Source organism: Pagrus major, chromosome 10 (genome assembly GCF_040436345.1).
Source record: "Pagrus major chromosome 10, Pma_NU_1.0".
Lineage (NCBI taxonomy): Eukaryota > Metazoa > Chordata > Actinopteri > Spariformes > Sparidae > Pagrus > Pagrus major.
In genome coordinates, this window is record NC_133224.1 from 9,540,198 (window position 1) to 9,612,286 (window position 72,089).

The following is a 72,089-nucleotide window of genomic DNA, read 5'->3' on the forward strand; positions in this document are numbered from 1 at the left end:
GGCGATGGCTGACATTATACCTGCTCCTGCTGCGCTAGCTGAAGGGGAATCCCCAGTGGCGCCTTGTCGAGCAGCCGTGTCAATTGTTTGTTTGCATACTGAATAGCTCCGGGCGCAATGTTTTTCTAGCTGGGAGAATAAGCGGCTGATCACTACCTGTGGACTGTCAGGAAATCTGTATGCCAACCGAGTACGACTCACCAGGATCAGCAATCATGTAACTGTCATTAGAGGTAAAGGAATGCATCTGCTGGAAATTAGGTGGCAGAGAAAGACTGAAATCCACTGGTGGATGCAAGGGAGGCTATTGCCCGATCAGTGGTCAAAGTGTGGTAAATTTGCCCTTTAGGGTGCCCTTCCAGTGTAGAAAACCTGATAAATGATCCTTTAAATGTGACCTTCCAGTGAAGACACCATGATAAAAATGCCCAGAGGGTGATCTTCCAGTGGAGAAAATGTGATGAAGTGCCCTCTAGGGTGCCCTTCCAGTGGAGAAAACATGATAAATACCCCTCTAGGGTGCCCTTCCAGTGGAGAAAACATGATAAATTCCCCTCTGGGGTGCTCTTCCAGTGGAGAAAACATGATAAATTCCCCTCTAGGGTGCTCTTCCAGTGGAGAAAATATGATAAATTCCCCTCTAGGGTGCTCTTCCAGTGGAGAAAATATGATAAATTCCCCTCTAGGGTGCTCTTCCAGTGGAGAAAATATGATAAATTCCCCTCTAGGGTGCTCTTCCAGTGGAGAAAATATGATAAATTGCCCTCTAGGGTGCCCTTCCAGTAGAGAAAACATGATAAATTCCCCTCTAGGGTGCTCTTCCAGTGGAGAAAACATGATAAATTGCCCCCCAGGGTGCCCTTCCAGTGGAGAAAATGTGATAAATTCCCCTCTAGGATGCCCTTCCAGTGGAGAAAACATGGTCTTCACTCTCAAAACGTCACGACTTTCTGCACGCAGGTGCCCTTTTCATTTTTTTCCCCCCTGCCCCTCAATCATCCTGCGTCCGCCACTGCTGTAATCAAAGGGGATTGAAACATTTGGAGGTGAATTAGAGTACAGAATGGACACATCATCTCACAAAGAGTTTTTTTTTGTAAGCTCTTGTTCCACAATCCACTGGAGAAAAGTTGTTGCCTCGCTTACTTTGCAATATCACCGTCCTTGATCTCGACTGAAAAAGGTGGTTTGGAAGATGAAAAGGGACTCGTCATAGAGCTTTTACTTTATTGTTGCCACAGATAAGGTCAAAGATTGTGAAACCTCAACATGAAAGAAATTCCTGTCCTTTAATATGATAATAAACTATTTTCAATTAGTGTTTACCCTCAAGCTCAAAAGCTCAAATTTTATAAAAAAAAAAGTGTGTGTGTGTGTGTGTGTGTGTGTGTGTGTGGGGGGGGGGGGGGTGTGAGTTGCAAAGTGGATATTAGCTTGGAAAGTTAGCGGCGAGGACTAGGTGGTAAATACGAGTCACCAAAATCAATCGCGCTTTTCTCTTTCTGGTTGGAAATGAAAGGGCTTTTGAAAATCAGAGATAGCAGCGGACAAACGCAATAACACACTTTTCCGCTTTAGCCTCTTCTTGTGCTTTAGAGGAGTCTGAATTGAGCTCTTTGTGAATTTAATCAAAACTTTGATATGACCCTTTTCTATTTCATGCAGAGCCAAGGAAGAAAGATATTAATATCTGTCCAGCTGCTTCACATTGATGTTGTTCTGTCTTCTCGGTTCATACCACGCAATAAAACACATAGTAACGGTGCCTCTAACACTGCCTCCATTTTCTTCGGGTTACAAATAGTGATCCCTATTTTCCTATTTGCATTTGAAGTAAATTGAATCTCATGGGTTTGCCTGACTGCATCTAGGCCACTCGTAGTGACTTTGAGGAACAGCAGAGTGCATTTGATTGATTCCCTCATGACAAGAAATATTATTCTGCCATGACATTGGTTGCAAAACTAGGCCTCAGCATGTTAACTAAATATACTTACAAATAAACAAGCTGTATACCGGCGCTTTTTGAGTATCTCATAAAATTCTGTTGCATTAAAGTGCATGCTAAGACCCAGATAAAAATATAAGCTGCCATAAATTGTGCCACGTGTGTATGATACATGACAACCTGTCTTTCCCTTTGTAGCAGCATATTGTAAATATACCCCGTGCATGCTGTAAGTAGTAAACCAATTTGCATCTCTTGCACAGCTCTTGCATTTTTTTCGCACTGCTCCAGGGAGAGCGGTGTATGTTGGTCCACTGGGCTGCCAGCTACCTTTTCCCTCGGGATAAATCCAAGTGCATCTCGTCTCAAAACGCTACTTAGATAGGCCCTGTGGGACGTGAGCCTCCGAGGGGCCCTGTCTACAGGAGGAAACACCCGCTTCTCTTTGTGCTTGGCTGCATTTGAGTCAAAAAAGAAAAATGACAACCTGGATCCAGTGTTGTTCATACTGGATATCTTTTTTATAAACAAATTCAAAACATTTTCAAGTATAATGTGAGTTAACCAGTGTTTGGCACACAAGCACACAACCCTTAACATCAATATTTTCTTTTTTCTGATGGTGTAAAGTTTTTTGTGAAAGCAGCTTCCAGGGAGTGCAGATTTTGGCCAATTTTATAATGTTTGAGTAAGTGTTAAAAGTAAATGCTTCCCTACTTTTGCCAAGAGTAAGGGAACAGGACTGATACCATCATGTTTGTATGTTCAGGTGTTAGCATGTTTGCTTAGATTGTAAACAGGAAAAAAGCTAAATCTGCCTGCTAGCACCCTTAAAGCTCACTAATTAACACGGCATATGTCTATAATATGTTTTTGTTTGTTTATAGAAACTGTTCAAATGGCTATTTGCCATTTTACGAGGTAAGGGTTAGCCACCTTAACTATAACCCCCATTTGAAAGTGTGTAATTGGCCACACTATGTGTTGCATCTTGCCAGACTTCAAGCTGTGGGCTTTTGGCTGAACCAGTCAGCATCCTATAAGGAACTACTGGAAGCTACGGGGCGTGGTTTAAGTGTGACGACCAACGAGAGAACTGGTTGTTTGAAAACAACAATGGTGGATCCTCAAAAGTTTAGCATAGCTGCTTTAGCATCACTCATACCAGAACTGGAGAGTTTAAAGAGAGCAAAGAACGACACCGAAGACTTTTCCCAATGGAAAACATGTTTTGCTCTTCGCTCGACCGGTATGAGTTTGGTGGTAGCGCTCTCCTTCTGTTCATCTGATTAGTTGAAGTTAACCCATGATAGACGGTGATAGACAGATGGTCCATCCGAACACTTTCTAGCGGCTCCTTTCAAAACCATCTGGCGTGTCAAGTTACCTTGATTGTCCAATGCGCAATTAACTCTACTTTTAGCTCCGGTTTTGGTCCCCACCAACTGCTAAACTACAAAACCACAATTTCTGTAGCTGCTAAATGCTAGGCCTACATTATGTTAACCAGAGTGGTGGCCAGGGAGCGCACGGTGGGATTTTAGAGTCTGGTCATAATATTACAAGCTGAAAAACTTTTGATAAAAAATACAAAAAGAAGGTAGGATGACACATAAACTACAATAATGAAAGTAAAATGTGGCTTTCAAAGTTGCCCTGCTCCTCTTTTTTCATGTATATTCTCTTTTGAATTCTGACAACGTAGTCGCAATTATTCAAAGCATCAACTTTTTCCCCCTGCCTACTGATGCTCAGCACTCCTCTCTGCAGTTCACTTGCTTGATACCTCCCAAGATAATTTGATGGGAAATGTATTTCATTTACACATCATACCACACTGGCTGTAATTAATTGTTCTGCTGTTTGCCGTACGATAGTTCACTGACTCCTTTGTGTGACTACAGGCTTGTTGCTGTTCCGTGATATGTGGTGCCATGCTGAAACTGGTAACAGATGCTGCTGTCACCTAAAATGTCCACCTACATGACTCCAAAACAAAGACTGCCTGGAATTAATAAACAACAGCTCATATTAACACGTTCCGTTCTGCTTGACAGGAAGCCCTTTAGATGAAATATTTTAGACTCCTCTCATTATATGAGTGCTGTCGATGCATAATAGATATATTTCATGGTCCTAGTGTTCGGCATCTCTTGGGGTATTGGCCTGCATATATCAAGCTATAATGTCGTGAATCTGATCTCAAATGGGCGTATGATTCTTTCTCATCAGTTAAAACCACATTTCTGGGACAAAGTCTGCTGCTACTCTAAGTTTTTTTCTGTTTTGTTTTACAGCATCTTATGAAGGTAATTCTGGGATTATTTATTCATAAATCACACTGAAGTGTTTCACTCTACTGTTTGTTTGTCTTATTGTATTTCAGGTGATTTCTGTGTTGTATTCATTTTTTTCAAAATCCTATTTATATGTATTTATGTCTTTTTATATTGCCTCGTTTTCCCTTTAAATCTTCTCTTAATGCATTTCTGTCTTATGTAAAGCACTTTGAATTGCCTTGTCATTGAAAAGTGCTGTACAAATAATTGCCTTGCCTTAAGATTAATCTCATTCACTAGGAAAACAATAGGGATTACAGCACAGTAGTATAGTCATTTCACAGACTGTAAAGACTAATGTTCGCTAACAAAAAGCACATTCTTTTTTTTTTTCCTCCTCATATTGAGGTTTTAGGTTTAGTTAAGAAGTGTGATGTTTAATACATTTTGTGAAAAGGAAGAAAACTGCATGATTGGACACTGCAAGCATCATGCAGGTCAATTCTGGCGCAGAAGCTGCAGATGTTGCTATGTTCAATGTTGCATATAGGCTATGAAATGGTTCCTCTTTTAACAGGGAAATAGTTGCCACATGTGCATCATTCAATGTGTGATTATTTAAAGATGACATCTTTTGCTCATTTTCAGGTTCATAATTTATTTTGGGTTACTACTAGAATAGGTTTACATGCTTTAATGTTTAAAAAACACAGCAGTTTTCTCACACTGTCCACAACAGCAGCACTCTATCTAAAAACAGTGTTTTAGCTCCCGTCTCTTTAAGCCCCTCCCGTCCTGAATACCTCCTCTGATTGGTCAGCTCACACACGTCTGACCCAGCGCCACTGACAATAACAGAACAGTTACGCTAAATCAATTCTTACGTGCCGAACTAGCTGCTGGGCAGAAATTACACAAATGTGTGACTCTGTGATGTCACTAAGTCACAGAATTAAAGGTGGGACTACTGATGAGGCGTTTCAGGAGCAGTGTTTTCTGTGGGAGAGAGGAGCTTCTCTTGGTGCAAACTTTGACCTTTTTAACTTTTAAGACTTTTTACGTGCACAACCTATATAAAACACTGAAGGAAAGGAAAAAAACGAAAAAGCATAATAGGTCTTTAAAAAAAAGCCAGGCATACCATACCAGAGGAAAACATGCGTATACTGGGGACGTGTATCATGTGATCAGCAGCTTGTGATGCACTGCCATGAGGTTGGTGTACTCATGGTCAAAATGAAAGCATCAGAAGCAGAGATATTCTGACATTTTTATCTCTAGTACAAAACAAGCTCCAAAAATGCTGGCTCCCACATTTCCCACAATGCACCCAGATAGCATTTTTTCAACATTCAGCAGGCTGAGGTTGATTCTTTGTGATGAGTTATCTGAACTTCACGTTGACAGGAGTTATTCTCAGAGTTGGATGTTGTTTACTACGCCAAGACTCGGCAGGGTCTTCACCTTGACTGCAGTGATTAAGAGGTGGTAACACATCACAATTTGCAGCCGTAATGAATCTAATTCCATCGCCCTTCATACTCCACGGCTCCCTTTAGGTGAGTCTCTTCGTTTGAATACTTTGCTAGTTTACAGACTGATGCAGCTTCGCCGGAGAAACACACTTCCTCCTGTGGCAGTTATTCTTCTTCTTTATCGAATCGTCTGAAGGATGCCCAATACAGAGCCCTAAATTTTCCCGTCAGTGTTGTAAAGGTCCTACAGTCAGTGTAAAAATCCATACAATAACACAGTTTCTTAGTAGTATTCTGTAGGAAAAGTAACTGTTTCAATTACTTCCTGTGGTAAATTTGTGTTGCACATTAACTTTTTGTGCTACACTTGAGAGTGCACCCGACTTGTACCTAATGATGTGACAAAACTTTAAGTCGGGACAACACTGGGGGCATAGATTTAAGGCAGTATACCACTGACTGCATTAGGGAGACTCAACATAAGAAAGTAAAGTACTGTAACATCGTGTGGGAGGTCACTACATTTAACCTTTACTAAATTTGGAACAGTAACTCACATGGAACAAAGGGATAAAATTGTTATGATTGTTGGGCAACTGCACCAACACTGCTGAACTGCCTCTCCTGGGTTTCAATTATACACTACACCTCGTTAGGCCTTCTTATAGGTATAGTTCACAATCACGTCCTATAGAGAACGCGGAGCAGGAGGTAATCACAAGCTGTAGAGAAAATGGATATGTTATTTTCAACCCTTCGCTAAACTGCTTCTATTCAAGACAGTGCTGTGCATTTACACCATACTGCTTTGTGCTATATAAGTTGGACAACACATGGCTGCAATGATACTGCATAGACGACAAAAATATGCACCATATGGACAAAGTTATATAAATAAAGAAATAAACAAAGAAACAAAACTGGCAAGATAAGCGCGATGATTCAGAGGTGATGAAAAAGCAAACAAACAGCACAATAAGCCCAACAAACAGCCTTTGAAACAGTCAAAAAGACAGCTGAAGATGGCTCAGTGGGAAGACATGAAAAGATGAAATCATAGTTATTTAGCATCATGTGTTCAGAAGTTTCATCAAAGGAATTCAGTGCGTGAAGGAACGATTAAGCTATGAATAAAAATACACAACTATTACCTTTTAAAAACACTGTTGTTAGTGAGTCAGTCTGTGGAAGAATCACATTTTCTGAGTTGTGCGAATCCTTCCAGGTTAGAAAACTCGATTCCGTCTACTCCCTGCTCTCGCATTGCACTTCATAACTCATCACTGTATTGTGTGGTTTGTCTGAACTTGAGAACAAAAGTTGCGGCGCCCTTGGGCAGACACGTAAAGGGACTCTGTCACTGCCAGCGCTGAGCTGCGGATTCATTGTTCATTGAAGCAAATCTGACAAAAAGGAGCGGAGGTCACGAGAAAGACAAGCTGACATGGGAATGGAGCATTATATAATGTCTGTTAAAAACCTAATATGACTGAAGTGACACAAATTATTAAAAGGGGCATCTCATCTGCGCGTTTCCAACGTAGGCAAAGTTCAAAACAGGCTTTTGGTCCCCTGCCATTAAGGACTGTCATCGGAGCAGGGATGACGAGAAGGGACGTCTCTAATTAGCCCTTGTCAGCCAAATGACATTCTAATCACGTGTTTCTGGTAATTACTTCACTTTTTACAATCTCTCTGCTGGTCTTAGTTTGACACGATAGTGCCTGCCACTAGAATGAGCCTCTTTAAATGTATCCAGAGCTTACTGGCTAAAGTGGGAGAAGGAGGGGATGTAAAGAGAAGCAGCCTCGATCCTCCACTTTCAAGCCCCGAGGCGCCCTAATGTGAAAAAAAATCTTCTCATTTTATCATCTTCGGTGCATAAAATTGAGAGGTGTTTGGTGTATTTACGTGGACTAACAGAGTCTTGACACTGGCAAGTCTGTACTTATCTGTTTGCACACCTTTTAGGTGGCTTTGCTTGATAGCCCTGCCTTCCTGAACTTCTACCAACTGAGCTGGTTATATGTGAAATTAAAAAAGGGAAATTATTAAACAGCCGGCTGAAGCTAAACACGGTTCCTGGACACAGGGCCTGGAGAGTGATTCATTTTCGTCCCCATCTTAGGCTGCGAAATTGATTCAAGCATTTACGTGTGTTCACATTTCAGAGAGAGCACCTATATATTTAGCAGGTAGGGTGAAGAGGAGCGTTTATAGAGAGAAAAAGACTGGAGGCTGGCTGAACAAAGTGTACATGATGAGTGCCTTCCCAAAGTTATTAAAATTTAAAAGGAAATTACTTGTTTTCTCAACTAATTATTCATAACTTTTCCTCATTTATGAGAGAGTTTATGTGGCTGCTCTGGAGGCTACTTTTTGAGAGATGCAACCCAATCACCACTTAAATGTTGGCAATGGAAAGTTTTAATTGTGCGTTTCATGCTGGTACAAGGCTGTGCTTTTGGTCTTGTTAGGCACAAAAAACACTTTGTTAGGCTAAGTGAAAGACAGAATAGAATACAGCACAATAGAAAATACCTTTTTTTGTGAAAAAAGAAAGGTCAAAATTTGACTTTGCTTGCAAGGGACTGAATTGGAAAAAGAAAGATATAAAAGGTCTGAGGTAGCAGGCTCACTTCAAAAGCAGCTGTCCTAGCTGCAGCTTGCACAAAAGATACTTTATGGCAACAGCAACAAAAGATCTTCTACAGACGGTTTATTTAGATCTTAAAGGACATTTTTCTGTCTTAAAATACCTTGTTTTGTTGCCACATGCGGGCTGGAGATGTCCTGACATCTCGTCATAAATATTCTGGTTTTGTTGCCAAAGACGGGGCTGGAAAATGTCCTGGAGTCTGGTCAGAAGTATCTTGTTTTGTTGCCACAAACACAACTTGAAAATGTCCCGACTTCTTGTCAAAAATACCATGTTGTGCTGCCACAAACAAGGCTGGAAAATGCCCTGACATCTAATCAAAAATATCAAGGGATTTTCCCCTTATTTATGTTGAAACGTAGTCTGGAACAGTGGTCATTGGCTTGGCAGCCTTCTCCCCTGGCTGTAACACCTCCACCTCCCACATGAAAGTCAGCTCATATGCAGGTGATTCAGACGTATTGTAGGAATGTCAATATGGTACAAATAACACACAAATTTGAACATATCTGTGCATAGCAGAAACGAAAGCTGGCAACATTTTATTGTGGCGACTGGGCTGAGAGATGACTTGCACTCGAGAACATTCTCTACGCCTGTCTTCATATGAAAAAGCCCTTGAATTTTCAGCCTGGTTCTGTGCAGACATGCTGTGCCCTGTGCCGGAAAACAACTCCCCAACACTTTCTAAAACCTCTCCCTGCGGGGAATCATTAGTTGGGACACATGTGACATCATTTGAATCTGTGACCTTGCAAAGCCTTACGGGACCACTGGATCGGTAGACACATCATTGAATAATACACAGCTCTTTTGCTGTGTGGAGCACAGGGGACGGCGGAGGGTGGGGGGTGTGCAGGAGGGGGGGGCGGCAGAGCATTATGCTAAAATATGTACCGTTTCCACTGTGGTCCGCTGGGCCTCGGCGACTAGTTGTTTGTGGCTGTCTTGGCTTCTTGGCTCGCTCCGTCTCCGACTCGGGCCTCATTATGTGTGACAGCGCTCGGAGAAAGCAGGTAGAGGCTGGAATGAAAGGAAGAGAGGGAGGAGGAGGCTCGCTGTACAGAGATAGGCCTTCTCCTCCTCCTGATATCATGGATGAATCAATGGATGCTGTTTTGTGCACTTTTTCTGCTGACCCAGCTAGACGGGATGGGGGTGGTGGGGAGGTATTCGTCCAGTTGCCTATGGCATGGCAGCTAGAGTTTGAGTTTAGCTCACTCTGTCACTATTATACCCCCCCATCACCATACTTCTTGCTGCTGAAAGCACACTCACACGGGAACATTTGTGCATACACACACACTCGCGTGCACCATCCCCTTCCTGTAAAATGCATTTGTCGCCTGTGGTGTTATGGCATTGGACTGTCTCCTAGATATTAGGGTTGTGGGGCTAAATCTAGATGATGGATGATTTCTGTTGGGCTGTCAAAACCAGCGCTTGATAAAAGAACAACACGGGAAAGACGCACAAGACAAACGGATGGCAGAGGGAAAAGCAAAACTCACATCAATATCTGCCCCTGCCAAACTCATACCACCGGAGCAATTTGAATCGGCGCCTACATCATGAGGCTTCCGCTCATGACACTGTGTCAGATGCTTTAAAACCAGCCGATGCATTAAGCACGCCGCTTGCAGCTGCACTTGCAAGGTAAACATTATTATGGGCCCTCAATCAAATGTTTTTCGCCTGCATGTTGTGTCGACTCACCGGGCGTCTTCAGCTGACTGTGGGCAGAACAAACGCACTGCTGTCTTGTCTGTAAGAGGAATAAATATTGATATGCTCCAGTGGCCTGGTATGTTAATTAAATACATGCTTATTGAAATTCAATGACAGCTGGAATTTCACAGTGAGCAGGGGATCTTGCTTCTCCCCCAAGAGTGTAAAACATAATTGGTTGACAGCAAAAAGTAACACACAATTAGTTAGGGAGGTTTAATTAATATTATTCAGGCGAGGTCCTCAGTTTAGATGCGTCCTACAGCGAGCTGCCTGTCTGTTGTACAGATGCAGCAGATGTGGAGCTGGGAGCTTAAGGCGATGGGTTGACGCGTACAACGGGGGTCCATGGTTGGAGCTGTAACCCTCAGTGGAAACATGGAAAAAAGGAATGAAAAAAAAGTTACCCTATGGCATACTCTAAAATATCCATGCTTAAAAAATGTCATGTAGACATGCATGGTAATGCTGTGCCATGTTCATCACTTTTGTTTAGTGTGTTAGCATGCTAACTAGTGCTGTGCAATTTGGGCAAAAAAAAAAAAATCTCAATCACGATGTATAAACTTAATTGTAACCTTTTTTCTCAAATTTGAAATGTGCTGTAGATTCTAGCTAGACTTGAAATAGCCACTGAATTTCTTCACTGGCACCTTTAAAACACGATATTGCATTAACAATAGTTCTTGCACGATAGTTATGTTGCATTGTTTACAATGTGTCAACCAAGAAAGAGCCCTGTGAGGTCATTTGTCCAATAAGCATGGCCTAGTTGGCTACATCACTCTATTGGTATGTTCATTTGGTGCCGATCTGCTAGTTAATGAGGTTATGTGAAATTTGAAAACGGAAGGGCACATAAATCCGAAATCAGCGGATTGCCAAACACTAATCACACCATTTCCCACTTAGCAGGAAGCACAAAGTACAGCTGAGGCATAGTTTTGGTAGATATGTTGTCATTAACCGAACTATTGGACAAATTACAGTTTTGATTTGGCACTGCAGGAAAAGTCAGGGGATCACCAATGTGATTACGATTTATGCCAAGGGGAACATATTGTAAATGCCTGTACCAAATGTCATGGCAATCTTCACAATGGTCAACCAACAGGCTGTCCAACTGACATTTCCACAAATCCAGCAATGGCTAAAAATCAACGATAAGCTTGGCAAAACCTCTGAGTGAGTAGAGTAACACACACACGTCAATCCTTTATTACCAGCAGTGGACTCCTATACCTACTACCTGTGGGCATCTGTTTCTCGTCATTTTGAAAAAAAGAAAAATACAAAAGTCTCATGATGGTGAGTGTGTAATGTCACCAAGGTCCACTGTAGATATCTGCACAGATTCTTACTGGAGAGCTTTGGCTACACTGATGAGACTGATTCTAATTTGATTCTGAATATCTTTGCACTAGTACACGAACATTTTTTATCAGCGCAACTCCCCCCTCAGCATTTATCCTACAGTCAGCCAACTGAACACGAGGATCCCGAAACCCAAACACTTAATTCATGCTCACCTCCCCCTATCACCACGGCTGTCTTCTCTTTCTCTCCACATTGGCGTTGACACCTGGAGTCCTTTGTGAGTCGTGTATCATACTCACTTAAATGGCCTCGCACAGCTTACGGACAACAATCCGCTTTGTTTTGGGCTATTGTGCGAAACATTAAAAAGCAATTTGCTGGCAGACCTATTGAGCAGACCTGCTATCGGTCCCCCAACATCACTCCCCTGGTGGATTGTTATTGTCATTGAGTGGTTGGGAGGGAGACCTCTGACAGTAGGCGGCTGGGAAATTTCTGACTTTATTGAGCTGGGCTTCACAAAAGGCAAATGAAAGTGAGAATTACTGTGATAATCTAGATGGGAACGCACACAGTGTGTAAACACCACAGAACTGTATTTATTCACATCTACATCCCGTATAAGCACAAAATCAATATCACAGCACACACCAGGAAAGGACTGACACTATTTTATGAACAGTTACATTAAAAATAAGAAGGAGTGAACTTATTAGAAATTAGAGATAACTATAAGTTACGTGGTGATGTTCACATCTCCATGACTGTGGTCACACACCCAACACTTTAAGATTCTGCACCAAACACCATCATATTCTCAGTTGCCAGAAAATGAATCCAAGACCGTAAACAAGCAGAAAAATAAATAAATAAATAAATAAATAAAAATCACACCTGCTGTATAGGGGAATTTACACCTCGTTTTGCTGTTTCAGAACATAGTAATTATCATGTTCATTTTTACAGACTATTTATGCTTCAACACTACAAATTACCTGATAAATAACTTGCTTTGCTGAGCAAGACAGAAACCAATATTCAGGAGTTCCAGACAAAAAACAGAGGACACAAAATATGCCTCAAAATTTTACAGAAATGCAATTTAAAAATCATAAACAATATTTCTTATACAACTATCTGGAAGTCTGTCATCTTGACAATCACACCACAACTAAGACCAGGGATTACCTGTTGTTGCTGTCACCTGATTAGTTTCCGTTTGGCAAACAATCATGCAGTTTATTAAGACTCTGTGCTACCATAGCTGCAAGATAATAATATAAACGGTCAATAAATTCCTCCAGATATCCACTCACTTCACAGTCCTGTTTCCCAAGGACACACTCTAACAGCATCCCAATCCAAAGGGAATTCAGTGCATCCTGTGTGTTGACATGGGATCCCCAATCCAACATCAGCCTCTACTTTTGGCATCCTCAGCCGCTATCAACACACACATCACACTCATCGTTTATTTTCCCCAACAGAGGGGATCAAACAAAACTGACCTCCACGCTGTCATGCCTTCATGTCACAGCTCCCCACATATTAAATCAAACAGTTGCTGGACTGTAAACCACACGTCTACAGCAAGCAGAAGATATCCAAGTTACAATAACAGGTTAGTGGAGTTCTCGATGACTGCTCTGTGTGAAGGCCTATTTGCGTTTGAATGTGTGTAAAGAAGTGCTGAAGAGGGGTTGTTTCGAATCAAGCTCTCTCTTCATTAGTCGGGCCTTGTCTCAGATGAATGTTCACACCAGGCAGGCGCATCATTCTTCCAAAGACGCTGCTCATTCTTCTGTACAGGCACTGATTAACAAGTGTCTCCAACATGGATAAGCTGAAGTGCATGAAACAATAACTGCAAAACTTTTAAGAAAGCACTCGTTACAACATGTTTTGCAGTGGTTAGAATTAAACCGTCCCTGAACAGCAGTTGTCCAATATTGCTTTGCAACTGTAACAGCAAGTGGTTGTCAAGCTTTGATTTCTTCAATTGTTGAAGCTACAGTATCAGGCTGTATAGGAAGGGATGCTCTGTTAATAAAGGGTTCTGACAGTGGTCTTTTTTCTTTGCCTTTGAAAACCAAAAAAAACAAGCAAAAATTGGTAAGGAATGGATTCATGCTAAACTGTGCTTGGATGCCGCAGTGATGAAACGGCCTTACTGATTAAAACAAACATACAAGAAAAGACAGTAACTATCCATATAGACTGCTTTTATAAGAAGTGAATATTTTCGACTGCTGCAGCTTCACATTAAATGCATTTAACTGGCAAAACGCGTTGACTTTTATTATAAAGTAGGCTTGTCAAAGGAAATGCAATGTGTTTAGAGAATCTTGCACTGACCACTATCGCTCATCAGAAATGTGTCTGCAAAACAAGATAACAGACATTTTCAGCATTTGTTGACAGCAGATCAGTTTGAAATATTTCATGAAGTAGTTCTATACATCCTATTGGGAGTCAACAAGGCGCAGCCACAGTAAGCTGAAAGATGAAGAGGCGCAGGTGAAAGGCTGCACACCTTCAACTTCTCAGTGAGGTAACCAACTCCTTTTCCCCTACTAACGTTATCAGGTTCCCTATTAGCATTGGGTTTAAATACTGCCAAATAGATCCTTTTGCTTTTCACTTTGACAACAGTTCCTCTGCCATCACATTATTTGTCAACTGTTCTTACTTTTATCATGTTGAAAGAAAAATGTGACTCCTGCCACTATATGCTGCAGCTCTGCTGCTGGTGCTGCTGTACAGAGCGGACAAGCCTTCTTTTGTTTACCTCAGTCTGAAGTCATGGAGCATTCAAGCCAATATGACCTTTGAGCACTGCATTTTCCCGCCATTATTTTTGTAAACTTCACAGTTAAGATAGCACTTGGCATCGTTGAAGTCTCTCTGTTAAAGGGGCTCTTCGCAACTTTGTGTTGTGCCGGAAAGCCGGTCATTAGCTCATGTAAGCGGATCCCAATCCCAAACTAACGTTAACTACTGTTACTCTACGTTAGCGCTGGGAGCAAGATACTGAGATGAGTCAGATTAAACAGCAGCATTAAACAACTTTAACAATTTGTCCACAGGCCTGAAGGCAACAGAGAGAGGCAGGGAAGGTCTCATTTTTCACGACACATTAGAATCTGCTCACATATGGCCAATAAAAAAGTGATTAATTCACGTAAATTGCTACAAATTGTAACGTAGAGCCAATTTAAGCAAGAGACCTATCACAAATTCAATTAAAATGTTGATGCCCCAGCCGCATATAAACATTATAGTAAAAATTGTCTAAATGAAGAGGCCTTGCTGTTATCATCATGTCACAAGCATAATTCCTCCTCTAATAAAATACAACCATGTGAGAGCCATGACCAATGATTTGATGTCTTCATATTATGATTAATTTCACATCTGGTCACAGGAGTGATTATCTTATTGATGTAGTCACTGTCAATTTGTCATGGATATAATAGTAACAGTGGTTCTTGGCAAATCATTATGTTATTAGCCATAGAAGGAACAATGAAAGATCAGTGGTTGCCAAGGCTTCCTTATCCTGTTTTGTGTGCGATTTCCTCTGGTAAAGTTTTTCTCTTCATTTAGCTGCATTATACATTAATTACTGCAGTCTTTTCTTGTACTATCCTTAAACCTATCGGGGGACATTTTAGTTTGAGGGACTAAATTGATGTAATAACTAACTGGCTTAGAAGTCTCAAATCTATCGAACCATCATACCTCAGAAAAATAGCTTTAACAGATTTGTTAAAATAAAAAGATGTTATATAAGTTTGCCAACAGTTTTAAGTAACCAGAGGACAAACAAGATGAAGAGCTCACTACACCAATTAACACACATTTCCTCTAGCTTGGCACTTTATGCCTTGGACAGAGTCATCATAGAGCCAGGACAGAATAAATTAAGACAAACTTTGAGCCTTGCTTTTCCCAGCACAGATGATAATTTTCCAGGCAATTAAGATGAGCTGCGCTTTAGAAGGTGGGGTCAGTGCATGCTCATGGGAAACTAGTGTGATAAAACCAGAGCAGCGCTGTTGTGGGCGATGTAAAATGCTGGCTGTCAGCTGTCCTACAAGCTTGGGTAATTGACCCAGCTTTGAGACAGATCACTGATATCAAAGAGTCATCATGTTCGTTAAAATTAGATTCCCTAATGCAATGTTTCCTAAATGCTGCATTTTTAAAACAGTGTCTGTAACAGTTCTGATGTTATCTATCTCAAAGCCAGTGACACTATGCACAATATCCTATCTGATCAAGTGGTTAATTTAACACAAACATGTTGATCAAATAGCTACATTAACTTGAAAAGAATATACATACAATCACACTTCCAATTATGGTTACAGTATAGGGACACGTGCTATTCCAGTAGAGATGTCTAACATAGAATACTATTACTTGGAAATACTTTAAACCTGACTATGGTAAGAGAAATAACACATTCATTGTATTACAATGAAAAGTTAAAGATACAATATGTAAAATATCTTCCATAAAATATATATGTATATAACGACAATTTGTTGTGTGCTTTCTTGAGGTGCGTACTTACTAAATTATCCCAAATGTTTCCAAGAATGTTCAAATTTTGTTCAAGTTAGCATAGCATAGTTAGCATAGAGGATGTCGAATTTGACCAAACATAATGTGAATAAACTTTAAAACATTACATATTGTGCTTTTAAATGCATGACACAATAAATGCACCAAACCTCAATTCAGTACACACATGAGTTTTGTTGCAGCACCTCTTCTTGTTACCTAGCTAGCTAATGGTGGCTAATGTTCACAAACTTTTAATTGCTGTAACTGACATTACTGAGTCAGTTTTTCTGACTTTGTGAGCCTTCTATACTTGTACTTCTTTACTTCTATATTAGCTAAAGTGGATATTAAACCTGCCTTCTCAAGAAAATGGGTGAAATACAGGAGGATTTAGTGTTCACTGCCACTTGGACATGGTGGCCACCGTTCATGCAGTCTCACTTTAAATACTGTTGCTTTACAATTTTTGCTCACATAATAAATGTACTTGCTCTTCTAATTGAAGAAACCTCACAGCATGTTATGCAAATCAGTTTCGAGTAACATAAGGCTCTGTGGAGGTACAAGAGGCACCACCACTGCAGCTTGAGAGCTGTGCTGTCTGCTTTAGTTGGTTAATTGGTAGCACACAAGCTGTACGTCAAGAGTTAAGGATTTTGATCTAGGTGGCTAACAGTGCCTGCCATTAATTAGGTTCATAGTTTTTCAAACCAGATTTCCCATCATATATGATCAGATCAGGCTTTAGTTTAACCACAAAGCTGCAGCTTCTCACTAGGACATGGGACATTTTTAGGCCCTCAAACAACCTAATATAAACCATCATAACCACCACTTAATTAATGAATCACTGAGTTTTCTGTGAGTTTAGTCTTTCTTAAAGAAAATGTATCCTGGTTTATGAGGGCCCGAACAACTATTTCCCATATATATATACACGTATACGTCCAGCAGCCTCCAGCATTGACACAAAGTGGCCATTTTCTCTAAACTAAAGCTTCTGTAATTGAAGAAACAACATTTTATTCTGGTCTGAGCTGAAAAAACACTGAACCTATCCATTTTTCTACACATCTGTCTCCAAACTGTTGGACCATGCTCTGTTAAAATTGAACATGGATGACTCAAAAAATTAAACAGTCTCTATTGTCAGGCTCATTTGTGCATTTTAGCAGTTGAAAGATGCTTCCTTTGGAACAGAAACGGATCAGAAATAAAGGGGAACATTCATTTCATGTGTGGATGTGATGCACTAAACAAAGAACCAGCCAACATGTATCAAAGGAAACATAAAAGTGTAACAACCTTCACTGGGGCTGGCTCCTGCAAACATTCACCATCTGTGTGATGGAATCCTGTATTGGCAAACTCGTGAGCCTCAACCGAGCCAGCATTGCTGTGTCTTACCCAGAATGCAACAGTAACACTTTGTACGTTTACCGTCTTGTGTTTAATAAAACTTGTGCAGTCCTCCCTCCTGTGTTGGTGTGTGTGAAGACTCCTGCTGAGCTGAGGGAGAGTTTTGAAAAAACAAAACAACAGGGCATTACATTTTGGCATCTGTTACTATGACAATAAGCAATGCTTTACAGCTTTTATTGTAGGATTTTGGATGATTTTTTGATGGACATGTAGTATCAATCACTTTTATACATTATACCCAGCCATTTCTAAATTTGAAGTTGCAGTGGTCAACTCAAACTCAAAGGTTGGTCTGTTGGTTGACTGATCAACCACTTTTTGTCCTGAGTAAAACATCTCAACAACTATCAGATGAATTAGCCTTGCCTTCTTTATGGAACTAATGGTCCTTAAAGGATAAGGCCTACTGATTCTGGTGATCCCCTGACATTTCCTCCAGTGCCACCAAAGTACACAGTTTTTATTTTATTGATAATGTCACAACAACTATTGGATTGATTGCAGTGAATGTCTTTACAGACAAGCCAAACTGCCACTACTTAAGTGACCCCCTGATTGAAATTGCGACTTTTTCAAGTTGAAAAATATATACTATACTATACTTAGCAATAGCACGTTAGCATTGCCATTGCCAGCTCTGCTGCACACATTCAGTGGGCGGCATAACCAGGAAGTAAGCTAGAAACTTTTTTGGGGCACCAGGCGAGCGATTCTAGCAGTTCAATTGCAAATCTGAGTGTGCCTTACAGAGCTGCTAGCATGGCTGTGGTCTTATTTCTGTTTGGCCTTCAAATACATTTTCTCACTGGAATACAACTATGACTACATTTGAGTGAAGACAAATGCATAACTTCACAGCTTTGAGGTGTTATAAATGTTTAAATAAAGCTAAAGCAACCAAATTATTTAGTTTGTGAGATTTTAATAATGCTTACAAAAGATTTAATTAAAATAATGAAACAGAATATAATACATAGTTAACATAAAATCACCTAAAATAGAGTTCCTCATGACAACAGCTATAACCTGTATAGCTTAATCAAAAGGATCCAGTGAGCCTTAACATGAATCCAACCAGGGCACCTTGGTTTTACTTTATCAAAGGGGCTCTACACCAAAACACAAAGCCCATGCTTTAAACTCACATTTATGCACATATTTTAAAAACTCTAAACAATGTTTGAATTTGTCCTCTGAGTGATGTTATCTGGAGGACACTGATCACAGGTGGTGTTAAATACAGCCGAGCAAAGAGAGAGGAGGACAGAAACTGATCAGCGTAAATGAGCTTTGATGGTATGAAAATATCATTTCCAAAATTGTCAGCACTTTGCATATTCAACAGTGCTTTTCAGTAAAATCAAGAATAAAACCCATATCATGGCAATGTTGAGAAATCGTCCTTTGTGGCTCAGATGAATTTTCGAGTTCTCCCAGAACTGTCAACACTCTTTTCAATATTCCTGAAGGTTATCAAGAGTTCAGAAGCGCACAGATTCAAAAACTCAGACACATTCTTTCATTGTTCACAGGAGCACACTGAGATGTTCCAATTTGGTGGTGTCACTTTTGAACGAGACACAAAGGACGGGCTCATGCATATATAGAGTATACGGAACAGAGTTTTCTAAACATAGCTTCATTAAAGTGAATAAAAAAAGCTGTAAAATACTTCTTTCTCCAAGGGGGCTTCCTGATATAATAGACTATTGCTTTCTACTGTAGAGTTGATCCCAGATGAGAAGAGGAAGCTGCGCTACCATTATCTAAGGTTTAGTCTGGGCTTCCCTTTGCTTGTAGTTATAACCCAACACATTTCACTCATCTTCCATGTTAAATAATTTAGCAGCACAAACCACATTAATGGGGGCGATCCATCTCTGGTAGATGAGAGGTGGAGAGTGGTTATTTATGTACAATACCAACTGGGGAATTAAGCATTGTGTTTCAAATGAAGACGAGCTGAAAGGAGAAAAATGTGGGGATCTGAACTCGAATTAGTTCACAGTGAAAGAACATATTGTATATAAGTACGGGAACATATATGAACAGATTGTAATATTTAAGTTTGTCTCAGGTCTTTTGGGAAATTGTACAGTACAATCAGCCAACTCACATGGAAAGTGATTCTTTGTGTGAGTACATATATAGACGTTATTTTGGCTCCGACTTCATCTCTTCATCACGCGCATCCACCGAGTTTCAAACAGAGAAGAATAGGAGTGATGATAATAAGCCGCCGTCAAAACAACAATGGATTCACAGCCCAATCCCAGCTATTATATAGAATCTGCTAGTGTTTGTGGCCATTTCCCAACAAAACATCTCTGCCATTGAAGTCTACACCGATACGCCACAACATTAAAACCACTCACAGGATGTCAAGTGAATGGCATTAATCATCTCGTTACAATGTGCTGCTGGGAAACTCTGGGTCCGACCTCTGGGGTTGTCCTGTGGTGTCTGGCACCAGGGCGTTGGTGGCGGATTCTTCAAGACCTGTGGGTTGTGAGGTGGGGCATCCATGGATCAGCCTTTTTACTGCCTTTAGCTCCTTGTCACCTTCTTTGGGTCATCCTGGAGCAGTTTTTGCAGTATGGCAGGGCGCATTTCCTCCTGGGGCCATTGCCACTGGGGAGTGCAATTGCCACGATGGGGTGTGCTTGGTCTGCAGCAGTGTTTAGGTGGGTGATTCAACGTGTCATCCACATGAATGCAAGGACCCAAGGTCTTCCAGCAGCAAATTTGCATTGTAATGAAATGATCAATGTTATTCACATTGCCTGTCAGTGGTTTTAATGATGTGGGTGATCAGCGTATATACCATCTCTTGAAGTGGAATGGATAAATCCTGCTATACACCTGATATGCAGCAGCAGGCTCAGACAAGTCATCTTTACAGTAGATACTTAATAACTTAAACACATTACACTCTCCAAAATTCATGACTTGGAGCAGGCTATTCTTGTGAAATGTTCTGTAGCACTGATAAGCGGGGATTCACAATTAACACCGATACAAATGCTGCATAAAGATGGATGACAGCAGCATAACGGCAGAAATTAGTATCCAGCAAATGCCATGATGTTGCCCCCATGCAGAGCAATAAAACAGCCAGCATCCTCAGCATCCTCATAGCTTTTTGATATTGCCTAAGCACACAAACCAGCAAGAGTTTGCAGCTGTCTTACATTTATTTACTGCAGGGTTTGCAATCAGCAGAAGAGTGTGCAAGGCATTGGAATCTAAATAGGCCCTGTTATTGCAAAGCTGAGGATGTCATATGTGAGTGTACAAGAAGCAGCGAGTCAAGCTGTCCACCTGAGCCAACTCACAAGCACATGCTAATTTGTTTTAATATTACATTAACATGAATTATTTGGTTTAAAAGTCAGCCAAGTTCAGAGAAAAGAGACAGACATAAATCTAGCAAGAAAGAGCCATGCACAAAATGACAGGGCTACACTCAGTATGCAGCTTTCCAAAGGATTAAGGTATAGAAAGTGGGATGCAGCAAGCTTTAACCACAAAGTTTACATGTACTTTTACATATAACAAGTAAAAGCAAAACTGTCTGCATTCTTTGATTTAGTGGACCTGGAGTTAATATTTGTCATTGGACTGCAAGTTGTCGTCAGTCTACTCCCAACACCACTCCCAAGTACACTCAAAAATGCCCTGCCAACGCAGACGAGGCACCCTTATTAGACTCTTCATTGGTAATTAACCTAAGATCCATCCTCTCCCCATCATCATGCTAATGAGCAATCTAATACTCTTGAGTGATGTGTAATGTGCACAGGCCATCAATCATAGAGCATGGGCAGTGTCTGGTTCCAATCAGAGATTTATCCATTGGAGTACTGTTGGTTCTCTGTTGGACCTCTCTCTGTTGGCCATCTTACACTGTAGTGTTTCTAAGTTTATTATGAGTATTAAAAGGGCTGAAAATGTGTTAAAGCTCGACAGACACTGTATGGAATAAGCGATGTTAGATCTGAATTAGTCTCTGAATCATTTTAGAACTGGACCTTATTTCTGCCAGGTCGTTTGACATGCAGTTTGATTGGGGTCACAACGCCAGACTAATTGACTGGTTCTTGGATGATTGACTGGATTTTCCGGCACGCTATAAAATTGCGGTTGGCTTGCAGTTTGAGGCCCATAGTCCAATTTATGACATGGCTGGTGTCGAATGATCCATGGTCACCGTGGCAACTGTCAATGGACAAAACTGACCCGGGGTTCTGTGTTTACATTCTGGCGACCAGTTGAATACAGTACAGCGCTAGCATAAAGTAACAAGCTCTAGCAATGCAGAAAAGCGAATAAACATTTTTTAAGTAGCAAACATTTGCTTTGATAATATTATCTTTGTTGTTTTCTGCATTCTCACCTTAATTTCGACGTAACTTTCAAATAGTAGTTGTCCTTACCACCAGCGCGGACCTGCTACTACAAAATGTAAACCCAACGTGACTTCAGCCACTGGTTTGTGGACTTCCGTTTTGAAGTCTTGAGTTTATTGCCATTGCCATCTTGGTTTTTTGGAGCCAGAATTGAATATATATTTGGACGAGAGGATTGAGCTGGGGAGGACATCCTGATTGGATCTGACTGAGAACCTGAGCACACGCCATGGTAGCAACTTGTCAACCACAAGGTAACCACACCGTAAAGCATTTCCTGCGTTATCACCAGTCTTATTTCTAGACTGGAACATCAATTTACTGAATAACAACGTGATGTATTGAAGAAGCGATTGAGGCCATAAACTCATTAGGAAACTGTTTACTGAGGTTATAAATCAAGTGAGAAGTAAGGTCATTTTCCCAGAAGCTTACATACAATTGGACTTCTTTTTGAAACCTACGGGGTCACCCCTTGCTGGCCATTAGAAAGAACTTTGTGCACATTTCACACAGTCAATGGTGGCAACATGATATCTGTGTGAAAATAAGTGTCAATCAATATGCTTTTATTAAAAAAAAACTCTGGATATTTTTCAGTGAGGTTTTGTACACATTACAAAAAATCTATTTATTATGCATTTTACGCCGCAGGATAGCGAAGCTCCTCTATCATTCAGCAGCCGCACACACTTCAAGCAGGAGCTACATTACAGTAATTGATATTTGTATCCTGAGACAGTTAAGTAAAACAACCTCTCTGGCTCAAGGCAGGAGGATTTCCCTGAAATGTAAATTGGAGCTCGAAGGAAGGTTGCGAGTGATTTAAGAGTCGGTGACATCCACACTGTTGTGCTAAGTCAGTGAAAGTGCTGAGTGGAGGGCGCCAGGTCTGTCTCCCTCACTCACACTCTCTGTCGCTCCCTCCATCACTGTCTCTCTTTTCCTATCCCGCCCTCTCCATTTCCCTCTTAAGGCAGCTGCCATAACTCAGACTCTATCTTAATCCTTTCTGAGTACACGAACACACATGCACGCAGCCCCAGAAACACGCGTGCACACATATAAGCACATACACACAGGAAGTCACAAAGGGCACTTGCTGGAAGTATGATCTTGTTAATCACCTCTTAGTTTTTGAGGTGGGAGTTCAGACTGGGAGGAAAGAAAACTCCAAGTGGGATCATACGTAGGCAGACAGAGTTATGAGAGGGCGCTTGGTTTCATTAATGTATTAATCACTACAGCACAATGGGATCAAACAACTTAGTGTTTCGATAGTTTTAGCTGCAGGCTCCAAACAATAAACAGGATAGGAAATGATCGCACATCATCTATTTTACATGGCGTTTCAATAAACTCGAGAAATAGCATTATTTCTATACATTAGGTGTATTAAAAGTAAGTTTATTTGCTGTGCTTCGGCGATGAAATAGGGTACGATTAGGCCTGGTTAGGAATAATTTCTTTCAGAGATAATGGTCCTCACTGCTAACAGACTGAATGCCATTAATACTAACTCTATCGACACAAGGCCACACTTTCTGTGACTTGAGATAATTAAAATTTTACCCAGTTTTACCCAAGTTATAGCCAAGGAACCCAACAACTTTATTAGATTTCCCTGGAAACTTCTTGCTTTATGTGCGAGAAACCTGCTTGACATGTCTACTGCACATTGTACTAATACAGATTGATATCAGAACCTCCTTTCCAGTACATTTTATGTTTGCTGACAGCTGTATCTATAGACATAAAACAGTGAAAATGCAGGAACACACCAATATTGGAGTATGGCCAATGTCTGGGTGTTGATGTACACGAAATTGAGCTATATGTTGTGTAGGTGCATCAAGCTGCACGGTCGGTGTTGAATCTTATAGATGCTACAAGTGTGAGTCTGCAGTTTATAGGAACTGAATCTTTCCTTTTTAAAAAAACTCTTTCATGTTTGTTTCTTATTTTCAGGGGTTTCTCTCAGAGCTGGCACGCCAATGAGAGATAAATGAGGTGATTTAGCGTGGCAGTCAGACATAATAATGATGTGGTTGGAGAGCCATAGCTTTCATACCCATGTATGGTAAGGATGTGAACATAGTAATAAAAATGGATAAAAATAGATTTTGTCTCATATGTGATGAGGGGAGGGGTGGGGTTCGGAAGATGACACTAGCCAACTGCTGTAGAGGGAAGCTCAGCTCTTGTTAACCTAAAATATGCTGAATGCTTCGTTCTTCAAACAAACTCGCTCCTTTGATCATTTCGAGGTCCTTGGAAGTACAGAGAAACAATAGCAAACATGCTAATTTATTCCAAAGAAAGGTTGTAGCATGTATTTACAATTAAATGTGAATTTACCACAGGGAATTCCACCCAATCCCTCTCTCCGATAAAATTATAATGTCCTCTGTGGCGGTTCAACAGAACGCAGCCAAATCTGAAATAAGCTTGCCTTCCTGTAATGGAACAAACAGACAAAGAGCCCCATTGGTTTTGCCTTTGTGGCCTTATCTGGCCTTGGCCAGCTCAAGGCACATCATGGGGGGACTGTGTGTGCGAGAGATCCAGTGTATCACATCTCGGTGACTGTGGGGAGTCAGTATCGCACCAGATCTCCAGGTCATTTACCAGGGTGGGTGGTTTCATTAGTCTTCTTTGCAACAATACTTGCTGATTGCCATCTTGTTTCACAGTGATTTATAATTCTAGCCCCTTGGAGTTTGCAGAAATACCTAAAGCAACTGCTCAAATAAGATAAGAAGGGTTCTTTATGTATGGTGTTGTCTGTGGTGTACATCAGAAAGAGGCAGCGAGAGAGAGGGAGAGAAGCCTCGGGGTGACACGGTACTTTATTTTTTGCAAGCATTTACAGTTTTCGCCGGAGATGCAGGAATGCAAGAGGCTGTTGTTTCTAACTTCTGGAACAAACATTGGCTGCAAATGAATGAGACAGTTGTCAGGTTCGATTTGGTTAACACATGACGTGATGCCACCTTTAGAGGATTGCAGAGCATCTATGAGAATAAAGCAAATCCACAGACAAAAGGGTGGATTCATGGCAGTTTTGTCATTTCAGAGGGAAAGATTCTGTCTTTTTATCACCGTGCCATTTACATAAAACTGTACAACCCCTCAAATAAGAAGAAATGCGGATGGGAAGAGAGGAGAAGACGAGGACAGAGTCATACAGCGAACATAAATAGACTGGAGAACAGAACAATCAGAAGGACAGAAATAGGAACATCCTCACAAAGGTGCGATGGTGTTAATTGGATACAGCAAAAATGATGTTTAATCACTGCGTAGCCTTTTTTTTCTTAAGAGAAAATAAGTATCAATAACTAATTTTCACCTTTGATGCTGCAGCTCAGTTAGCATGCAACAATACGACACAAGTTCAAAAGGCAAGGCGAGTCAATCTTTACTGTAAGGTTGTTTTAATAGCTTATCTTAAATTTGATGTGCAGTTAACTTCAAGCTGCTCTACCTTTACACCGTGACAGTCGCTGAAAGCACAGAGCCATGAATTATGCACAGGAATTTTATTACTGCCGCAAAACAGCTAATGGGCCGTGCATTTGTTGAGATTAACACCGGCACCGCTCGGTGCTTGTGTGCATACGTGCGAGTGCATGTACTAGCAGCCCCATTCAATTGAGTTCGACTTCAAATAAAGGTACACAGAATAAAAAATAAAAAAGCCGGCACATTAATGATACATCACATACAGTACAGTGCAATGGAAAGGTAATTAACTTAAACTAAACACAAATTATGCAGACGTGCATAACTTATTACGAGTACTTATTCTGCACCAGTACACTGATTTCTCTGGTTTCCAGATGCAACTAATTTATTGATAAGCCACAAAAACAACATTTTAGACAAGATTAAAAGATATAATATGTATAAAAAATGAATGATATACTAAATGTGAAAAAACCTATTTGACCATTACTATATGTTTGGTTGAGTTCTGTACTTATATTATTCCCAAATGATTTCAACAATGTTCAAACATGGAGGAAGTCCGTAATTTTAGTACACCTGATTTTTTTTTTTTCCCATCAAGATCCATGCATTAATCCTGGAGACATTAACAAAAATGTTGAAAAACGCAATATTACTTGCAAGTTTTAAGAAAGAGAGAAATAATTCCTGGATGTGCACCAAAAGTTAAATCGGGTCTAGTCCTGGGGATCAATCCTACATCCAAGTTTCGTGGAAATCGCCTCTGTAGTTTTTTTTGTAATCCTGCTGACAAACCAACAAACACGGGTGAAAACATAACCTTGGCGGAGGGAATAAAACTTTGAAACACTACCTCGTTCATCAACATTTCTACCTGAGTCACGTAGATAGATTTTCATCAGCAATGTTTGTTGTTCAACAATAAAAAGATCAACTCCCATACTGTGTTTTTGTCAAATTAATTAAATTTAACTGTAATTAAATCGACATTTTTTTTTAAGTCTTTGTCTGTTGAAGAAGATGAAACAGCCTGCACATACACAAACCATTGCAAACAGAATCACAGGAATCACATTCACTGAAAAAATACACAACTAAAAGGAAAACTCACAATTTTTCTTGCACTTTAATGAGATGCAACAAATTAAACCGATAACTTAAACAAAACACATGCAAAAACATCAATATATAGTGGATTTTACTTGATTCAGTCCGTCATTGCTGTTAATTCATGTATTCTGATGATGGTGTTCTACATGTTCAGACCATGACGGGCAGGAAAGTCGTGAGGTAATCACGACAGCACGTGGGGCCTCATTATTGCTCATGGATGTGCCTCGAGGGCACTAAATCTCTTCCCATTCATTCACTGTCAGACCTCTCAAAGGAGATTAGCACAAGGCTCATCAATACCCTATCACATGCCACTCCCACATCCATAGGTATGCGGCTGGGTTACACTGCCTCCCCCATTAACTCGGCCACACGTCTCGCCGTGTTAGCTCACTACCTACGAGAACGGCTCAGCTCATTATGGTTATGTAGGCCAGTGCATCTCTCTCAGTCCCTCTCGCTCCCCCCAGATCAGAAGGGACAGGGCAGGAATTATTCTGGCCCTCAGCTGTGTGCAGAGTCTGTCTGGATGAACAGTATAGCCTCGGGCACCTCTTTGGAGAGGGCTTCAAGTCTGCCTCGGCCTTTGCTGATGACTGAAGAATGGACTGAGTATAATGTGTGCCGTGACTGAAGTGGACGCTTTACTTGTATGTTACTCAGAATGGGGTATGGTCAGACTTTGCCCCCAAGATATGAACTTATCCTTTGATGGAAAACAATAGGGCTGACCCCAACAACCTCACCCCCCAATCTCAGCCCTCAGAGACGGCACATTAGCAGTAATTTGTGTTTTTCCTATCATGTCGCACATGCTTGAATGCATGAATGAACACAGTAATAACAAAGTTTGAAGCTCAGATAGAAGTATACAAACAGAATATTCTTGTTTCATTTGTAGCAACCTTAAAGGGGAAATAAGCAAGATTACCAGACCCCTGTACCCTGCTTTTGATTTCTGTTTGAAGCTAGCTGTTTGAGGCCACATTTGCTGCTAATAGTTAGCATAACGCACCTGAATTGTCATCAGAGCTGTCAGTGGTCAAGTTGCATTGTGGGTAATATAGGTGCCAGGTAATGACAAGGAAGAGGAAATGTGTGGAATAACACATATGTCTCTGGTTCTGCCAACAGTGTCATAGGAGTCCAATGGTAAAGCTAAAGTAATCTTCCAAATTGAATTTTCTTTTTTTAAATCATTAATGAAATGATTAAATTAGATGGCACTGGCACTGTCAACTAGATAGCCGTACCAACCAACAAATGGACGTAACTAACAAGACAAAAAGTCTAAAGCCATGCTAGCAGCTTTGCAAGGCTGTACATAGGCACAGTGGTGCTTTGAGCCAATTGCTAACATTAGCAAAGGCCTGCTCACAATGACAATTATAACATACTGCTGTTTGGAAGGTATAACGTTCACCACAATTTTTATTTTTCGCATGTTAGCATGCTAATATTTACTAAGTAGCACTAATAAGATAAGATCAGGTGTACCTTATCTTATCTAACAGTGCTCACATGCTAAAAATGATAGCATGCTAATATTTGCCAAGTAGCACTAACAAGATGAAATAAGATACAAGATCTTATTAGTGCTACTTAGCAAATATTAGCATGCTAACATAAGCATGAATCAGAAAGCAGACAGTAGGCTTACAGTTGAGTTTGAAAGGAATGTCACAAGTTTTGCAGGTATTAAATCAGAAAAACAAATGTCTGGGATGAATCGAAATTTTGACCTGATGATGGCGCTAGATGACCGTCAGGGGATCATGAATGTGTTTTCCAAATTTCATGGCAATCCAGCTAATATCTGTTGAGTTCATTCTGGCTAAAAAGCTGAGCAAATTTCTGCTTTAAAGAGGCTATGCGGAGCACTTTTAAAACATAGATATACTGCTGTCAAAATACTTGCTCTAATTGCTGTAAACAAGTCAGACCAAAAGACCATTAAAATTAATGTGGTTTAAACTCAACACTTAAAAACGTTAATATTTTAGCTCTCTGGGTCTCTTTGCGTTTTGCCTCATCCTGGTGGTAATAGTGCGGATAGCCTTGATATGTTGTGTACAACACTCCTGCATAATAGGGGACTCAGGTACCTCATGTTCCCACACTGTCTGTGCTCTTCATTGATGCAGACCGTGCTTCATTAATTAGATTCTCTAACTGCGAGGAGGTGCAAGGTCAACTTTATTTCCTGGCTCCTCCAAGAATATGAACCCTCTGTTTTTTATTTTTTCAGAACACAAGAAGCAGCTACATACAACTTGAATGTGGTTTTGTTTTAATAATGTTTGCCTGAGGAAGCCTCTCAATGTAAACTGAACGTTATATGTGAGACTAATACTGCAAGAAAAGTACATTGTCCTTGCTTTAACCTCTGCCACTGACTTATGCCACGTTGGAGTTCATGCATCATTTAGTTATTAAAGAATACTTTGCCACCAGCCTGCTTCAGATTGGATTTTCAGCTTAACGGATCCTTTTTGTTCAATCTACCTAAGCTTCTAACTGAACCTGACAGCCATTCGGCGAGAGCGGCAGGATCTGTCCACAGTTTAACTTTAAAAAGAAAACAGCCGACCCTATTTCACTGTACATTAAACCAATTAGAGGGTGAGGCGGGAGGAGAGAGGGGGTGCGATTCGAGTGTGAGGAAGATTTAGCCGAATGCTTGTCAGCAGCACGTTTTCGGATGGTTCACAGATACTTAATTTTTTATTTATTTTTTTGGAGTGAAAACCAAAAGAATCTGAGTGTTACATGCTGATACTAGAGGCCGCCTACAGTTTGGCACCGGGAAAAAAAAATTCATTGAAAGAACGCAGACAGTTGCAAAATAATGATGTTCATGAATAATGATGGAGGAGGTCTCAGAGGCTTCACACACATTTTAGTGCCAGGCAGCTAGAAACTGGCAGGATGAAGCTTATCGGGCGAATGCCACAAGATTCATGGGGGAAAATACTACAAATCCTGCTTGGCGGGAAAACAGTGGTGCGTGCGTGGCTGTGTTCACGCGGCTGAGTGTGAACGCGGGCCTCCCCAACAGCGTGTCCTGAGGGTTTATGGGTAGGACGTGCATGTGCGCGCTTTGGCACAGCAACAGTATACTGTACAGTTGTGTGTGAATGAACAAGAGAGACGGAGGGAGGGGAAGAGGAAAGTACAAACTAATCCTCTGGATGAAGGTAGGGGACAATCACAGCCGCAGGGTTTTCCGACCCTAGACGGGGGCGACGCAAGTCCCAGCCCAGCGCCAGCACCCAGGGTGATGCATGGGAAAGGGCATCTCCGTAAAGCATACCAGAGGCCAAGCAAATCAAAAACAAGCATAGATGGAGGGCACGGAGGAAGGAGGAGAGAAACAATAAACAAGTTGACTCAGTAATATTCCACAAGGAGATAGCTAAGGTCACCCCACCTTTGCTCAATCACTTAGGAGACGTCTATTGCAGGAGATTGGGTTATTAACCCCTGTGGACACACTGACAAGCACCACTTCAATGGGATCATCAAAGCAATGCAAATCCAAACAGCATGTTGTGTTTTGTTGAATACACACCGGACGACTGAAGAGCAATTTCCAGCTGACCCCGGCTTGAACTCCATTTATTTCATGTAGCAATTTCATCTGATAACGGGCCATATTGAAGGTTGTCTCTATCTGAATAGTGAAGATGAATCTCAGCGTTCAAGTTTCACCCGCACTGACTTTCGCTGGAAGAGAAGATGTTTTGCAAAAGTACACATGCAGGAATTCTAAACATATATATCTCAGTGTCCCAGTTTTCACCAAACCTGTAAGGGAGGGGAAAGAAAAAGAGAAAAGAGAAAAGGGAACTGAGCAGACACCAGGGATCATATTTCTTATTCCTCTGTTTTCTCCCCCTCTGTCTCAGGAAGGATTCTGCGGGTCTGAATTATTAATTCTCTCTGCATTCGATTTGTACGGCTTGTCACTTTTATCAAATTATATGCGGGATCCCTCATTCTTCTGGGCACATTCTTTTAATTCAACATCTGCATTTCATCATGCTGGGAATTCAACGACTTTGGCAACTGGCAACATACTCCAAGTTTGATTTATGCTTGTGATTAAAATACAAATTCTGATATATTTGAAGGTTATGTCCACAATGGCATTCACTTTTCAAACGATGTTAAAACTGTTAGAGCTCACTGATGACAACCTTCTCCTCGATTTTTATTTAAAAGGTGCAATATGTAAGAATTTTAGTTTAAAACATTCCAAAATTATCAACAGAATGTGAATAAATAACACTGTTACCACTATGTGGACGATATCTACTTAAGTTAGCATGCTAACCAGCTAGCCCTGGGCCTGAAAACCTCTTTCTCCTGACGGTCCAAAGCTCCTGTGGTAATGGTGTAAACATCAAGACTCCCTCAGTACTGAGACTACATGTAGCTGCACGGCTAACTGAGCTAACAAGCTAATGGCAGCTCAAGATACTCAGTAAATAATAAACAGGTGCAATATGTAAGAATTGACCATCTGTTGAATTTATACTCCAAACAAATACGGGGTAACATATCACTAGAGTAACTACTAACTAACTGCTATCAGCCTATTAAATGTTTGTGACAACAGGTGGACATTCTTTTTTGCCCACCTCGCGGATGTAAGTCCAAAATTTATTTTTCTTGTAGCTCTGAGTTCAGCTCCACCGAATCCTGGTTACTTGCTTAGTTAGCTGGTTGCTAGCTTTGTCTGTCTTGCCATGTTGCGATGGGCAGGTAGCTTACAGTGGGTTTATTAAAATATGTGCTGCTGCTGGAAACAAGAAAGACTGGAGCAATGAGGGTGAATCAAATTTTAAAAGTTGCAGGCTGTAAAACCAAAACAATGAGCTAAAAGTTGACAGGAACTACAGTCAGGTGGAATTTTTCGGTGGGTTTTTTCACTATAAAGACACTTTTCGCATTACACAAAGTTAGTACAGCTTTAAGTCCACAATTTAGCTGAGCATTATTGTTTTTACTGACTAAATGAGATGCATGTAGAACTATCAAAGGCCTCAGCTTAAGTTTCTTTAAAAATGTTTGTTTTGTTGCTATTGCAAAAAGAGAGAATCATTTAATCATTAAAGTAGCAGGCTGTAAAACCAAAACAATGAGCTAAAAAGCTCGGTAGAACTGACCAGAACTGCAGTTGGTCGAAAATTTTCAGTGGGTTTTTTCACTACACAGTTAATTTATCAATTTTTAAATAGAAATTTTAATAAGTGCAGCTTTAGGTTCTAAATTTAGCAGAAATTTAGCATCTAGTAGTTGTTTTTTTACAATAGAGACACTTTTATGATTAGACAGTCAATTGATCCATTTTTTTCATATAAACATTTTGATCAGTGTAGCTCTAAGTCTTTAATTTAGCAAAGAATGAATGTTGTAACTTACAGAATGAGATGCATTTAAAAATATCAAATGCTTTCGCTTAAGTTTCTTTAAAAGTGTATATCCTTTGCAACTGCGTTACATAAGAACCTCGAGATTCTCACCTGTCACTGCTGTATATTTCAAGGGCTATAACTCTGGGGAGGCCTGACCTCTGATGCATGACTTGTCACAGGCGAGACCACTTATTTTGCACTAATGTCAAGTGGTAAAATGACTCACCGTCTATCTGTCTTCTCTATCAGATTGTCTCGGCTGAGGGCAGGGTGACGGCACTTGACCCCTGTCACCTAGCAGTTATTACATGTTTTGAAAGTGATGGCAGTCAAGTCCATCTCTTATTTTCTCACTTTATCTTCGGTCGGCACCTCTTAACGGCAGACGGCTGGTTTTGCCGCGAGGGGAGTCAAGCACTTCACACATAAAGCGGCCCTGAGGTGGTTTACTACCGCTGCCACCACGTCCACCAGCAGGAGATCTACAATAGTTTTGTCCAGCGCTGTTTACTTAATCACATCTCATTGCTTTAATGAGCAGAATTGTTAATAATCACGCTGTAAATCGCTCATTAATCTCCTCTGCAACAGCATTCTGCTGTGTTGGCATCCCGTAAGTGCTTCCTTTGATCGAGTGAGGGATGGTCACGTTTTCGATTCAGATCCTCCTTGCTGACTGTAGATATTCGGATAGAAAGAAGAAAATCCATTCAGCACTCCCGCTAATGCATCTTCCGGGTTGAGGCAGGATTGAGACATTCCCTGCTTGTCTGTTTCACAATGTGTGCTCTCAGTTTATCCGCCTATTACAAATATTGAAGCGCATTTTCGAATTGCCTCCCCCTTCCCCCCCTCTCGAATAGGCTCAAGAGAGGAAGGCATACTTTGAGACCTGATATACTTTTAGCACTAATGTGCTGTTCAGTGAACGGTCACAGTGCCAAGACTGACACCATTTTCTACGCAGCCCCCCATTAGTGTCACTCAGCCTCCATCGTGGCACATTAAAAAAAAACTAATGATGTTTCTTCACCAAATGTCTAACAGAGGATTAGCCCGGAGAGTGGCTGCTCTGTACTTACTGCACTTTCACCTAAATAGAAAATGCCTTACCGTGTCAGAAATGTATGCAAATGCTGGCGGGGAAATGATTTCATCAAAATCATCGAGATGACACAAAGTGAAAACCTCCACTTTCTCCAACCTCTGTTCCCCGTGTTGACCGTGGTTGCTTTATTTAGGCTGTGTAGCGATGCAAGGGAGGCGGATCAGTGTCAGTGAGGCAGGCATGAGGCTTAGTTCCAGCCTAGGGCCATCCCTGCTGCTCTCGTGGCCTGCATAGAAAGCTACTGAAGACCCTTTTGCATGGGCAGCCGTCTCCCCAACCCTCAGCGGACACCGCTCTGGAACTACTGAAGGGGAAACTGAAATATGCTGCCTTTCCGCAAGGTCAGGCTTAGGCAGGACTGACACCTGCTGCTGGCCATGTTCAACATGGCATCCAGAGGCTTTGGAAGGCGCGTCTCACTTCTCTATTGTGTAGAGAGCATTTTACTCTATGTTGGATCGGTTGAGCCGCAGCTCTGGAACCGGGCGAAGAAGCATGAGAAAGAGAGTATTGATTGGTATCTATTTTTCTGCTGGAGCTGATTGACTTAAGCTCATTACATCCATGAGCCTCCAGGGAATATTTCTTTAAAAGGCACACAGAGAAGATAAGCCGGGGATGATGTAAATGACAATGAGAAGAACTCAATCCAGAGCAAACAGAAGACCAGAATGACTCCTTAATGCTTTTGTGCAGCTGGAACACTGTCATTTCTGTAGCATCACTTTTTTCTAATCACTGTCCAACCCTATTTTTTTCCATTTTGTTTTCATTCTCTCTATTCTTCTCTCAAGACAATGGTGGACTCAGGATGTTTGGGATTTTTTTTTTTTTAAAATGGTCACCAGCTGTTTGCAATGGGGAACCCTAGAGGGCACTTCACCAAGCAATTGCCCCCCGCTGAGTCAACCAGTGTCTCAAGAGGTGCTTAACACAGCAAAGGACGATTTAGGATTGAACTCAAGGACAGTTATTTGTGATAATTTAGATATTTGATTGGTCTGACATTTCTTCTGGATGTCACAAATGAGATTTTTTATTTTTTACAGACACAGAAGCAAGAGTTGTTCTCGTTAATCTCCTAGAACTGCAAACAGATCTGCTAATGTTTCAGTCCAGAAAGTAATTGCAATACACATTACTTTTACAATATCATTATTAACGTTATCATTATCCATTGATCCAAGTTCATCCAAGTTCAGACAGAAAACCAGCACCAAGAAACAAGATAAAGTGTCGACAACCGTGTTACCTTTGAGGTCAAGCATAGAGCGAGCACGGCTAATCTTTATAAACCACTTTCTCTCCGGGTTCCTTGATGCACCCAATTCTAAAATTGTTCTGAGCCTATTGAACAGGGATGAACAGTGATTGTGACTTGGGCCCAACTTAAAGTCCCCATGTAGTCAAAAACATGTGTTTTACTTCATATTCTTACAGTTGAATGTCTGAGCTTCACTGTGTTGAATGATGTAGGTGCAGAGTTGAAGAGTAAAAGATATGATTTTTATGAGGTGGGGCTTTATGAATGATTTGTGACATCACAATATTCCGGAGACAAAAATGTGATGTGGAAACTTGAAGCCTCAAGTGCACATACACTGAGAATGGACTCAGGAGCTGTGAAGTAGGAGCCATCCTGCGTCCAGATGTTTAACAAATAAAAAATAATAAATAAAAAAATATCTGCATATTCATCTACCATCAATGCCGTCGTTCTCTCGGACAAGTTAAAAGAAAAATAGTAAAAGAAGCCTGTAAATTGCTAAGATGGGTCACCAAATATACTTGTGGCTATTAATACACCCAGGTGGACCACCCAAGTAAACCATACGTGTGGGAAACACTGGAGGGAGAAGAAAAAGGTGCCATTTTAGGGACCTTAATGTCGAAATGATACTGTTTTTTTTATTATTTAATTATACGGTTCTTTTATATTTTATAGTGAGATTCTTATTGTTATGTAAATTTGTATCCCTACTGTACTTACAAACCCATTCATCCTCCTGTGCCATGTTGTACCTTCTCATGTACTTTCCTCCTGCGTGCACACATGACATTTCCGGGGGAAAAAAAGTACATTCAATTTGTGGATATAATGATGGATTTTCGATGTAATATAACCCTCGCCTTATCACTCAGTCATGTGCCTGCATGACAGGCTTCCATGCCACTTATCAAATGAAATGGTTGCTCAACGCGGTAAGCCTTTACCATCAGAACCAAGGAGGTTTTTAAGGAGGGGCCGGTGTATTTAATGGAAGTATGAAAGAACGTTACATGTGGCTTGATGAAAGTTCACGCGGTGCATTTTTGACCAGGAAAGGCTCTTTTAATGAGAAAACAAGCTTGAGCCGTGGTACTCGCCAGGGCCTTCCGTGTTATGAATAGCTTGGTCGCCTATACATTACAGCAAGAAATTCAACATGTCTGCCAGGGGTACTTGGGGAAATCACATTCCTTGGTGTGTGGGAGTGTTGCTTTTTATTACCTGCCTCAGAGCTTCAAATCCAATTCCATCTCCTCACTTCTCCCTGGGCCTTCCTCTGTCAGTGCGGAGAGAACATTGGATAGGCGATGATGCAGCCTCCTGGATGGAACGACTATAGCCTGCAGGTGACTTTAAATTAACACCCTTCATTAAGAGCATCCATCACATGGGATCCATAGGGAATCACCGCAGAACACCCATGACACGTAAGTAAAGAGCCCACGGAAACTGGCACTAATGCTGAATACATGCACATCAGTCCTCGCTGAAATAATCCACCTGTCTGACAAAAGTGTCCTCGATAGATTATTCTGGGGAGGTATAGGTGGAAGATGTCATAAGTTCTTGTTTCTCTGCAGTCCTGGCTGGTGGTAAAACAAGGCAGATCCTCCAACCGCCGGGTTCGAAGAAAGTCTGAACCTTGCTGTGACAATTCTGTGCTGGATCGGGGGGGAGGGAGGCCCAGGCATAAATTCAGAAGAGCCGTCTTTGTTTTTTTCATACAGCACAGCTGCATCCTTTATGAGGTAGAGAATGCCTAACCAGCCATCCAAGACAGAAGACAGGCCAGGCATCCAGGGTGACAGCGAAGGGTGCTTCGTTTACATTCAGGGGGACTTAGACAATATTCCCCTGGCCAACTTATCCTGCTGAAACAGCGGCCACACTTGGCCGACAGAGCTGTGATTTTTCAGCGGCCTGGAAGCTGCGGGGCTAGCCGAGGCTTTAGCGAAAGGGGGAAAGAGGCGAGAAATCTGGGCTGCCGAGCACACCACTGTGCCGGGATCCCTGAGTTGAATTTCTGAAAGGCTCATTATTCTGGATCGGGGAGAAAGTGGCATTGAGGGGTGGAAAGGGGTGAACAGGGGCTCAAGGCAAAGTGTCCATCAGAGCTGCTGTGGTGCGTTTAGACACATCACCGCTGGGACAAATGGAGATCAGGGGTTGGAGTCAGATCATATGACTCACAAGAGTCGGTATCGTCCTGTTTCAGTGTACAGATGGCATCGCTGTCACACTGAGGTAAAATTGAGGCCCTGTGGACCTGTTTTTGTTTTCTCTTTTTGTCTGTCCATCCCCATCACCCAGTAGGAGAGTATTAAAGGGGCACTATGTCGTTTTGGAGAAGAAATTCAAACATTTAAAATATTAATGAGGTGATAATACAAACTCAGAAATATTTATTATTTCCATAAGTGAATAAACAAGCTGTTCTCAGAGGAAAATAAAGTCCCCAGAACACGGTTTGAAGCTGGGAAGGTGGCAGGGTCCGCCACATGTAAACAAAGTAAAACAGTATGAAATTGTGTTGTCCTTTAAGGTCAATTTGTTTATTCAGTTTATTCAGTCATGAAAACAAAGAGAGTTTGTTGATTTAGTTTGTTTAAGCATAAAAAAAAAATCAGTCGATGAAGATCTTTCCCTCCTGATTAAACCGTCTTCCCCAAAACTACATAGTGCACCTTTAATTACAAAAACATGCACCAAACGCTAAGACTGAATGAAATAAAGACTATCATTGATGATGCACCTGCGACATGATGATGTTAGACTCAAATTAAAACATGAAAGAATGCACTTTTATTCCCTTTAATTTGACAAAGGGTCCGGTCTTAGTGCACCGGAATACATTACAATCCCAGCTTACCGCACTTCTAACTGACATCTCACCAATCTACATTCAAGTGCTTCAAAAGGGAATAAAATTATGAGGAAATTACAAGGCAAGTGAGTTTTGGTCCCACACGGGGAATTAAAACTTATTATCTGTGACAACCTGTCAGCCAGTGAGAACTCAAACATGAGCACAAAGCTCCGTGAGCCGCAGAGGGGAGCAGGAGAAAAAAAAAGAGTGATAAAAGAAAAGGCGAAGGAAAAGAGAAAGGGGCAGTTAGAGACATCATTTTTGCACAGGGGAGAAAAAAAAGTGCCTCCCGGTAGGCTGAACGGTAAATGTTTTCGAAGACTGTGATTTGACAAGTTTGATCTCAATGTACAGTACGGTTGTATAATTTTTCTAGATCCTAACGTTTGTTTTGTATTCTGAGAGAGCTGATCCTGCTTAAATGATACACTGAGAGCTTAGAGGCGCTTCTTTCGCGAGGCGGCTCTAACTAACGAGGATACACAGCCGATAAGCCCCGGGGAGCACGATGCTGAATTACAATTATTCAATACCACTGCTGTTAAAAGCTGATGATAAAGAATGATCCAAACAAATCATATATCACCTGCCATTAAACAAGTTCAAGCATAGCCCATCACAGTCACTTTAACCAGTTCAAGGGAATTACAATACTCTCTCCGGAGTCGACAGTCAGATGCAATTAGCGGGGCTGATGGCAAATTAGACTAAATGATCATGCTATCTGATTTAATGGGCCTGGAGTGGCGCACGCTTGCACTTCCATAGTCATGATGTCATCAACGTGAATCCCAAGGGGGCGAGTCAAACATTTTACTTTAATGTCCCCCGAAGGAAATCCACTCCGATTCGGTCCACCCACCCCTAAAATCCCACCTGGGAATGCCCAGAGTGCTGCATGAAAGCGCTGCAAAGCTTAGAGGAAAACTTCAGAAAGAAGCCTGCTTTCTTAGAAGTTGGTCCGAAAACATCCAAGCATTACCAAGTTTAGGCAACTTCAGAAAAGCCTTAAAGCTTGGCTACTTCTCAGAGATTTTTTATTTTTTTTTTATTCATCTCTCCCCTCCCTTAAAGAAAACAAAAAAAAAAAACTGTTGGTGCGTGCCGTAGTTTTGACCAGCTGTGTGCTTTGCCGCGCCTACCCGGCCGAATATGTGCGCGGAATTAGTACGATGAGATCCAGCGAACCACGAGCCATCCATGTAAAATAATACAGAGACTTGGAGGAGAAGGAGGAGGAGGAGGAGGAGGTGGTGGTGGCGGGGAGGATGAGGAGAATTTTGGTTGCTCATTCCTCGGCTTTGTGTCATCCTGCTGACATCTGCTACATTTGCATGGCAGCTGGAGATCCTTGGATTAAGCGCTTACAAGAGTATTGCCATATCTCATTTAACAACATAATCATCTTATGAGGAAAGCGATGTTTCATCCCTGGTGCTTTACAAAGCTTGGCATGCAGTTCCCCCCGACTCTCTCTCCCTTTCTGCCTCTCATCTCCGTCCCTTCTCTCCTTCCTCGTCTCCATCTTCCTCCCTGCCTCTTCCCTTCAGGCCGTCCCTCTATTTGCTGTGTCGCCTTGTTACTCGCAGTTATGGGTAATCTTGTTGAACAGGATGTACTGTGTGTGTGGACCAGTGTAGATCACAATATTTACCAGACAGCTCTTTCAATTCCCCCCCCCCCCCCCCCTTTGTCCAAGGCTATATATGGTCCTCGAAAGCTCAATCAACGCTTCACTGAGGTCAAAAAAAGAATGAGCCACATCAAAACTAAAGCTCCAAGGATGCCTGCGCTTCAATGCTGCCTCTCTTGGCCAAACAAAAAGGACAGTTAGATACACTTGAACAGGACAATGTCTTTTGGCTGCTATTTAGCTTCTATTGACCCTCTTCAGCATTGGCAAAAGAATTTGCATTTCAATAGCAAATACATCATTCATACACTGATGTACATCATACGGCAGAAGCTGCAAGGCTGAAAGGCTATGGTTACAGAAAATATGTAATACCACAATATTCATGGTACATTTATTAGAAATTCCTTTTTACGTCACAAGCAAAAGTTAAGTGTAGGACTTCTGCCATGCACTTCCATAATCATAACAGTATATCTTCTGGACATGATTATCCATGATCGATAAAGCAAAGCAATCAGTGTTGTACTCAAGACAACGAAAACTAAGACCGAGTCATGACCGAGACCAGACCAGTGCAAGTCCCACACTCACATAACACACCCATGATAAAATGTGGAGCATCAAAACTATTGGGTCTCCTCTCACTGATCTGAAAGGTCCTCATTCCCATAAAAACACCTGCAGAAAACGAATTAGGAGTCATTTAACCTCTTTTATTGCCGCATGTGCAGTATATGTGTTTCAGTGCAAGTGTGTTCATCAAAAAGGTGGTTGAGGTGAATTTTAAGTGTAGGAATTTTATTTTGTTTTCTATGAACAAACAAATACTAAAAGGAGCTGAAACCTACCTAACCATTTTTAATCAAAATTCCTTGTCACAATTTTACTATCCACCTAAGGCAATGCAATTTATAAGGATTAATAAAGATTATCTTTTTTTTTTAGTGACTCTTGTCTTCCAATACAAAGTGCTTCAATACATCCCCTGCAGTTGCAAATAAATAATGTGAACGTGTTACCGTATTGCACAATGTCCATATGCAATGAATACAAGTTTGAATGTGTCTGTGGTTGGCGGAAACTTACACTGCCAACCTTTTTTTTCCAGCTTGCAAAATGAATGGCATTCCCTTCCCCATTAGCTGCAAGCATTAGCACGCTAACATGCTCAACTAAAACGGTATGCATGGTAAATATTACCAGAAACATTATAGAGAAGAGACAAACCACTTGAGGCCTTTTGGATAGAAAAGTCTGCAAGATGGCGATTGTATGACACCGAAAAAACACTTTGATATTAACTGCTAAACACTCAACATGTCAGCCCGAACATTGTAAGTATGCTAGCATGCTGCTAGCATTTAGATCAAAGTACCACTGTGCCTCACATAGCTGCTAGCATGGTTGTTGACTCCCTTCCTTGATGTTGCTTTATCATTCCTTTTAATCTTTCTTTTTTCCTTTTCTTTCCCCCTGGAAGCATGTTGCTTCTGTTGTAAAAGCGCTTCAAATAAAGTTTTGCTAACTTGCTTCAAAAATGTCACTCCTTAGTTTTTTGCGGCAGCATGAATAAAGAGAAAAGCTTATAATGGAAAGTCCTGACAAGTGTTTGTTCTCACATCAGTAATGGTTTGCATGGTTCCACAATCAGGATTCTTTACTGTGACCTTTCTGGGCTTGAGATTTTACTCCCTTGCTTCAGACAGGGAGATAAATGGGTCTCTGTCCACTCAGGTTACCAACACAAGTGCAATTATATTGTCCTGGCCCTCCAATCTGGTTTGCCTTTTTGTTGCTTTTCCTTGAGCGTGTGATCAAATCTGTGCCCGCTGCTGGAATCGTTCGGCTCGGGCCAGCTCTCCTTTCCACAGCATGTTTATTTCAGGGAGAAATCTACAATATCAAAATCATCAGATGCGTGCGTGATATGAGATAGCAGCACGGCGCAAGAATGTGCTGATGCTGTCAAGCCCTTTTTATTCTCTCTAGTTGCACTGGTAAGCTATTCATATTTTGCTTTTATGATGAGTCACAGTCATGATTGTCTCTACAAGGAGGAAAAATTGGCTTGACAGGGAAGACCTCTTTATTTCTCTACAGATGGACTAAGAGTTTGAAGATACTGCACACTGTGCATGCAACCACTACTAAAATCTTGTCGAGCAATATCTAATGGTAACGGTGTATTTTAGTGATGGTTTACACTGAATGTGTGAATGTTTGTACAGTAGTCGTTTTATAATTCATAACTGTGTGATGCGATAGTGTTTAACTGAAGAGGATTCAATGAGGTTTAGTTGTTTCCTGTTGTTTCCTGTCCTGATGAGGACCAGCTGCTCCTGGCTGTACCGTCATACCAGACAGGTATGAGAGTGCCTTTTGGCAATAAAAGCGAATAAGCATATTTTCTAAAATGTCAAACTCTTGTTTATTCAATCCTGATCTGCTTATTGTTGTGCTGCTCACATTCAAATGAACTGAAATAATTTTTGCCCTTGTTCCATTTGAACCAAGGTTATGTTATAGCATTTAATCCTTTGTCAGACATGTTGTAACTGAAATAAAAAACTGCTAATGCTGATAATCTAGATTCATCTTTCTGTCACTTTGTCAACTTTTTTGTAAGATATTCAGCAACACTCTTCCTAAAGTGTGAGCAATCCAGCTGTCTTCAAATCATCAGAAAAAAATGCTAACGCGCTGACTTCTGAAGCATTTTGCATACACATTTGTGCAACATCTTCAAAAGTAAATGAATACAGATAAAAAAAAATGGTTATTAAAAACACTTGGATGACAATGACAACTCCCTGAATAATTTCCCTATTTAAAAAGACCCAATTTAGCAGGAATGACCCTTTACCCCTCTCATGCTTTAAACATCATTTTTGCAACTTGCTGGAGCAAAACTACCCCTGACACCACAAAGCAATAACTGCAAGGACAAAGTAATATTAGCCTTAATATGAACTGTATACAAAGAAGACCATTTGCCTCAGGGCAAATTTCTTATACTCTATGAGACCTATTTTATGTCCGGATTCATTTGGGGAAGTAGCAAGTCACAATGTCTACTTGTTCAGCACAGTTTTTAGTTTTTCGTCTCACAATTTTAGTGGATGTGACTCAGCTGAGGTATCTCAGCAAGCCATCAAAGCAATCTAAGCCTCCTCATAAAAGGTGGGAGGATTTGGTTTACACTGCACTCCTTCTTAAGCACCTCAAGCTTTGTTTGTGCCTTAATATTATCCTTCTTTTCTGTCCCTGTGGTGCACCAGGCTGACCAAACTCAGCCCCAACTAACTTTATACTCAGCTTTTTAGAGGTTTTCTATTGTCTTATATTGTATGGATTGATGTTTTTGATCTACCACTGACATTAGCTCTTTTATTGGCTTATGCGGAGGAGAATATTATGTAAGTAAATTATTTAAGCTGCAAGGCCCACCTACTAGTTCTGGAGACCCCAACTGATACCAGTGGTTTTCACCCAACACGTGGGCTCATCATCATGAGGTAAATGTTGGACTTTATCCACATGGCAACTGAAGTGGGACGCAGCTGGTGTGCAAAAACCTGCTCATCCGAATGAATAATCGAAATTAAGGCACAAAAATTACGTGGTTAAGTTTAGGAAAAGATCGTGATTCTGCTCAGAATAACTACTTCCTTCAAACAGAAACCATTGCCTCACATGGGACTTGAATCCTGGTCTCCTGGGGGGAAATTCTAAGACCAACCCCTCAATCTTCTCTCGATGTGGACTTTCTGGCTCTCTGAATTGCATTCCATCATTGTTCCCATCATTACGGCACCATTACCAAACCAACACTCTGACACGCTGATGTCGAACGGATTGGTGCGTCTATGAGATGCTATGGTTTGAGAATGGCTGGTATCAGAGGAAGCACACCTTGTTGATCCGTGAAAAGGGGTAAAGCTTAAAAGACATATTAGAATAATTTAGAAAGAGAGTGTAAAAGAGGTCATATTGTTCATCACAGGGAAGTGTTCTGTTTCTGGTAATAATCTTGAAACCTCCTGGATTTATCTCGTGGCCCACCTCGCCTAAAGAAGACGTCTGCAGTGATATGTGAATTGGTTTGGACCAATTTGGGAGAAAAAAGTGAGAAAAAAAGTAGAAGAAATGAAGGAAAACAGATCAAAGTCAGGCAATGTTAGATGAAAACCCTCTTTTCCATGTTCCAAGTCAATCCTGCCCATTTTGTGCACTCCTAAGGTGATTTGTTATATGTCAGCAGGGGGGGAAAGACCCGGTTCGTTTCATTCTCCGATGGCTAATGAAACGGACTCTTTTGGTTCTTTGGGTTTTAGAGCCATGGTCGGGGGTATTGATTCTAACTCGCAAAAAACCTCAGTCAGATACTGGATCAATGAGTCAGGCAAAGTAGACAAACATATTCAACTAAACAACCCCTCTGCCCCCTGTACTCTCTCTGCTACATGGGAAAAGAGACTGGCAGGTTAACAAGGTGAATGTATTTCGGTCATTTTGCTGACAAAGGCAACGGCATCCCCTAAAATTGCTTACCGCCTAAGGCGATGCAGAATTAAAGAAATCTTCCTGTAAACACTGCATTTTTCAACTAATTTGAGAGAGATATATTCAGGTAGCAGTTCTCCAGGTACTATAGGGGCTAAGCATGTTTCTTTCTATTGCAGTGCAGTACTCCTCTAAAGCAGCAGAACCGAAAGACCTATTCGATCGCTAAAACCATGACTGTCTCCTATTAGATAAATAAAAAAAGTGTTTGGGGTTTAAAAAGAGAGAATTAACTCACTGGCTATATGCTGTTCGATAGCTGCAGATAAGCATGTGGTGGAATAAATTGAAATAGGTTGAGAGGAACAGGTGGTCAGTTTTCCAGGAAGATGAGGTGACGGTCTCTGGGGGAGAGAGAGGAATACTGTTAAAGGGCTTCACAGCCTTTTTTATTTTTTCAAACCAGCAGATTGAGACGGAAACAGGATTAACTGATGAAATACTGATTTTATACATTATGTCTTTAAAGCAGCCTCATACATTTTGATGGTAAACAGACTTGTATTAGGGAGAATGATGCTCTGACATTTCCATTCTGTGGCTCAAACACCTTTTCTTGCACTATGGTTGAGTGGGTGCAATCTCTTGCGAGAAGTGGATAACACACACCAATAGCTATTTTTTTCTGATTTCTGCTGTCTTGCTCTGCACGGAACGATGGCTTTACGTCTTGCAAAAGTAGCCGCTAAACGCAGCTAACTGTAGCTGCCGTTAGCTTAGTTAGCCATGCAGCCAGCTGACTCTGCCCGGATGAGACCTGGAGCTCTGAGCACCAAGGATTGTTGCCATGCGAACTTTGGACCGGAAGGAGGAGGATGTTTTCAGGCCCGCAGGGGATTCTGGTGGGGAGTGGCACCATAATGGGCACCAGAGCGGACAATGGAACCATGCTTAGCAGCCTTAATGGTCATATTGACAGAGGCAAAGAGACCAAAGAGGACGTTGACAGAGGAAGCTAAGAAAAGCAAGAGAGAACAGTAAATCTCGGACTGGCTTTAGTTGTTTGACACCATCAGAGTATAGATTGGTTCCCTATAAACCTTGCTTTCATTATGCTATTGACTGAACGTTGAATTACAGCACAAAGGAAGCACGTCTGCCTTTGTGCAACCAAAACATGAAGAGGCATTGTTTTCCACGGTCGCTATCCCCGGGTAAAGATGGAACAACTGAAATAGCTCTGGAAACTGATGGAGGAGGCAAAGAAGGCCAAGAGGAAGAGTGATGGAAACTGAGGAAAACACATTTCATCAGGGCAACAACGCACTTTGACACAACACCGGAGCTCTCCATTGAGTGAACGGATGGGCATTCACTCAATGGAGAGCTCTGGTGTTGTGTCAGATGTTGCTTCAATTAGGGCCAGCTTTGATATATGAATCCAACCATCGTAATTTCTGTAAATCTTTTAATAATTGTTTACATGTGATTTATTTAAGGATAACTGAAGAAATGAATAAATACATCGTGTATCTCCCCGTTAAAGCATACATCATCAAACTATTCTTGGCACTGCTTAATTGACACACCTGAATGACTCAAGCATTTCTTGATTCTCAGTCTAAATCACTGAGTGGGTTGATGGATTTCGTGGCACGGTTTCTTGCATTGTGGAGAGCGTGGTCGTGATTTGCTAATAAGTAAACTCATTACCACACATGTACAAGATTTTCCATTAAATGGAGACTCATCTCAAGTATTAGCTGCTTCATTCTTCTTCTCTTTTCACACTCCCCCCCCCCCCCTCCAATCCTCAACCCTCCCCACCCTGCTTACATGCAGACATCCTCTTCTTCTTTCTTCCAATATCTCCCTGTGAGCAGCCATGGGGATGGGATATAGCCCGGGGGCACCGATTTCCCTGAGCAAGCAGCCTGCGATTGCACACTAGCCTAATAAACCTTAAAGTGTATATTTTATCCCTCCCCATCTGCTTCCCTCCTACCTCAAAAATCTGAATATACACAGTATATATTGCAAGTATAGCTAAGGCTAACATATTTCTCTGGCCTGGCATTACAAGTAGAATCTGTGAAAGGTAGAAGCAACCTTCAAACATGTGTGTGTTGTTTTTCTTCCTTTTTAATTATTACTGATGCATTTTTTTAGGGTTTTTTTTTTAGTATAATTGCTTCTTTAATTCTTTACTTTATGCCCGAATCACAAGATTAATCTTTTGTTTATACAAAGCAACTGAATGACAAGGCAGAGAACGCTGATGAAAACAAGGTTACTGTTGGCATCTTTGCTTTTCTCTTCATTTACAAAAACTGCATGTTTCATTACCTCTGACTGTAGATTTTACACAAAGCAACAGTTGGGCAGGACATATGGCAGGCAAAACGTGGGCACTGTTGTGTGGCACTGCTTCATTGTACACAGATGTTTGACTAGAGTGGGGAAAACATTACAGAAAAGGAATGTATTATTAATTGAAATTTTCAACTTCCCAGACATTAACATGAAATATTACGGAATAGTCATTTCAGCATTTGAATATGGTGTTTATACTTTAAAAAATGCTAATTATCTTTATCGGTGTGTTGGCTGCAATCATTCATGCTCATTGGTGCTGTCCGAGTTGCCTTGTTCCTAATGCAAGCTATCAATAACATGGACACGCATGGTAAAACCGTGAAGTATTGATGAATCTATAATTGAACCTGCTATCAATAAACTGTAGGCTGCGAAGCAGGTTCGACACAGCCAGGCTTTCTTTGCATGATCTGGCTCGACAAAACCTAAAACTTAAATTGCTTTGTTGACCCAGGCTTTCTGCTAAACTGCATATATATAGTATTCCCTCAGCATTGAACACAACCGGGTCAGGACCAGTATTTTTCTGCAGCACAAGTTACCGTGGTGATCTAGCCAGGTTAAAAGACGGCTTTAGACTCAACATATCACGCTCACCCACTAATCCCGCCTAGTAGTACACCACTCAAGGCTGCAGTCAAGTTAGGTTTAAAAGACTAAACAAAAGAAAATAAAAAATTCAATCTTCAACATCAAATTTAATTTCAACTGAAATTCTGTCATCCATTTATACAATTATTTTCATTAGCTGCCTGCTAATGCCACGGTAATCACTTCAGGTAGACTGACGAATTGTCGTCAGCATTTGAAACCACTGCGTTCTTTCGTTCTGCCTCAGAAGGAAGAATCTCAGGCGGTCATCTGCTTTAAAAGTTAAAACTTTAATTTGCGTGTTTTTTTCCGTGGGAAAGCTCAAACACTGAGACACAGAAGACATAGGAGGACAGAGATGGAAAGACAAAAGAAAACTGGAGGAGACAAGAGACTTCATCCCCGGGGCAAAGACCAAGACAAGTCTGAGTCAAAACACCCTCAAGTCTGCAGGATCACAAAGGAAACATCCTGAGACTGAGACTGGATTGGAATAAGCCCTGGCACAGCCCAGTAGTTCAACTGTCATGTTGCGTGTGCAACAGAGTTAAAATATTTTTGTTTTGTTGCCAATTTTTGTTTTCAATTACGTTTAGTTTTAGTCAGGTTCGACAGTGGCTTTGCTCGTTTCAGCTGCGCACACCTGACATTTCACAACGTGACTACAAACAGGTGGACTGCATTTTACTTCCAGTACAGCTCTCATTCCCCGTTTGTGTAACACATTTAATCGACAAGGATAATTCAGTACCTTTCCAAGTGGCAGCAGTCACAGCAACCCCCCTGAGCGGGCGTCTTAAATAAAACGTGAGGAATTATGTGCTGGGGTGTCGTGCATCAATCATATTGATTCTCCAGGCCTCATCATCCTATATAAAGTCCTTAGTATAATAATGTTGTCAGTGGATTTGGTGCGAGGTGTCTTCACACCGCCAGTGTCAGTTCATTTAGATGCTCCCTCGGAGCCCTGGCAGCTATCATTGCTCATAACCACCGTGTCAGTCAAAGTCGGGGGCAGAAACACTGCATCCTGCCCTTCGGAGGCGCTAACGTAATGAAAGAAAGATGCCGCAGCTCGGCGAGAGGGTGTGTTAAATGTTGTTTCCACGAATACCAGATGTGTGACTTGGGCAAGGGGAGACTGTAATGGAGGCAAACTACTTTTGACAGTCTTGACTGTCAGTTTGCTTTCATGGTAAAGTACATTCGCAGAGACACGAGCACTCCCCAACAGCAAGTGACTGCTCGCCCCTGGATCCCTCACTTGTCAAATGTTATTTTGAGATAAGCATGTGGGATCTGTGTTTTGATAGCAGAGCCTCAAATGTCACCCTGTGTTGATCGTCAAGAGAGAACTTAAATTCTTGCAGAATAACAATAGCAAGAAATGTTGTATCACGGACTAAAAAAAAAAATCAATAAAATTTGCTGTCAAATTTGAACTTATGACTCTGTGTTGCTGCAACTGCTGAATCTCCAGCTCGCTGTGTCAGTTTGACTTAAAAATGCTAAAAGAAAATGTCCGGCATTGCCCAAATTCTCCACTCTACACCTGGATTTTATTTCATTGCCAGGTGCACACTGTGCGAGACAGCGTTCGCTCTTCCCTCATCATGCATTCATGAGATGTATTTATGGACTGACAGTCAGGAAATGGGACACAGGAAAACATGTGCAGCCAGTACATTGTGGTGTCTAGAAAGGATGCAGACAATTTCAGGAAGTGTTCATCACCACAGTTACCATGGAAAAGCCCCGTCGACCTCTGTATCGCTAGGGAAACACAGCGATGCTTGGAGAGAGACCGTTGGGGATTTAAGCTTAAAATCTGCATATTTAAACCGATTAATTAATGAATGCGTTGTTTCGGTGGTCGTAAAATCAGAGATGTGAATGAAAGGAGCTGCGACGCTCAGACGTTTATTCATGAGCTTTACATGTCTTTTTCAACTTCAAGGTGATTCCTCATTTCTTTTTTTCCTGACGCTTTCAGAAAAGAAAGGTTCATTATAATGATGTGAGCGGTACATCAAAAGCAAGCCTGCGTGATACATTCACAGATATTCATATGAGATCAAATAAAAGACATATGTAAAGTGTATGATGTGATTGTCACTGCTGATCCCGCTTTCTCTGAATATCTGAACTATCTGTGCCCTCGAGGGATTTTAACATTTAATGGGCATAAAAAGAGAAACAAAATACAGTTTTCCACATTTTGTAGTTTTAATAATAATGTCCTTTTCATTCCTTAAATAAAAACCAGGCACAAAATCCTATCCATGATCATTTTCTCTCTCCCCCGCTCTTCTCCCCCCACCCCCCATGTTTCACAACCCAATTAGGCTTGCGCAGTACTGTGCAATGTTGCTGAAAAGCCCTGAGCAGTACGGTGGCTCCGAATGCCCAAGGTGTGTTATTATCTCGTATTAGTGCGCCACCTGCCTTGCCATAATGATTAGCTAATTGGCTCAGTGCGTGTCTGGAAATAATAAAGAAAGGAGACATTTCACTCTGATTAAGGAAGCACATCAATTGAGTGAGAGCAAGACCACAGACATCCACACAAGGTACTTCATTCAGTTTTAAGTAGCGTCGGTGTGTGGTATTAACGCTGTGTTCACTTTTATCTGGCATATTTTACCAACTTTATTTCCAGCACAATGGATGGAATAGTGAAATAACATATGAAGGAAATAACACATCCAAATGTTTCTAAATCTCAAAGAGCTTTACAACACAAGTCCACATTCACCCATTCACAAACCCATTCACACACTAGTGTTAAAGGCTACCAGGTAAGCATCCTGGAGCAACAACCATTCAAACATATACTCCAGATATACACCAGGAGCAGTATGAGGTTTGAAATCTTGCCCGAGGACACATGTAAGAGGCAGGGATTGGACTGCCGACCCTCCAACCGGTGCAATATACCTCCTCCCATACCATACAGAATGGCAGGGTGGTGCATTTTACAGCTTAAGAGTGAAATATTCTGTTTATTTAATATTCAGAAAGGAATCAAGTAAAGCTGCCTTGAAACGCAAAAAAAAAAGGAGGAAAAAAAAGGTGCTTTAGTCTAGGGGGATAAAACGTAATAATGTTGAAACTGGGAAGGATAGCTGCTTACTCGCCCAGCTGCCATATTTGACTGATATAGAGGATGATAGTGCACCTTGTAAATAAAATTCACTGTACACAGGAGAGAGTGTCTGTGTGAATGCCAATAAAAGCAGTAAGGATGATTAAATTATCTGACAGGAGCTCATTCCTGTGACTCAATAAAACAAAACAATGCAAAATTGTCAAATGTAAATAAGAAATCGTGTCCCCTGTCCCCGAGTGTTTTGTTGAAGGGGGTACAACAGAATAATCCGATTGAAGTTGGTTGTACCATCAGCAAATCCTCTCATTAAATCAATATTTGCATTTGTATGATTTCTAAATGTCGCAACTCGGGCCAAACTGAGAATGAATCAAGTATCAAAAAGCGTGTTGAATTATGCGCGGACCACATTCCGACTCTGAAGGATGTCGCTCTAATGAGTCTAGACGAGATCCTTGAATGTATTTTTCACAGTTATGGGTCTTATTTACATAGATATAAATCTTTTTTCCATGAACTCTATATTGCAGACCAAACTTTCAGAGACAGTTAATGACACTAGTTGCTGCCGTTTGTCTTTATGTGTACCAGTGAAATATACAGAATTCTATGGAGCGAATAGCTTTAGTCTAGGTCAGTCCGTTCACTGTCTGGATCAAGTGTTCCCACTTTTAAAGCATATACTTTACACTGCAGGAAGGAAGCAAATACCCGAGGACTGTGTTGAAATAGTCACACTACCACCCTGTCTTGTGCTCACACACAGATTTCAAACACAAGCTCTTCCTCCTCAGAAGGAAGGAAATGTTTCCAGATTACCCCGCCGGTATTGCTGCAATTTCCGCATGGCAGGGATGAGCTCTGTCCTACTGGGCCCGCTGATACCAGTGAAGCTCGGCAATTCAAACAACTTGTGGAGTTACACGCTCTCCTTTTACGCCGACAAAGAAAGCTGTTACTGAAAAGTGTCTGTTCAGAGCTTGTGTTTACTGCAGATGATACAAAAATACATATCATTTGTTCGAAAGTTACACACTGTTCTAACACGATCTAACACGGCTGGAGCAACCCAATGAAATCTGCTCTTTCTCAACCAATCAGAAGAGATTTTCTCCTCTTTAGTACATTTTGTCCAGAGGGTTAGAGGGACAGCTCCAACCCCAAATCAAGAATATGTATTTTTACTCTTACCGGTCGTGCTAGCCACCCATGGAGACACCTGCCTTCTCGAGAATTTAATGGGATTTGATGGGTCTCGGCCTGCTGTGCTGTAAAACTACGGCAAAAAACACATTCGAAAAACTCTTCCCAGAACTCATGACCCAGTTACTCAAGATGATCCACAGACCTCGTCCTGAGCATTTTCATATTGGAACAATATTCTTTCATTCTGAACTTCACCGTATCACCGCACAAAGCATGCATCGACTCATGGACGAGAGACTTGAGCTTGTTTCAGTGCGGATGTAAACAATGGCATCCTCCTCGGCTGAGCTCCATTGTAGCTCGGTTGAAGGTATGTGGAAGATCCGGGTAATTATCTCCAAGGAAGTCAAACTTTTTTGGCTTCATGTGCTGCTGAGCAGCTTTCATAGGAACACGGGGCTCTGCCACTGATTCTGTATGCAGATTTTCCTTAGCAGATCCATACCTGTAATGCTAGTTAGCTTGATTACCTTAGTTAGCCAGCCACTTGTCCATTGGTGGGTGTAGTTCTGCCGAAGGAAAGTTTTTCAAATGTATTTTTTGGGCACCGCAAGACGAGTGTCATCTAGTTGCATTACATTTGAGAGAAAACGCAGACCGGTATCTCTAAACCTCGGCAACTCACACTGAAACAATTGATGATAAATGGCACTACAGGTGATGCATTTTTGATTTGGGGTGAACTGTCCCTTGGTGAACATGAAATGTGTATTGTAGTTCACTTCCTCACTCATAGATAGAATCTTACTGCCTGCAGCCATTGTGCTAAAGATAAATCTGTTGCAAATCTCCTGTGAATTACATAATTCATCCCATGTGTTTCACACTTCTAGAAATCAGTCACTATTAATATTTTTTTATCAGGATATAAAAACCTGTATCATTGATTTCTATTGCGCTTTGTTGTACCTAACAACTACTGTAAAGCTGTAGTGGGATGCATCGTTTTTCAGTTTGAATCCAGGCTGATCAGGGACCCATGATATGTCCAAGGATTTCATAAGCACCCATCTTAAACGTTGCTGAGGGGCTGCCTGGCCGTCTGCTCGGTCCCAGATCGCCTCAGCTACGGTACTTGGGTCGGGGTGGTTGTCACTGGGATAAACAGTAAGGCGAAGATGGCTAATTGTAGAGGTTGCTCTGGGGACTCCCCAGGCAGAGGAGATAACGCGAGCGCTCCACAGGGGCCTTATCAATGAGTAATGACCTTGGCTGTCTTCCTTCAGACACCGACACACGACGACACGTGGCCGTGCACGAGCTCCCCCGACTGCAGAGTGACATCATCCCAAGGTAACCAAACGGTTAAGTGGGCGAAGGTTTGGTGGTGCGGGGGGCTGGTTCCATTTTAAAGGTGCACTGGGAGGCCAGGGAGAGTGGTGGTTAAATTGTCCATTAGCGCAGTTTTAAGATGGACTCCTGGGCTTTGGGAAGCTTGCTTCACCGTAGAGAGTCAGATTGCTTGCTATCTGTTGGGGGAAAACATTTCTCCTAAAAGCCTTTTGGATTTTTTTTGTCCCTCCAATAGGTCGTGGGTGGTTGAGTTGGTTGGGTCACAACTGGGGGAACGGCAAGTTTAAAATAAATTATTAATCAGGGAATAAAGACAAGCATTATATCAACACAAAAACCCAATGAATGCAACACTAAGTGCAATCTTGTGTCTGTGTGATAATAACTTGCAGGGGAGACAGTTTACATGAGCAGTGCCTTTTGTTCCACTTTCTCTGTGATTAACAGAAACTGCATGAGCAAACTTAAGAAATGGGTGACGTTGCCAGGAGAAACGCGGCGTGCAGCTGCCTGTTAATTTGCTTTAATTTCTGCCGCCACTAATGTGTAACATTTAACAAGAACGCTGTGTGTGTTTTGGGCAATTAAAAACATGCATGTTGGAACATTAACGCAACAAAGTGAGCATTACCTTATCTGTTGCAGTTGTTCCAACACTTAGTTGAATTAATAAGTAACAAACGCAGCAGCGCTTTATCATTAATTGACTACAAGCAGCATCTTTGTCGTGGTATAATATAATGTGTAATACAAATAAATGGAAAAGTCCAACAGAGTACAAACTAACTCCAACAGGAAAAGAAAAGTGCACATACAAAGAACTGTACAGAGCTGCTGTTAGACAATGAGAGTATAGTCTATTACAGACTGATGGAAAATGTATTGTTCAAAACATCCACTGGGAAATCACAAAATAGATCGATGAAATTTGAGGTTTTATTTCGTTAGTAAGTACGTACTGCTTTTTCCTTGAAATTGTACCTCAGCAGTTTGCTCACTCACTATTTTAAATCTAATCACTAATTTGAATTGTAAAGTCTCATCGATCTGATATCATTATCATACTAACAAGAGTTTATTTTCAATAATAAGGCTAATTAACTTTTTTTTCCTAAGTGTTCATTTCACTGTGAATCTTAATGTTAATGTTTTTGGGGTTTTTTTTTAGTGCCAGCGTTTTTTCTCCATTGTTCCCAATGAGGAGCAAGGGCCTGCTGCATCAGCTCCCCTTAAAAAGGTGTAGCACCAAGCGACTTGGCATTGTTGTTGCTCTAGCCACTGGAGCTATGGCCTAATACGGTTGCACGTTTTTTTTTTATATAAGTGATATTTCCTCCCATTAGCTTGCTGAAACTGGTTGTGTTCCGATGGAAAGCAAAGCTAATTTTTGTCCGTGTGTTATTGCCGCCACCTCTAAAAGCCACCTCACATCCTGAAACGTGACCTATCCTCCCGTGCTTACTGTCATCATACCAACACCTCCATCACATTATCATTTTTATTCCGAAGTCGGTATGTAAATCCGATCTTACCGGCTGAATGTGTCAAAGTTGAGCAGATGTAGGGGAGCTGGAAGGTAGAAGCTGGAAACATTTAAGCGCTGGCCTGTTGTTCGGTGGAAGCAAAACCAATATCTTTTTTTTTTTCATTAAAATGTTTAATGCAATCGCTGTCGAGGCTGCTGGGCACTGATTCACCCATAAAAGGTTGCAAATCCCACACAGGAACACTAACTGACCACAACACGGCCCAAATCAATGAGCTAAGATAACTTACAACAGCTAAATAAAGAGGGTGGGGGTTGGGGAAGGTGCTCTGCATGTTTATACCTCTAGGATTGTTGCAAGGCTGCCTCGGCAATTCCTTTTTTTTTTTTTTTTTTCTAACCCAGTTTCCAACAGAGTGTGTTTCACCTTGGAGCAAGCAAAGAGACACTATTCAAATGGGGATAAAGTAGGCTGACAGTCGCTTTCCCCCCGCAGATATGTCCTGCTTCAAAACCTAAACATCTCTCCTTGCTCCCGGAGAATAAATAAAGAAATAAATCGACGACAAGCAGAAGAAGGAGAAATACTAGCGCTGCTGCATCCTCCCGAGGATAACAAGAATAATGCCTTCATTTGCTGCAGGGCCTCCACTCTGCACCAAGTATAGACATGGCTTTTATGGCTGTAGTATTTCTGATTGGCATCCTAGGACAGCCATTTGAATTATTTAATAGAGCTCCCATTCCCTTAGTGGAGGGAGAAAAAGAAATATGTTTGTGTTTGTGCGTGTGTGCTTGTGTTATTGGGAGTTTCTACCACGCCTCGCTCTTTTATTGTCTTTGCTTTGGCGTTCTCTCAGGCTTAACTTAAGTCAAGCGAGGCGATTGTTTTAGCAAACAACTCAAATGTCATTTTTATTTTCTTCTTTTTTTTGCAGAACAGTAACAGAAGAGGCGCTTGAAAATCTGAGGCGATGACAAGAGAGACTGCCTTTTGATATATTTGTGATGATAAAAACGTGAAATCAATCAAACGTTGAACACACTTCATCTCTTGTTTCTCGCATCCCCCCACCCACCCACAGGTGCCCCGGGGTGAATCAGTCAATCCGAGATCGCAATGTAGAACACAGAGAGGATATTGGAGGGATCTGGGCCTTGGGCTTTCGCAAACCTGATCCATTTCCTGCTGCGGAAGAGACGGAAAGAGAGAAAGAGGGAGATGAGTTAGTCTCTGCGGTGTAGCTATCTCTCCCCAGAGCCTCGTGTGGGAATGTGCAGGTGTTACAAGATCTCCGGCTCCCCCTCCTATCAACATTCTTCAACTCGCTCGCTTCTTACTTTCTGTGTCTCCCTCTGACAGCGTGTATCGGAGATTCTGAAAGACTTTAAATGAAATTAGATAAACCGCAGCCAGTCAGCAAATCATATCCAATCCTGATAAATGGAAAGCATTGTGACCCGGCAAGACAACATGATAATCTCTTTTAGGGATAGTCGGTGCATCTGGGAGGTAGCCTGGATGTGACTCAAATATAAAAAGCGCCTCGCTATCTGAGCGACTGTTTAGATATGACCATCAACAGCTGGACACGACCCGTTTGACCAGGCCCCGTCTCAACCCCACCACCGCCGCCTCTCCTCCCCCCTCCCTCCATCCCCGCATCCTGTCTTTATCAGGACTGATCGCCTCAAGCCTGTCTGACCTTGGCAAGCAGATAAAACAGCAGACAGATAAGGAAGAAGGGGCCGGGGAACGAACAGGGAGGGAAGGGAGAGCAAAGACGAGTAGCTTGCCACGAGATGCATTTTTCCTAAACTCTGCATGTTTGAGAACCCCAATTTACATTGCCAGGGAAATCCTCTGGGAGGCTTTATGATAGATGAATAAGACTACTCCACCAACGGGAGGAGATGAAGTCTGGGATGACCCGCTTTTGCAAATTTGGCCCCAGGGAGAAGGAAGCGGAAGCCGGGAAACTTAAGCTTTTGCAGAGTGGATATCGGTGTTGAGCCCCTGAAACGACATTAGAGTGCTAAATTTATCATTGTGTCATATTTGGGATTATGAATTAGGCTTAATAGATGCAATATGCCCTGTCAGCAGGTTAGCCTACTCATAAAACAGTTTGTGTCAGGTTTCACCACACTGCATTGTGAATTTTGTCATGACCAAATATAAAAATAAAAATGTTGCCCTACCCTCCTGATTTATGCCCCACGCGGTGCAAGAAAGTTTATTTAGCTGCTTGATGCACTATCAAGCAGTAGGCTAATGCTAGTCAGTCATGCTAGCTAATGTTACATACGTTAAAAAAGATGTATGGTCGAAATTCATCCTCAATCCCGCAGAACATTAGACAAGCAGCCACAACAAAACAGCTGGAATGAACTACAAAAACATGCAGGCTAGCATGCAGACATTTATAAGAAGGTAAGCTTATGCTAACATAAAAAAAAAGTTGTAGCAGCGTGCACATCCAAAAACAATTAAACACAAGGTGGTGGACAGAACCTTACCTCCACGTGACATTTCTGGCTCATGCCTTTCTTTAGACAAAAGAAGACAAGCTAAAGCTAATGTTAAATCATCAACAGCTATGGATATGTATGTAACGTGAAGCTAACGTTGATTTCAGTGGGCTTATCCCATCTTATCCCATCCTCTGTGTAGGAATGAGGGCTACATTTTCTCATTGTTCGCTGAAGGGATATTACTGTGTTTTAGCTGCTAGCCCCAAGCTAAACCCACGTAGCAAACAAATTGTGTAACAGCTGTAGGTTTAAGTTGCACCGATACATTTCATGTTTAAGTCAATGAGTAAAAACAAATTGCAGGCTGCTGTCCCTTGGTCAGCAAGACTGCTTGTTCATAGGGTTAGGGTTAGGTTAAAAAAAAAAAACTAAAAAAACACTACCACATGTATGGCTGAAATGTATCCACAATCCTACTGGGATGAACTACAAAATCATGCAAGCAAGCATGCAGACATTTATATAAAAAAAAAGGTAAGCTAATGCTAACACAACATAATCAATGCCTATGAATATGGATGTTATATTAGCTAATGTTACTTTCAGCCGTCTTCTCCTATCTGTAGGAATGAGGGCAGCATGTAAGCTGTCAAACATTATAATTTTCTTGGTGTTTTCTGAAGGCATATTACTGTTTTAATGTCTTAGCTGCTAGCCTGAAGCTAAACCCAAGCAGTGAATAGTAATTCAGCAAACATATTTTGCAACAGACTGTAGGTTAAGAATGCTAAGATTGCTAAAATTAAAAATGAGACTTTCACTGGCAAACGTGACTAAAACTAACAAAACTTTCAAAGTAAAGCTAAATGAAAATGTGTCAAAATTTACATTGCTGATTTGATTTCAAGTGTGATTTGCAAAGCCTGCTCACATAGGCTAAGTTTAAGCCAATCCAAACGATGCTTTCCATATTAATAAGGCGTCTTTCAAGTAAGCAGTATGGGAATTATTAAAAAGTTAAATGTTAAACAGCAGCTTTATCTCTCTCCTAACTTGTGTATCAATAACTTTATGTGTGTTACACAAGGCTACAGTTAAACACAATTGATGTTAGTCCTATCTAGATCAGTGTGATGTCAAAGACACTTGTTATTGTGACACCGGGAGACAAACTAAAAAGCAATTGTGACACAAAGAATCAAAACCTCTGATTATGACAATGGATTATTAGTGACAGCACAGGGACAGGTTTGTTCTGGGCAGACGCTAATAACCAAACTGTGTGTGTCTCCATGTCCCCTCTTGGACACAGACTAATGAGAAGTGACCCTTAATTGTGTTGTTCTGTTAAGGTGGCACGCCGTCAGCGGAGACAGACAGAGTGAAGGGGGGGGCTTCTCATATTATTCACAAAACCAATCAAAACTGAATGATTGGGAGAAAGAATCTGTTATTAGAGTGCATGTGAACTCAGCTTTTGGGATTGTATACTGTGACTATCATGTACCACCAACGTGCACAGCAGAATGTCACAAGTCTACCATATATATGAAACAAACACATCGAGCCCAACGCTCAAAGTTCACTTGTCACGGACGAGAATTCTTCTTTGTGTACAACAACAAAAGGTTAGCAGGTTTGCCCCGTTGTTGTCCAGGGGGCTGAATTAGCTTTAAACAGTCTCACTGTGTTGGTGCTGTAATTGCAGCACTCTAGGAAGTGTTGCCCCATGGCGATACCATTCGACGCCTCCATTTCATCCAATCGCGACAGCTGTATCTCAGCTCCGATTGGGCGATTGCTGTGAGGGGTTCCTGACCTTTCAGATGGAGCCCATGTGGCCCGATTCGGTTGGCTGGTTTACATTCTGTCAAACACGAGTCTGTGAGGCACAGAAAACTGCATCCCTTCCAGAAAATGTCAAACAGTAGTGGCAGGTCTTTGCTGGCACTGTACTGTGATATTATTTTTTGAAGAATCTTGGCAGAGGTTGACACATGTCTCGCGGTTGACCGGAAGAGCTCTGATTTGCATTCAAAGTGCTTGTTCAAATAAACAACATTTGATGTGGTTCACAAAGATCAGACATTTTGAAGAAGTTAGGAGAACAAAGTGCACGGGTAGTCGCAGCGAAAAGAAAGTAAGAACCATCAGGGCCAGGAAGAGCATGTTTCTTTTGAAGCTACGCTAACTCTCGACAGAGGGAGGGGATGTTGCACAGGACACTCCAATGCCAGCAAAAGCTCTAATTAGTAAGTTAATTACTCTTGTATTAATACTTTATTTGTGATTCATGGAACTGACTACAGGCTTGACACTTGCATTTCATTACTTTTGATTTGTGGAGATGAGAGTCTTGCCTCAGACTGCCACTGATGTGTCAGAAGCCAGCCTGGTAGAAAAAGCTGTGAGGGCGTGCATCTATTAGCAACTTATAAAATAAACCTCAGGTTGTGCTTTACTAAAGAGGGACGCAATTTGCTGACGTCCATGTTTGTTAGTGTGCAGAAGATGTTATATTACTAGAGCTCCTTTAAGGTATGATGTTGCTGTGCTGCTTTATCTCTGTATCTTGTTGACAATAAGGTGCTTTTTGCCCCCACTAGCAGCAGGGCTAATGCTCAGTCTGTCAGTCCATCACTTTGACTGAAATATCTCAACTATTTGGAAGAGGCTTTCATAGTGCCCAGAGGACAGAGCTGACTGAGTTTGATGATCTCTCCATTTTTCTCATAACCACCATGAGGTTGACACTTGTGGTTTTTAAAGGGGCTCTGTGCTCATTCTGTGTTGTGCTGGAAGCCTGTTGTTGGTTTATGGAAGCGGAATCCATTTCTAAACTAGCGTGAGCTGCCGTGGCTCTCGGTTAGTGGAGCAGAGAGAGGCACTTAGACTGCAGAACGTGCATAGTCACATCCACAGTCCAGCAGCATCAAACAACTTAGCCAAATCATCCACAGGCTCGCTACAAATTGTTACATAGAGCCGCTTTAACGGAACTGTTTTAAGGATTGCTAATTATATTTGTTACACCAGTTTGTTTTCTCGTCTTCAGTGCAATATTTTGTCTCAGCCATGCTTCGTGTTTAATGGTACTCAGCAGAGATTAGCATGCTAACGTGCGAAAATGAAATAGTAAACAAAGTGGTAACAACAGCACGTTAGTATTGTCAATGTGAGCATTTTGGCATGCTCACGTTAGCAGTAAGTTAGCAGTACAACCCTACAGAGCTGCATATGTAGCTTCAGACTTAATTTTGTTTCAGTGTTAACTCAAATGTCCCTTTTAATTCAGTCAAGCCTAATCTACTAATATCAAACTATAATAATATAATTATGTACCATCGTAATTTTTAAACCACCCATAACTGCTCAACCATCATTTAAGCTCACCATATTTAGGATCCATATCAAAATGTATTCACTCATAGATACCAGCCACCTAAATACTGATTTTTTTTTTCATTATTCCCTAGAAATTAATGAAATGTCAAAAATTTGACCCTGAGAGTTAAGGTGAAAAAATAAATCCTGGACCTGTCCCTTTATCCAGATCCCCCCCAAAAGTTAATGGGGTCTATTCTGGGCTGAGACCCATCCTCCATCCAAGTTTCATAGAAATCCATTCAGTAGTTTTTGTGTAATCCTGGTGACAAACCAACACACTCACACGAAACCTCCTTTTGCCAAGGTAATAAAGCGAATTAATATTTGTAATATGATTGTAGCTTTACTTTACTTTTTCTGGGGGTTAATTCAAAAAGATTTGCATCGTACTTTAAAAACACAGTAACCATATTTTAATAAAAACCTTTACTATTGCACGCTGGTATAAAATGTATAGAGCAGTGACTATATGTACATAAATCTGCAAGTGTTTGCACTACGGCTCTCCACATGACCCATGTACTTGCATCTAAAACATCATGTTGTGAGTGTGTGTAAGTGTGTGTGTGTGGGTGTCACAGCTCCAGTCTGTCAGCTGTTAACCACCGATGCCCACCTGTGCAGGTATTACAGCCCGCCAACACGCAGTCACACAAACACGCACACACACACACGCACAGACATACCCAGGGGCATTGAGCAATGGATTAAAGCACTGGGGATGGCGTTCCAAAACCCTGCATGAGGATCCTTGTTACACGTCCCGTTGGCGGGCATCCAAGAAATGTTAAGTAACGAAAACCATTAATTAACATAATTAGCATACTCTGTGCTAAAGTGACATTTTCAATCCCTACCTGCAGAGCAAGGGTCTGGGCTCTATCCTCCACCAGAGGTGTCATGTTGATCCCTCTCCTGCCTCCACTAATGTCAGCATTAATAACCCGACATGATGTCATCTTCTTAGCTTATGTCCAGCAGGAGGTGCTGGGAGCCGCCTGTGCCTGTTGATATGACGATTAATCTGCCCTGGGTTGTAATGCGGGCCCAGGCTGAATGAGTGGGGTCGCGTCTGATGAGAGACAAGGTGATAATTGCCTTTGTGTTGCAGAGGAGAAAGGGCAGGGGCAGTCAAGGGCACCGCCGCGGCCAACTATGGTAAATCTGTCACCGCGCGCCTTGCGAGGTAAAGCCGCGAGCGCTGCAAACACAGGCTGTGTTTGGCTTCTCTGTTTGGTAGGCGGGTGGTTAATGGGATGGACTATGTGGTTTTAGTCTGTGTGTGTCTGTGGAGGCGCTCCCGTGTCTGCATGCAGCTTCGCTTGTTTGTGTTTACATTTGCCTTGGCCACGTTATCTTGTCTGCGGGATAAACTAAATGTGTTTTTCTTGTAAACACCATTTCGGCTTTTCTTATTACAGATGTGCATCAGTTGACTCAGGGCTGTTAGATTGTCATCAATTGTCTGGTGGCCATAACACGTTGTAAGACAGGGATTTTCATAAGTGGCTTTTGATGACTCTAATAGTTTAGAAATAGTTCAAACTATTGCATCAAGTGGAAACGTGTTTTTATGGGCCTGTAGTATGATCTATCGGTAATATTATTCATAATGTAGGATGAAAAATAACACTTTAAAATAAAAGTCAGAATTCAGAAAAAACAACCATTTGAAAATGAAATACGTTTTCATCAGCAATAGCAGCTGAAGATCACGCCTCTTGTTCCCCCTTGCATACTTACATGTATGACTGTATGTTTCTCCGTGTGGGATAAATGCATTTTCGAGGTAAATGATGAAATTGTGTGCCGCTTTTGTTGTTTTTGTGCTTTGGACTCTTCTTCACTGCGGGTGCATTTGACACCGAGGGCTATTATACTGCAATTCAACTCGAATCATAATGTGAAAGCCCACTTTGTATAATACCTGCGTAGTGAATGACTTGTGGGAGATGTCCTCACTTGATGCTGATATTTTCAGAGCTTGTCCTCGCTCACCAGGCACAGTCGCTGTTATTTCCTGGAAGAACCCATGTCACAAGAAACCTCAAGGACACTTCCCCCTCGTATAATTCAGCTCTGGCATTTCTCAAGAGCACTTGAGACACCCGTTCAGAGTGCTTTCTAAAAAGGCTGCCACACATTGTTCACATATTCTCTTACTCTTTCTCAGCTGCACGTTGTTATGTCTTGTATTTACAGCAACAGCTATCATTAGCAGCTATGCTAGTAATTTATAGCAAATATATCCACATGAACGTGTAGTTTGAAATCTTGGTCTAATGCAATATGTGAGAATTGGCGTCTTGTCGAGTTCATACTAAAAACAAATAGGGGACAATATATCTGCTGCTAACTATAGCTACCGTTAGCTAGATAGCTCAGTTAGCTCCGCAGCTAGTGGTTCGGCCTGAGAGCTTGGATGACCAGGGTAGTGTTAGATTTTTATACGGTGTATATGATGGCTTATGGCTAGCACAGGAGCTTTGAACCAAGATGGGCAGGGGCTCACTGGTTAGCATGTTAACTTCAGATAGATGTAATGAAGTCAAATCTGTTATTTTTTCACATTCTGTTGATAATTTTAGTTAATTTTTTGACGTTTTTGACTAAATTTCTTGCATTTTGCACCTTTAAGGCGTAGAGGTGATGGTAGGTTGATTTTGTTACCTTTGACAAACTGTCACTGTTTTCAGTTTTTATGCTAAGATATCAATCAGCTGCTGGCTATAGCTTCCTATTTAGCGGGCATATATGAATGGTATACACTTAGCGCATTAGCGTCATTAGCATCTTTCCCAAAAATGTCGACCTTCTTCCTTAACCAAAAGTTTTGTGAGTGCTTTGAAGCTTTCAATCATATGGCACGATCTTTCCTCAGCAAATGTAGTTTGCCTGGTTTTCATGGATAATAGTTGCTTCGATTTCAGTTTTTCTGAGCACTTCGAGCAACAAATCCGCCCACCGGCACCTCTCTGACTCTCTAATTAACACGTTATGTCTTGTTTGTTTAATCTGTGCAAAAACGAAAGTGTGAAACCACACAGGTGATCATGTGCCAGACTATTTTTTGACCAGGCCTGGCAACAGCACTCAAGAAATGGCCTAGAAATTGGTTTATATTTAGCATACACACACAAGAATGGACACATTGTATTTTTTGAAATTTATAATTCAGTTTTAATGTAGTTTTTCCACAAGCTAATGTAAGAAAACTAGGCTGCTACAGGTGGATCCAATACCGCCATAAAGAACATTAACATATTTTGTAAATGTTATCGACATCCTTGTGACTAATCATGGTAATAGGGCTGAAAATAAGCAGAATAATGATATACAGTGAAGGGAAATGATTTGATAGAAAATGGCGAAAGACCATTTGCAATCTGACAAGGCTGTGTCCTCACTTATGTTTGTTGATTGACTGATTAAACCACTGCCCTGACCCCCATTGTACCTGCTTGAACCTGTCTAAATGAAGCTGAATTATAATGAGCATTTCCCTGGAAGGGCATCGAAGTACCATACAGGCAGCCATTGACAGCTTTTCTGCTTTGGGAGTTTTATTAGGTCCAAACACAAGAGGCGAATCTGAATGTGTCATGTATTAACCTGTCAAGGGATCGAGCTTTTGTGTCAGCCAATAGAAAAGAAAAAAAAAAGTCATGTTAATCTGTTGCTGACTGTCCCCCAGTCAAACCAGCCACTTCTGACATTTTGCCTTTTTGTCCAATTATTTGCATCTGTGTCAGTGAGTCCTTAAAGCAAGATATAGAAGCAGAGGAATGATGGCCTTTGATTTCTTTTTATGTCCTTGTTTCCCAGAGCATCAGGCATCACTGGCTGCGAAAATATATTTCCTACAGCTGCATATTTTGTCTGTGATTTGAATAAAAGAAAAAAAAACAAAACACAACAGCAATGACTTTGGGACACATTAAGCTCTTCTAGTCTCCTGAACCACAGTTATTCTGTTACAGCAGTACTTTCATTAGCCGCTGGGGATCTTGACTGTATCTTTACTGGTTTGGTATAAATACTAATCAAATCATAATGGCACAACAGGGCCCTTTTCCTGCGTCTTTCCTTAAGCCCCCTTTTCCCATGTAGGCACGTAAAGTGACACCATATTGGTTCTTATCAAACTACTGATCCCTAAATGGGATGTGTGTTTGCACAAAGGGTATGAATGTGCTTGTTTGTATATTAGAGCGAGCCGGTGTGTGTGTGTGTGAGAGAGAGAGAGAAAGAGATGAGTTGCTTTGTATGTTGGCTGTGCTAGTCAGGAATTGATCGGCGGCATGCATTAGCAGATTGCCTATTGATGAGGGGGAAGATTTATAACGCTCTGATTGATGGTAGCAATCTAGGAGTATAAATAAATGAATATGTGCCCGCCCTGGTTGGTGATGGCAGTAAAGCCTTGATTTGCAAGCTCATCTGCAATCGCAAATGTCACATTTAGTATGCCCTCATCACCAGGCACCACTGACGGATAATGTGTACAGTGAAGTCAGATGTCAGGCACACTCAAAGGACAACGAGTCTCGGTGCTCTTCACTCATAGCAAGGCTGCAATATGAGACCTTTACTAGTAAAGCTGAGGGGAAAACATTTAAAATGTAATCCACAACTGACCTATGTTGTGGTTTATGGTTTGACCTGAATTTAAGTAAATTCAGCTATCAATTTAAAGGTGTCATCTGCCCCCTCAAGTGGTCGCCAGTTTTTGCACTAACTAACGTCGCCTAACGCGCACATGCAGGAGAACTCAACCGTTCTTAAGTTTTTCCCACAAACTGGCGACAACCAAGACTCTTGATCGCTGACAAAACACGGATGCCACCTGATACCAAACAGTGTTACATGATTGTCTGTTAGAAGCTGGAACCAACCGTCATGATTTTTACACAGAGATAAACAAAAGAATCGTTTTGGACCCGACAAACACTTTAAAATGATTGATTCACAATCATAATAATGGAGAAAAAGATGTTTTTATTCATTCTGCACCTTTCAACAAGCTCTTGTCTACATAAAAGTGTTGTCAATATGACATTTAGCTTTCAAAAAGCAATGAGAAAAGTCCCTTTCTGTCGAATCCATTAATTGCACAAATTAAATGTATTCTAATTATGTGGTATGTGCTGTGTTTTGTCATTAAATCTCTTTCACTGAATCACAATACGCTAAAATATCATGAACAACTGAGCCAACCACAGCGCCGCGGAGAGAAGCATCGAGACCAGCTTCTCAAGTATAAAAATAAAACTGCTCTCTGGGAGACACAGAGAGGGAAAGTGACACGATTATGATGATGTTCCTTTTTAACATGTATTCATGGTTGTGAAGTTATTGAAGGTCAAGTCCTCGTGATTTTCAAGCATAACTTAGGTCCATCTGTTTTTAAGCTAATGGTCCAACAATAAGCCTAACAACACGTGTACGGGAGACAAATAACGTTTTATGATTGTTAATCGAATGTAGTTGTTCATTTATTTATTAGTTTATTTATAAGGTAAATTAGTTATTTACTGATTGGAGATAATATAAATATAAATAATTTAAAAAAATATATTAGTATGTATGGTCAAGGTGCAATTATTGGCACTTATTGACCTGTACAGTATATATCATATGGTATATTGCTGTACATAATGCATTAAAACATTAAATAGAAGATGGAGAAAATGAAAGACAAGATTAGAAAATAAAATAAAATACAAATATAAAATTGTGAAAATGCAAATTAATCCTTAGTTTCAACTAATCCGAACTGCTAAAGTTAATACACTTTAGGTAAACCTCTAGTTAGTTTTCAATCCTGTATGCTAACAGCATTATCTGGACTGTCCTTCAATGCCGTTTGGAGGAAGGTCATTTGGTTTGACCTCAGCACCAATCACAGGATGGCTACAGTACATCAGGAGTCTGACTGACTGCTCTATCAGAGTCATGGAGACACTCCACAGATGCCCTAGAGTTTAACCTCAACAGTTAAATCATTTACCGAGGGGGGGAATCCTGTGATAGCGTGGCTTGTCCGACCTCCACTCTCCCCGCTCCCAAACCAACCCCCCACCCCCCCGCTGCCATCTGCCCCCACCGGCTCCACGCGACCTCTGACCTCCACCCCTCCCAGCCTCGCTAAGGGAATCTAATCACACGTATTTGAGATTGCAGAACCTGATATGAACTTCCTCCTGCAACCAGAATAAAAGTGATACGATTTTATCCATCGGCTGCGTGCCGTGAATCCAAACCTGGCGCCCGAGTACATTATTTATCTGCTTAGAAGAACCCTTTTTGCCCTTGGTGATTTTCATCCATCTCCAATTTTCCTTTTTGGTTTTGATGGGAAGATAGTTACCTGAGGTTAAGTGATGGTTAAGTAGCCTCTCCTCTATCTGAAGGAGAGAGAATCTTCTTTTCTTCTGGAATTGCAGTGTTATCAAGGTAACAGATGAACTCGAGGTGGTGCAAACTTCTTTTTTAACAAATTTAGATATCCTTCATTAAAAATAGTAGCAATCAACACGTTCTTCACGCGCCCGCAAAACGAGCGTGCTGCCCGCTGGGATACCGGCAATGATAATATTAATTCCAACAAATTACACACCTGATGTCCTCCTGTGCCGCTTTTTATTCTATTTTTGCTCATTTGTAACATTTCACTTCACAAGCGTTAAGAGTATTTTGACCGTTTTTTATTTTACTTTTTAGACCTTGAACTTCAGAAGAAAGGGGAAAGAATCCCTCTATTCATGACTGGAAATAGTTACTTGGGTTCTATTATACGTTCAAAGTAAAAGCAGGATGTAACTCTCAAATGATACGGCATGCATGAGAGATCTGAAAGACCAATTTCTCTTCATGTGATGCCTTTCCTAATGACACCCTGGAGAGAGTCACGGGCGAAAAAAAAAATAATCAAGGTAAGAGAGGAAGAAAGAGTAGTTTAACTATCTACAGAGTGATTCTGCATGCATATCTGTTTAACTATGCCGGCGCAAACACTACTCTTGGAGGGACTTGCCTCCTCCTGGGATTGGGCCTCCTCCTGGACAGAATAAATAAATGTTTCTCCACAGCCTGTGGTCTGCATGCTGAGCAGTCCGTCAAGCTCTCCTTCCTTCCTGCTTCTGTGAAGTAAACAAATGCTCGCGCTGATTCACCTGCCACTGTTGCATATTCCCAGTGCACCCCGGGCTTAGTAAAGTATAGAGGAGAAACATAAGGCCTTTTGATCAAAACCATGTCAGCCATGTCTGGACAAGCACCGACCTGGCCTGTATTTTTTTTTTTCTTCTTTTTTTTTCCATAAAGCAGGCTCTGGGTTTACTATGCTTCATCCCTCTGGCGAACTTGAGAGCCAGCAAGGTAATTACAATGCTCATAAATTATTTGAGACAGACAGTACTGCTCCTCTATGAGATCACTTGTTTGTCGCACTTTTAATTGGGTTGGTGATAATTATCTGTGTCCACTTATATGAATCAATTACAGACACTCTGCATTGTAATCAATTCCATTTCTGTGTTTTGCGCTAAGCTATGCATGATTAATTATATAATTAAGCACTTAACATGATTTATGTGGTATCTCCATTTTTTCTTTGCATTATTTATTTATAGGGGGGAATTTCCCAGATGTTCTGTGGAAACATCTTGGTTAAATACGTTCTCAATCCTTATCTTCATCTGCGGATAATTGATTTAGCTTTTAACCCTAACCCGGCACCACCAAAGAATCGCTGACTAGCACTACACAACACATTATTCATCATGCATTACTCATTATCCTACTTATTACTTGTTAGTTGTCAAGACATTGTGTTTTAACAAGCTGCCAGAATAGGGTTAGCATACATTTCTGACCATCAACGGCCAACGTTAGCTTAGCCCAGGCTAACTCTCTCTCCCCGTTCCTCCCGCGCCAAGCTAACGCAACAAGACATTGATATCAACTCTTCTGGTAAGACTATAAATAAGTTAAAGTAACAGCATTACTAAGATTAGCATCTGTAATGTAGCCTAACATCTTACAGTTACTCATCAAAAACAAGATATTGTGCGTTAACAAGCTGCCAGAACATGGTTAGCAGGCATTTCTGACCATCAGCAGCTAACGTTAGCTTAGCCCTGGTGACTGTGCAGCGCAGTGCTACAAAGAAATCCCTCAACTTAAAGCTCATCGAGCGGACACAGCTCAAACTATCGCTGGCTAGCTAGCTAGCAGCTAAGAAACGTCAACTTGTAAATAAAATAACCTTTGAGCCACTCGGTGGAGCATTTCTCTTCTTTTAGAGGTGGCTAACTGTGTTCCTGTGCCCCCCTGTGCTAAGCTAACGCTACAGGACATTGATATTAACTCTCTGTACTGCATTTTAATTATAATATATTGTAGTTAAAATTATACTAGACTATTTGTTCAGTGAATTATTACGGCGTATTTATCCAACTTGACTGCAATAAAATTGTGGTAAACAGACACTGAAACACATCATGTTGTAGTTTATCTTAATTATGTTTGCCTGCAAACAGACACGGTTAAATGTAGAACACAAATCCCCACATTTTCAGAAACAACACTGACGACATGATCTGTGTGAACACCATAGGAACGCTTGACTTTCACGAGAGGACAGCATTTGGTTTAAAGAATAGAAAGCATTAAAATAAAGGCCGACGCTACATCTGGTAAATTAAAAGGAATCTATTTAGAAATTGCGAGTACTAATTATTCACACGTAATTAACATGCAGCAGCGGACATCAATAAACATTCCAATGAGCGAGCGACTTCCTGTTGCAGCGGCTTCGGCTTTCTAATTGCACATCGATTAAAGCGAGTTACCAATCACACTTAATATGACACGTTTTACTGTTCTCACGCAGTTTGGTGAGGAGGAACAGATGGTTTCAAATTGCCTTTTAATCTCAAAATAGACCTCTGAATCTCAAAGAGGAACTTACATTGTCTTAGTGTTGTTGACAGCGTCAGAGTGTGTGTTGTGCGCATCAGTGGGAAGATGAAGCAGGATGTAATTTTTGAAACTCTGTGGAGTAGTCGTGCAGACACTCACGCCAGGCACATAAAGTGCAGCTTAAAAGAAAAAGAAATATCCATCAAGAGGAGGGGGCGGCAAGAGGGCAAGATAGAAATCGGAGGAAAAGGTGAAAAAAAGAAGAGAAAGAAAGAATCAATGCACGACTGTAATTTGGCTGCAGGGCATAATTCACAAGTTGCAAATTGCTGCTGCCTGTGTTTCAGAGCTTTTTGCTTCACTTAGCTTTCAGGCGTCTTCTCCCTTGGCTGCTTTTCTCAGGTAGTGCGGCCCTCATTTGAGCTCCAATCCTCTTTAGATATTGACCCATGCATCCATCCATGCTGAAGCCCAGATGATCCCTCACACCAATCAAATGTACAAGGAGTGACTGAGGGAAGAAAAAGGGAGGGGGGGTGAAGAGAAGGAAGGAGAAAATGAAGGAAGCAGAGCAACAAAAGGGAAAATGGAGCATCGGAACAGAGAGCGAAGTACAGGACGCAAATGAATCAATAATGCCTGTAAACCGTACAGTTAGTCTGTTTTCAGGATTCATCGCATACTTCCAATTCCAGGAAGCGTAAAAATGGCCACGTCACCCTCTTAGTATATTTTTGGCGCTGCAGGAACCGAGGCCATACCCAAACTATTGATCACGTTACACTTAAAGGCATTGATCGGGGTTCAAAGTTAGGGGGCGAGATGGACGGAGTGGGAAAGAGGTTGAGGCGCCGTGTTGAGGGTGGCTCGCTCGCTCGGCTTTGTGGTCGCCGCGCCATTTAAGAGAGAGGATCGGTTTCACAGAGACAGAGCACAGACGACTCCACTTCCGATACGGTGAGGTGAGGAAATTGATTGGCTAACAGATGCAGAGCACGGTGAAGGTTCACACCGTCTCCACTGTTTCCTGTGAGTGTAGAGGCTTATTTGGCACTTAGCTTTCATCACAGCTTCTATGAGAAGAGGCTATTTTTTATTTATTCAATCATTTTTTAGTTGGGCGGAAGGAAAATGTTTCCTATTCTCACACACGTTCTGTAGATTCTGGTTTCATTGTGCGTGTGTTTTATGTGTGTTTTCTGGTTTTGTGTTGTCTTTCGCCCCAGTGTTCTGTCTTCCCTCCTGTTTTCTCGTAAAACAATAATTAATGCATTTATATTTTTATTTATATATATTGTTTTGGCCCTTAAAAACCTCCCTAGAATTGCTGTAAGAGACGTTGTTGAGTTTTTCAAATGTGTTTCGAAGCTGAGTGCCGTTTGGTTCCATTATATTTGAGAGAAGGCAGCAGACATTTCTACGACCAGTATCTTCAAAACACAGCATCTCACACTAAAACTATCTAGATTGATTGATAAAAAGCACTACAGGTAAGAGAAAAATATGTATTTTTCAGCTGTCCTTTTAACTTAATTCGTAGCCAGAATTGACTACCCCAACAATCCGTTGTATTGTGTCTCCCCATCCTCTCTTCTCGTCTTTCTGCAAATGTCCTCCATCTCTACAAGCAACTGTTAGTGTTTAAACTATGATCTTCTTCCTAATAACATCTGCTTGGCTTGTTTTTAGAGATATATTTAGAGGATCTTTCTAAAGGGGGAAGTCAGTCTCACGCGTTTGCAGCCTCCTGATGATGCATGTCAGATGCAGCAAGTAGCTTATAGCTATTGAACCGGCTCATTAGCCATTAACAAGCAAGCAGCGGTAGAATATCTTTGGATGATCCTCTCAATAAAACACTTACCAGACCCCTAGCATAATAATTGGTACCACATGTTTTATAGTGAACGAGCTCTTGCAAGATGTTTCATAAAAAAAAGAGCAGCTAATGTTGACACGACTTACTACGCATGTCTTAAATTCCACCGACATGATTTTTAAGATTAGCAGTGTAATTACACAGTAAGACGAGCATCAGTGTCAGTTTTTACATTTTTTAATTGCAGTCGTTCCATTTGTGTGTTATTTTCCAGCCAATTAAGAAACATCCACCCACACTCGTGCACGTTATAGCATTGGAGAAACAGAACTGCCTGGAGAATAATTTATGTATTTACACCAACATGCAAACAAAGAAAACCTGATTAATAGCCAATTCTTGCCCCTCACCAAACCCTGCAGGCGCAGCATCTGTAGGCTGTGAGGTGAGTTCATCTGTCTCCAGCAACGTGTCGGAAAAAATTACTGATCATTTGCATTCAGCAAGGTGAAAAAGTATGTCCAGCATTCAGTCCGACTGCCAGACCGAGTTTGAGTTTTCAGTATACTGATGAAGTCAGCAGCGCTGAACTCACCAAGAGAGTTGTATCAGGTTGAAAACAGCAGTGGGGGGAAAATGACACTCCCCCAAAAAGTGCTATATGTAAGCTGCACATGCAAACAGTGTAGATACATGGAGTGAGTTTAGATGCCATAAACTTAAGTCGCAACCCTTCCATCACAATTATCGGCAGTGTTCGTCGTTAAAGCACCCCAGGAACGATATAGGGGAGAGAAACTAGCTAAAGAACATTGCCTTCACTGGAAAGCTGACAGTGCCAGCATTGGAGCTTTGGACTGGGAAGGACCGAGGCTAGCATGTTAGCTTCAGTAGATATCTTTTAGCATAATACATAGACACTGTTATTTCTTCACATTCGGTTGATCATTTTAGTAATTTTTTGGGTGTTTTCAACTAAAATCCTTACATGTTGCACTTTTAACTGGCAGACTAATGCTTGCTTGTTATAAAAAAGGATAATTTAATAATGATTACCATTGTTCCGAGGTAAAAAATATAGATAACTAATAACTGCTAACTGCTGCAGTTACTAGAGCAGCCTGCAACTAGTAAACTTGGTTAGCCCTGCATCTAGGGGGCCTTTGGACAGGGATGGGACATGGCTAGCTGGTTAGCATGCTAAGAAGATATCTGTGCACAGTACATAGACGTCATAGCGTCAAAAGTGTTATTTCTTCACGTTCTGTTGATACTTATTTTAATCTCCATTTAAGTGTTCATTAATTTGTATTTTTGCAGCCTGTGATCTCATTCACTCCAATTCCTGTTTGAACTCTGAAAGAAATTTCAAATACAATTCCAATTTTAAGTGGTCAAAATGTGTCCCTTAACCTTAACGCCATGAAATTTCATTCAAAGTTTGAAATTCTGTCATTAAGCTGTGACAACTGGCAACCTGCAGGGCTTTGATTTGATGAAATGTAATTGTCCAAGCATGACTTATTCTGATTTGAACCTGTGTAATGACTGTAATTACTGCCAGTGGTTCACTAGCCTCATGTGGTGTTAAAATCTTATTTTCTATCATTCACAGAAATTGTTAAAGGCTTTTGTGTGTTCCAGGTCCTCACCCTCAACGTATTGCCTCTGCAGTGAAGTCTGAGCCAGCACATCTGACCTTGAACATGGCTGGACCATTGTTTAATTAAATTAAATCTCTCTGATACCTCTCCCAGCTCTGGAAAATTAGAGATAACTGCAGAAAAATGTGGATTTCCCCCCCTCCTCGTGCAGTGTCTGTCAGATCGTTTCTTTTCTCTTTCGTCTCTGTTGGTTGCGTTCGGCCTCTGTATCTGTTATCTCTTATTACCCTCTGTGACTGAACATCCATGAAAGGTTGAAAAGAAATCTGTCAACAGTAAATGTTACATAAGTCTGCTGCTGATTTATCGACTAAATCTAAGGAACCAGAGCAAATTCATGAACTATTCATGTAATAGCAACAATTGATAGAGGTCTGGCTGATATGGGGTGATAGGCTCTTGTAAATTGTACAATACAGTATGTGTGCTCTGGACATGCTGAAAAGTGTTTACCACTAAGATGAATGAGTGCTATCTAAATGTATGATATGTCATTTTAGCCACTAGGGATCATAATACAAGTAATGTATTAAAAGTCCACCGACCCAAAGCCTTGGTGTAC